At 39.8% G+C, this 72,089-nt stretch overlaps 2 pseudogenes; both read right to left on the bottom strand.

The window, feature by feature from the left end:
- Window positions 1-19,375: 19,375 nt before the first annotated feature.
- LOC132597185 (centromere protein U pseudogene) lies at window positions 19,376-20,326 on the bottom strand (annotated as a pseudogene).
- A 27,864-nt stretch (window positions 20,327-48,190) lies between these two features.
- Window positions 48,191-48,976, bottom strand: LOC115863508 (E3 ubiquitin-protein ligase RNF220 pseudogene; annotated as a pseudogene).
- Window positions 48,977-72,089: the final 23,113 nt, after the last annotated feature.

The raw sequence follows: 72,089 nt of genomic DNA, 5'->3' as shown, positions 1-72,089 counted from the left end.
CCCTTCTGGCTTGTAGGGTTTCTGCTGAGAAATCAGCTGTTAACCTTATGGGAGTTCCCTTGTATGTTATTTGTCGTTTTTCCCTTGCTGCTTTCAATAATTTTTCTTTGTCTTTAATTTTTGCCAGTTTGATTACTATGTGTCTTGGTGTGTTTCTCCTTGGGTTTATCCTGTATGGGACTCTCTGCACTTCCTGGACTTGGGTGGCTATTTCATTTCCCATGTTAGGGAAGTTTACGACTATAATCTCTTCAAATATTTTCTCTGGTCTTTTCTCTCTCTCTCCTCCTTCTGGGACCCCTATAATGAAAATGTTGCTGCATTTAATGTTTTCCCAGAGGTCTCTTAGGCTGTCTTCATTTCTTTTCATTCTTTTTTCTTTATTCTGTTCCACAGCCATGAATTCCATCATTCTGTCTTACAGGTCACTTTTCCGTTCTTCTGCCTCAGTTATTCTTCCACTGATTCCTTAATACCTTTCTTCATATGCAACCACTGAACTTCAGACGTGGAGTAAGTGGAGCTCTGGATTTAGCGAGGGTAGGAATTTCTCCTGGTGAATAAGATGGTGGGGGGGGTGGATATAGGAGCTGAGTGCATGCTAGGAAACAATTCTAGTGATTACCACAGAAACTAAGATGGGTAAAGAGGAAGTTCAGAAGTGAAATGGTAGTGAAAAATGGCAGGGTCAATGGATTGGACCATTCCAGTGGGTCAAGAATTGTGGAGAAGTATCACAAAAAAGAAGCTAGAAAAATAGGAGACGGTGATCAGAGAGTGGAACGCTTGCACGTGAGATCCTGGAGATGGTAGGGTTGTTGGTAACAATGTTTGGGGTGCGACAATGGGCATAAGTGACTGAAATCGGTTGGAGAACAAGATCACTGAAAGAGAGGAGTTCAAACAATGGGAAGTCTGGTGATAAGTAGGAGACCACCTACAGGGATGTTGACGTTACCAAAAAGGGTGACAGGGAAGGTGGCAGAGAGAGAGTGACCCTGGTTACATATCCCTTTGAAATATGATGAAAGCTACACACTATCATTTCAGAAAAGTGCACATACACATATATTTTTGGTGGTGTAATATTCAAATCCCCTGCCCTCTTCATGGATGGATCTCTAGACCAGGCTGAACATTAAAGCAGCTCTGCTCCAAAATTTTAAATTTATCCTTAGGTAGAGTTATTATTTCTCTCTCCCTCCCTTCCTTCCCTCCCATTTCCCTTCCTCCCTCTTTACCTGCCTTCCATGTGACTAACCATCACTTATGTGAACTTTGGTTAAGTACTCCTTTTGGAAGAATCCTGTTCCCCGAGTGCAACAGCGAAGAACCGTGCTTCCCCATTTGCAACGGTAGGGGGCACCCTAACATTTCTAAACTTCGCGATGAGGTTCAGCCCACAGTGCAGAAGAGCAGCAGCCCGTTCAATAATACTTTCAGAAAAAAAGGAGAATATCAAGCTGGAGGGAAGAGACTGTTTACCACTGCACTTTCTGAAATCCAGGGTGATCCTAGCAGTTTCTTCTTTCATTATTTAGTGGCAGTAGTTAGACTGGAAAGGAACATTTTCAATAGTAAGCTAGAGGGAAAGTCTGTTTGGATCATGAAGTTCCATCTCTTAGTGAAACAGGTACAGCATTGTGAAATATTCATGTGAAATATAAATAAATACCCAAATATATCACCACGTTTTCACCTAAATCATGTTTCTACAGAGTTCAGGATGGTCTTGTTAATAGTAAAATATGTTCAACTCATAAAAACTTTAAAAAGCCACTGTTTCCTAGCCCAGACAAATAAACTCAATAAATCTTCCTCACAAAATAGCTAACAAATGGAGGAACTTGTTGGAAATATTATGGGGACCAATAAAGGGTAATTTTATTTTATGTAATAACCACTTATGAAAACTCACTGTGGCTTGATGTGAAGAGCTGGACTCCTTAGAGGTTAACACCCCAATCATAAACCAACAATGAGGGTAAACTTGAAGGGCATTTCTTCTATTATGAAACATTTACAATAATAACCTTGTAAAAAATAATGGGATCTTTTTAAAGCTCATTTATTTCCTGGCTCAGTGGCAATTTCCCATGACTCAAAATGCCAATACTTCCTCCTGAAACCCTAGGGATAATCCAATTCATGTATGTTCGTTAAAAAAAAATCTGGTTAAAATAAGCAGGTGATTCTGTTTTAATAACATTTGTCCTGCCAGAAATAAGACAGTCTCAGGTGCAAATAAATATATAAACAAACAGATTTTCTTTAAAGCACACGGGATCTCATATCATTTCCAAATTAGCCAATTAGCATGGTGGTATTGGAAGAGATAATTAAAAAGTACATTTAGACTCAGAAATGTTTCCTGAGAGTAATCTGGAGCGTACAGTCCTTATTCCACCTGTAAGTACTTTGGCTGATTTTCCACTCTGTAGATAGAGGTGAATACACCTTCATCTGGGCAGAGGGAAAGCCTTTTTCTTGCTCTCCTGGAGTAAGCTTACATATATCAATACTTCAAACCAATCAATAAACAATTATCTTTTAACAAAAGAACTCCCCATACCAACTCTCTAAGTTGTTTGAGGAGGGTTAACTACTACAGAATTTAAATTAAGACTAAAAGTGTTGTCTTTGTCCAAAGATCCAGCCTGTAATTTGTTCTGTTAGAAATATTTTCACAATTAGAATCCTTGGTAAGTTCATCGACTTTTGTAGTAAAGGATGTCTATCAGAAAAACTGAATTATTGAACTGTACGAGGTCACTTATATGTGGAATCTAGAAAAGACAACAAACTAGTGAATATAACAAAAAAGAAGCAGACTCACAGATATAGAGACCAAACCAGTGGTTATCGATGGGGAGAGGGAAGGGGGAGGGGCAATATCGGGGTTGAAAATTGGGGTACAAACTGTTGGGTGTAAGATAAGCTCAAGGATGTATTGTACAACACGGGGGAAATAGCCAATATTTGTACTAACTGTAAATGAGAAGTAACCTTTAAAAATCGTATAACAAATTTTAAAAGATAAAAAGAAAAACTGAATTATTGAGCTTTATAGGTGAAAGAATTTTGCTGGGGAGAGGTGGGGTTTGGGGAGGACAGAGGATGAACAGACAATCTGTATTTGATAGTCATTAAGCTGGTGCCTTTTAAATTTTAAAGTGCATATAAATCACCTATAGAGCCTGTTAAAATGCAAATTCTTATTCAGTAAGTTGGGGTAGGGCCTGAGACTCTGCATTTCTAATGTTTCCACGTGATAAAGTGTTGCTGGTTAGAGGTCACACTTGGAGTGACAAAGCGTTAAGCTTTCTGGCAATTCTGTGCCTTTGCTTTATGTGTACTAGCTGTCCACCATTCACCCTCCCTGTTGGTATAGCTCTTTTACTATTTACACGCCTGCTCTCTGCTCAGGCGTGCATGCATTCCTTCTCTTTGGGTAGCATTCACTTTATTTTTAAAAATAAAATTTTAATTTTAGAACAGTATTAGGTTTACAGAAAAATTGTGAAGATAGTTCCCCGCACTGATTCCCTTATTATTAACTTCTTAATAATTAATTAAGGTCCATTACAATGAATGAACCAATACTGATACAGTGTCATTAACTAAAATCCACACTTTATTCAGATCTCTTTGTTTTTACCTCATGTCCTTTTTCTGCCCCAGGATCCCACCCAGGACACCACATTCCACTTAGTTGTCATGTCTCCTTAGGCTCCTCTTGGCTATGATAATAGTTTCTCAGACATTACTTGTTTCTGATGACCTGGACAGTTTTGAGTAGTGCTAGTCAGGTATTTTGTAGAATATCCCTCAATTGAGAATTGTCTGATTTTTTTCCCTCATGGTTAGACTGCAGTTATGTGTTCTGGGGGGAAGACCACAGAGGTAAAGGGTTATCCTCATCACATCACATCTAAGGAACATACCCTCAACATTATTTATCACTGTTGATGTTGGCCTTGATCACTTGGCTAAGGTAGTGTTTTCAAGTTTCTCTACTGTCAAGTTACTCTTTTTTCCCCTTTTCCATACTGTTTTCTATGGCAGGCAGTCACCATGTGCAGCCCACACTTAAGTGGGAGGTTACGTTCTACCTCTCTGAGAGTGGAGTGTCTACATAAATTATTTGCGATTTTTCTGCATGGGAGATTTGTCTATCACCCCCTATTTATAGTCTATTTCATCATTTATTTATATCATAGATATTTATTCTATACTTTGGGTTATAACCCCATGCTATTTAATTTTGTTGCTCAAAACATTCCAGTGTGGTTTTTTGTTTGTTTGTTTTTAGCACTTTTGAATTTTCTGGCACTATAAGATGCTCCAGGCTCATCTTGTATATTTTCTGCCCCCGTCATAGAATTAGCCATTTCTCTAAGGAGCCCTAACCAGACCTTTTAGTAGAGAATGCTACGGGAAACCAAGTTCTGGGCACTAAGTGTGTTAGTTGCTACAGGGGTATCTTTGCTTCTGTGCCCTCTTGGCTGATAGAGCAAGCAAATATATGTGTGAATATTAATCCATGTATATACACATATCTGCAAATATTTCTATGTATAAATATTTGTATCTACATTAAGCTAAACAAGAGTTTATATTGATGTCTCTGACTCCATTTTTTTTTAACATCTTTATTGGAGTATAATTGCTTTACAATGGTGTGTTAGTTTCTGCTGTATAACAAAGTGAATCAGCTACACGTATACATATGTCCCCATATCTCCTCCCTCTTGCATCTCCCTCCCTCCCACCCTCCCTATCCGACCTCTCTACGTAGTCACAAAGCACCGAGCTGATCTCCCTGTGCTATGCAGCTGCTTCCCACTAGGTATCTATTTTACGTTTGGTAGTGTATATATGTCCATGCCACTCTCTCACTTTGTCCCAGCTTACCCTTCCCCCTCCCCGTATCCTCAAGTCCATTCTCTAGTAGGTCTGTGTCTTTATTCCCATCTTGCCCCTAGATTCTTCATGACCATTTTTAATTTTTTTTAGATTCCATATATATGTGTCAGCATACGGTATTTGTTTTTCTCTTTCTGGCTTACTTCACTCTGTATGACAGTCTCTAGGTCCATCCACCTCACTACAAATAACTCAATTTCGTTTCTTTTTATGGCTGAGTAATATTCCATTGTATATACGTGCCACATCTTCTTTATCCATTCATCTGTTGATGGACACTTAGGTTGCTTTCATGTCCTGGCTGTTGTAAATAGAGCTGCAATGAACACTGTGGCACGTGGATGTCTCCGATTCCATTACCGCATGGCTCATTCTAGACCTCGTTCCTTGCTTATCTATAACCACGCACTCCAACAATGAAAATCCAGGCTCCAACCTCCCGCCATCCACTGAGGGCCTGCTGGCGGGTGGGGCCATGTTGCTATGAGGCTGCCTGCATGCCCCAGAGCGGTGCGAGGCTAGTGCTGGTTTGCTGGTGGGCGAGTATGCCTCTGGCACTAATAGGCTAGATGGTAGATTCCAAAATGGCATGCGCCAGTGCTGGCATCATTGCGGTAGAGTGAACTCCCCGACATGGCTGCCACCAGTGTCTTCATCCCCAGGGGGAGTCCCAGTTGCCTCCTGCCCCTCTGGCAGGATCTCCAAGGTCAGCAAGTGGGTCTGACCCAGGCTTCTTTCCAATTACTGCCTCTGCATTGGGACTCAGAACATGTGAGGTTTTGCATGTGCATGTATATCTTATAGTACTCTGGCACCCAAACATAAGTGCTACTAGTTTTCAAAGCCAGACGTTTTGGCGGTTTGTCTTCCTGGTGCAGGACCCCTGGCCAGGGAGCCCAGTATGAGGCTGGGGCTGCTCACTTCTTGGGGAGAACGTCTGCAATTGTGATATTTCTCCTGTTTTGGGGTCACCCACTCAGGGGTGTGGGTCCTGACTAAACTGTGTCTCTGCCGCCACTACCCATCTCATTGTGGTTCCTTCTTTATATCTTCAGTTTTGGAAAATCTTTTCTGGTTGTTCTCATAGATAGTTGCTCTGTAAGTTGTAATTTTGGTGTGCCTGCAGAGGAGGTGAGTTCAGGGTCTTCCTACTCTGCCATCTTGGTCACACCCTCAATCGCATTTTTATTTTCAATCACATGTTTTAGTTGGATGTGGAAGTTTGCCTGACAAGTTGATAATTACTGTCACTCAGCATGTTGGCAATATTCACTGTATTTTAGTTTACATTGTTATTTTAGAAATAACTGCTTTCTGACTAATTATTGTTTATTTGTTGGCCATATGTCTTTTCTCTCTGCTTGCTTTCAAGACTTTCTGGTATTTTTTGCGTGACTCTATTTTGCTCAAAACTCATCTACTCCTTATATCTGGATTCACTTTTGACAAGAGAACGAAAAAGAAAAGCCAAGAGTTTCATATGCTTTATTCTCTCAAGTTAAAAAATAAAGAATAACCCTATTTAAATTTGGTGGAGATTTTTGCTGAATGAGACTGAAGTTTCAGAGATTAGGAACAGAGCTGAAATCTAGTTTTGGGCATGGGGACTGCAGTAACACTGTTTTCCTCCCATTACTAACACATGGACCTGATGGGTAAAATACAAGAACAACAGCAGAACTAAATCATACCTTTAAAAAAAGAGATGGAAATCTGTGGGTACTTCATTTAAAGCAAAGGTAATTTGAAGTTAGAGAAACATGTTTGCAGCACGATATCCTGATAACCTAGGCCTGTGTGGTATACACGTCAGAACTGAAGCTCTTTACACCCAGCCAGGGCTCTGTAAGGGCTGCTGTGGCAGACTGCATTCTCCAGAGATGGTCATAAGAATATTTCTCAGTCCACATGGTTTTGTAGAAATTTGCCCCTCCTTCATCAAAGGTGGAATCTAATTCCCCTTCCCTTGAATCTCTTATGTCTCACTTTTAACCAATAGAGTTGGTCAGTGGAAGTGATGTTCCATGATTTCCAGGTCTCGGTCAGAAAAGGTGGTGCATCTTCCAGTTGCTGGTTGGAACACTCTTGCTGGGGGCCTGTGCTGCCATGGAAGCTGTCCAACTGCCCCGAGGCCACCGTGCCATGAAGAAGCCCAAATTATCGCATGTGGAGAGACCACCTGGAGAAGCCCTGGAACTACTCTTAGAGCGATGCCTGGCCAGCGCCCATCTGCTCCTGCTGGCCTCCACCCCACCTCCCCACCCCACTTCCAGCTCCAGTCACCTAGCACTGCAAATGCTTCAGAGATATTGAGCCAGAACTGCCCACAGAGCCAGTGTCAAATTTCTCACCCCCATGAGATAAGAAAATGATCATTTATGTTATTTTAAGTCACTTAAAATTTAGTGATTTGTTATGCAGCGTTAATGACTTGAACAGCTGTTCTTTTAGTGAAAAAGGGACTAAAGGGATCCTTTCCACAGACCCACTGATGTGGCAAGAACTCTCCTCTCTGTCTGGGGACTCTGGGCAAATAGTCTCTTTTGGGAAATTAAAGTCATAAGAGATCTCTCACCTTCTGAGGTTGTAAGGTATGAAAACAAATTAAATACGGATCATTGGGGATTTTTTCATTATATGGTAACTGGCTTTTAGGAAATAAAGCTAACATGGAATGAAGTAGAGCCAAGAGTCAGAGGGAGAGAGAGTCCTGAATACAATATTTGAGCACCTAGTTCCAGCTATGCTTGATTACAGTTACATGAGCCAATTTATTTTGTTTTTGCTTTAGTTTGTTTGAGTTTCATTACATTTAACTAAAGCATTCTGACTATTACAACTCCACTTTTCTAGACCAGTTCATATCCAAAGAGATAGGAAGGGGCAGCAAGTTAGCCAATGAGGTAGACTCTTACACAGGGGCTTAAATGAATCACAGCTCCTGGATTCATGTTCTCTGTGACCCCTCCCACAGTGAGTCTGGGTGTGACCATATGACTATTGGTAAGTGTTTGCATTTGGGGGCTGGTCCTCTTGGAATTCTCTCTCGTAGAACCCAGCTGCCATGCTGAATGGATGTCCAGGATATTCTGCTGCACATGCAAGGCCATTTGGAGAATGCCTAGAGGATGAGATACATCACTGAGAGATAAACCACGGGGAGGAACACCAAGGCAGCTCAGCCCAGCTCCTAGCTGAATGCAGCCACAAGAGTGATCCAGCCAACAACACGTGGAACAGAAAAACCACCCAGCTGAGCTTAGTTAACGCACAGAATCATGAGAAATAATAAATTGTTAATTTTTTAACCAAGTTTTGGAGTAGCTTATTAGGCACCAAAAGAGAACTGAAAGAGCCAAGGATCAAAACACCCAGTCAGAGTAGATCTTACCCAGGTGCCCAAGAAAGAGTCCATGATATCCATCCACCCATATATCCATTCGTCATCTATCCATCCATCTATTCATCCAGATATCCATCCATCCATCAATGCATCCATCTACCCATTCATCCATCCATCATCTATCCATCCATCCATCCATCCATCCATCCATCCATCTATCCATCCATCCATTCATCCATCATCCAATCAATGCAGCATTTAATAAATGTCTACTATATACTGGCCAAAAAAAAAGAGTCATAAATGGCAAGTAAATATGCATAATCACTATGTAAATAAGGGACTTTAGAATTCAATGTTTATTTCTTTCAGAAGATTTAGGGCTTCCCTGGTGGCTCAGTGGTTGAGAGTCCGCCTGCCGATGCAGGGGACACGAGTTCGTGCCCCTGTCCGGGAAGATCCCACATGCCGTGGAGCAGCTGGGCCTGTGGGCCATGGCCGCTGGGCCTGCGCGTCCAAAGCCTGTGCTCCACAACGGGAGAGCCCACAACAGTGAGAGGCCTGCGTACCGCAAAAAAAAAAAAAAAAAAAGAAGATTTAAAATGGTCTTGACTGTGAAGGAAATGGCTTCTGACTAATCAATACTTAAAACTAAATTTTCCAGCATATATATGGAGGTAGAAGCTGTGTTTTAAGGCCACATCCTCCCAAAGTGTATCACAATTACCTACATTTATGAACAAACAAGTTATTTTAAGGTTTAAAGGGAATACGTTTTCATTGCAATGAGAAACCAGCCATCATTTTCTGCTTTGAAATTCATTTCTTCACTAAGAGGCATTTGACTACCAGAGTTCAAATCTTATGTCCATCACTTTGTAGATTTATGACCTTGTGGGCAAGTATTAACCATTCCTAGCTATGAGTTCCCCATTGGTTAAAAGACACAATAGTAGCATCTGCCGTTTGTGGTAAGCCCCAAGCAAATAACTATTATTATTATTATTTTTTTTTGTGTGTGTGTGTGTTATGCGGGCCTCTCACTGTTGTGGCCTCTCCCGTTGTGGAGCACAGGCTCCGGATGCTCAGGCTCAGTGGCCATGGCTCACGGGCTTAGCCGCTCCGCGGTATGTGGGATCTTCCCGGACTGGGGCACGAACCCGTGACCCCTGCATCGGCAGGGAGACTCTCAACCACTGCGCCACCAGGGAAGCCCAATAACTATTATTATTATGCAAGATGATTCCTGGATCATCAACTCTGTCCTAGGAAACCCCTTTGCTTTTCTTTATTTGAAAGGAAATGGTAGTCATCTTTACTTCCTAACAGGAAAAACTAGTAAATAAATCCTTATTAGTATTAACTGACTCCATCCTTCCTTTTCACTCCATGCTTTGGGTAATAAAGATTTTAGTAAATAATGTTAAACTTGAAAAAATGCATTAATGTATTAAATGATTTTTATACCCATAAGCATTACCTTATTATATGATGTCTGAAGGAGGAGCTGGTGCAATTATCTGAATATGATTAGTTTTATAATGGAATGGGGAAGCAAGGAGGGAGAACTGGGCTCATTTTTTCCTTTTTGGAAGAATGCATAAAGCTGTGTTAACTGACAAAGGAGAGAACTTAGCTTTCAGGGGATTCGGGTTTGAGGAGTGAACAGTAAGTTCTAGCCAAGCTGGGAAACTTTGGGAGGTTCTAATCTGCAGAAAGTAGAAAGCCTCCATGTACCAAGAACATGGAAATCATGGCCCCAGTTTGGGCTTTGAATCTGCCACAGTTCTGTTCCCAGAACTGCATGAAGTAGCTCAAAGGGTGTATGAGCTGGAAAAATATTTAGAAGACTCTAGAATTGCCACGATGAAAAAAATATAGTCTCATGTCTCAGTCCTCACAGAGCTTACAGTTTAGAAAGGGAGGTAGATTTAACCACACATAGAAACAAAGCTGAAGTTACGCTGTGACGGGTGGGAAGACTGGAGCCATACAGAATACCAGGAAAGCCTCTAACTGGGGAATTTGAACCTCTGTATTTCATCGAAACTTAAGAGGCAGTTTTTATATGATGCATGGTTATTCTATGTACCACTGAGAAAAAACTCATCCACAAGGGAATTCCTAAAAGGGAACCTCCACATGAAGCTGGGATGCCCCCCGCAATAAAAGGGCAAGTGAGAAATAAATGATCTCACGGAAAGGGACAGCAAGGAAATTTACTTGTCTCAATGTCGGCACTGAGCTGATGGAGGAAAAGAAAACTCTCTCGAGAATTTCAACGTCAAGTCAGTGCTTAAGTGTTCTCCATCTGAATTCACATCAGTAATATGTCCCAAAACTCAAGGAGAGAATTTAAAGTGACTTCAGACTGGTAATTCCCTGAGATGACTGGCAGAGGCAAACTGTTGGAAGAATTGACTGGCATCCGGGCCAACAGTACTCACAAGACTCCACTCACTTGTAGGACACACTCTAATCTCAGAGAGGCTAAAGTATGAAGAAACTGGGATGGAGGTTGGGTCTCAAAGATTCACAGGCTCTACCTTGGTGAGGAGGTGGGAGGACATTCCAGTCACAGGCATGAGCACATGCGAAGGGCCCCAAGGAGAGGGAGGCTCAGGGAGGTCAGGGGACAGGAGGGCCGAGTGTGCAGAGCACAGATGCAGGGAACATGGTGGTGAGTCAGGCTGGAGAGGTGGGCTCAGGTGAGACCGCACAGGGCGTTGGAGCCACGTGAAGGAGTTTTGTCCAGATCCAAAGAGAAATGGGGGAGACTAAAAGGTTTTTGGAGGGAGAGTTTGAGAGAATCACATTTGTGTTTAGAAACAATGATTTTGGCTTCAGTAAGAAAAATGGATTGAGGGTAGATGGAAGCTTAGTGGATGGTGCCTACAGTATAATGGTCCAGCAGTCCCCAACCTTTTTGGCACCAGGGACCGTTTTCGTGGAAGACAATTTTTCCAAGGACTGTGGGTTGGGGATGCTTTCGGGGTGATTCAAGTGCATTACATTTATTGTGCACTTTATTTCTATTATTATTACATCAGCTCCACCTCAGATCATCAAGTATTAGATCCCAGGGGTTGGGGACCCCTGGTAACCTATGACTCTCCTCTTTGCAAGAAGGATAACCTGGAAAGACTGAGGCTCACTTTGGACTTAACTGACTGAAAGGGAATAGTCCTCAGACATGGCGAGATCAGAGAGCGTCACCCATGCCAGGAGGTCTGCGGGTGATGGGGATCCTGGGGAAGGACCCTGGTGGACTCTGAAGGTGTGGCCTGGCTTTCTCATAATATATCTTACAACACATTATTTGCCTCTTTTTTGTTGTTGTTCTCAAGTGAACTGCCAAGAAACCGTAAGTGTTTTGAAAGAGATTTTCACAGAACAGATGATAATGTTTTCTTTAAATTCTCACCTGTCTTACTTTTTAATGAAAATTTCCTGAAATTCAGTAAGTTGGGACTGGTTCTACAATCAGAGAAAGGCAGGGTGTACAGTCTCAGTGGATGAATTTGCTATGCTTGGTCTTTCTGCAGATGCCTTAACTCTGGCTTTTTATTATTTTATCTTTGAACTCTGAAGACAGTGTTAGGAAAATGACTTCCAACACTTATGAGATTTAAAATTTGTCCATTGTTTTACAATTTTGCTTTATAAATAAGCATAAAATTATATAAACAGGCATTAGTGGGATCATATCACACATATTGGGATTTTATTTAGTGAAATTATATTTTTCCTGTTTCCTTTTTCACTTGCTTTTCTCCATTCCTAGCCTTCCCAGTCCATGACTCTGTAACCCCCTCCCACCAGTAACCCATGAAATTTATTTGTTTAATTAAAACTTATGTAGTGCTAATAGGAACTGGGCATGTTTTAAGCACTTGACAAACTTTAGAGTCTGATGAACCTTGTGGGTTTCTTCTCAGAATAATGTTTTTTTTTTTTTTTTTTTTTTTTTTTTTTGCGGTATGTGGGCCTCTCACTGTTGTGGCCTCTCCCGTTGTGGAGCACAGGCTCTGGACACGCAGGCCCAGTGGCCGTGGCTCACGGGCTTAGCCGCTCCGCGGCATGTGGGATCTTCCCGGACCGGGGCACGAACCCGTGTCCCCTGCATTGGCAGGCAGACTCTCAACCACTGCGCCACCAGGGAAGCCCAGAATAATGTTTTTTAAATGCATGGGATTACAAAGAAAACCAATTATACTGAAAAAAATTATCAAATCTTTAAAATATTGTGATATTAAATATCATATTATTTAATAGCACATTAAATAAGAAGATCTAGTGTCAGGTCAAATAACTGGCATATTTCAAAGTAATGATGAGCATAAATAACATTTTGAGATACTTGGAACACCTCTGACATGATAGGAAAATATTTGTAATTGTATTTGTAACACAGTCACAGGTATAGCAAATAATACTGCAGTTTTTTGCCTATATTCAGAATTGAAGGAAGTGCTAAACTTCAGGTGGATGTTGTGGAAATCATTTTTTCTATTCAAGTTTGTGCATCAACCCCCGGTAAAGATATTAGTGCCTTTTCGGGGAGGAATGCCATTTCTACCAAATGAACAGAGTATCTTGTACTCTGTGTGTTCAGAGCTCATAAGAATGTAGTTTGGTATTCAGGGAAATAAAAGTTGATGTTTCCATGTTGGTAGAGGAACACATGGGAATTGCTTATACGTTGAAGCTAAAAAATGATAGAAATGAACTTATTTACAAAACAGAAATAAACTCACAGACACAGAAAACAAACTTATGGTTACCAAAGGGGAATGTGGGTAGGGGAGGGATAAAGGAGGAGTTTGGGATTAGCAGATACACACTAATATGTATGAAATAGATGTATAACACAGGGAACTATATTCAATATCTTATAAAAAACTATAATGGAAAATAGTCTGAAAAAGAATATATATTTATATATAAAAATATATATATACATATATATAACTGAATCACTTTGCTGTACACCTGAAACTAACATAACATCGTAAATCAACTATACTTCAATAAAAAAAAAAAGAACCCCAGGTTTGTGGACAGACACCTGCACGTGGGCATCTAAAAGGGCATCTGGATGCATGTAAAGGAGGCCTGTGGTCTTCACTCCTTGTTCTCTTCTCAGACAAATTACTTTCCCAACTCAGTAAGGGCCACACAATTATAAAATCCACTCACTCGATTATAGAAACCATTTACCCAACTATAAAAACAATTCACCTGATTGTAAAACCCAGAAGCCTGGGAATCATCTTTAACTTTCTCCTTTCCCTCACCCTCATGTACAGCCCATCACCACCAGGGGCTGTCAGTGTTCCCTCTAAAATTTTCCCCCGATCCATTCATTTCTATCTCCATTGCCATTTCCCAATCCAATCTCCATCACCTCTGACTTAGCCTCTTGGATTCCACTTTTCTTTCTTTGAAACTTGTTCTCCATAATGATTTTATAACACATTCACTTATGGTCAATTAATCTATGACAAAGGAGGCAAGAATGTACAATGAGAAAAGACAGTCTCCTCAACAAATGGTGCTGGGAAAACTGGACAGCTACATGTAAAAGAATGAATTTAGAACATTCTCTAATAGTATAAACAAAAATAAACTCAAAATGGATTAAAGACCTAAATGTAAGACCTGAAACCATACAACTTCTAGAAGAAACAAAGGAGAACACTCTTTGACTTATACTGTAGCAATATTTTTTTTGTTTTCAAAGGCAAAAGAAACAAAAACAAGAATAAACAAATGGGACCTAATTAAACTTAAAAGCTTTTTCACAGCAAAGGAAAACATCAACAATATGAAAAGACAACCTACTGAATGGGAGAAAATATTTGCAAATGATATGACTGATAAGGGGCTAATATCCAAAATCTATAAACAGCTCACATAACTCGATATCAAAAAAACAAACAACCCAATTAAAAAATGGGCAGAAGAACTGAATAGACATTTTTCCAAAGAAGACATGCAGATGGCTAACAGGCATGTGAAAAGATGCTAATCATCAGAGAAATGCAAGAGAAAGACAAATACTCTATGATATCACTTATATGTGGAATCTAAAAAAAATGAAACAAACTAGTGAATACAGCAAGAAAGAAACAGACTCACAGATATAGAGAACAAACTAGTGGTTACCAGTGGGGAGAGGGAAGGGGGAGGGGACAAGATAAGGGGAGGGAATTAACAGGTACACACTACCATGTATAAAGTAAATAAGGATATATTGTACAACACAGGGAATACAGCCAATATTTTACAATAACTTTAAATGGACTATAACCTTTAAAAATTGTGAATCACTATGTTGTACACCTGAAATGTATATAATATTGTGAATCAACTATATGTCAATAAAACAAACAAACAAACAAAACTCACTTCAGGGTCACCCCTCAAAAATTAGAATAAAATCCAAACCCTTTAACATTGTGTAAAGGCCTCACATGGTCTGACTCTTTCTTACGTTTCAGATCTAAGTGCTTCTTTCTCACTCTTGTTTGGCGCTCCAGCTATACTGGGCTCCTCTCTGGATCTCAAACACACCAATCCTTTTGCTGCCTCCAGACATTTGCATGTGCTATCTCCTCTACCTAAAATATGCTTTCCCTAGATCTTTGCATCACAGGACCCTTCTCACCCTTTGGGTCTTAGGTCAAGTAGTACCTTCTCACAATGGCCTTACCAAACTGCTCTGATGTGGTGTCCACTTTTTAATTACTCTACTATGATTACTTTTAGATTTTAACATGCACACTTAAATGTATTGTTCTTTTTTTTTGAAGTTTATTTTTTTATACAGCAGGTTCTTATTACTTATCCATTTTATACATATTAGTGTATACATGTGAATCCCAATCTCCCAATTCATCACACCACCACCCCCCCACCACTTTACCCCCTTGGTGTCCATACACTTGTTCTCTACATCCGTGTCTCAATTTCTGCCCTGCAAACCGGTTTATCTGTACCATTTTTCTAGGTTCCACATATATGTGTTAATACACAATATTTGTTTTTCTCTTTCTGACTTACTTCACTCTGTATGACAGTCTCTAGACTCATCCACATCTCTACAAATGACCCAATTTCATTCCTTTTTATGGCTGAGTAATATTCCATTGTATATATGTATCACATCTTCTTTATCCATTTGTCTGTTGATGGGCATTTAGGTTGCTTCCATGACCTGGCTATTGTAAATAGTGCTGCAATGAACATTGGGGTGCATGTGTCTTTTTCAATTATGGTTTTCTCTGGGTATATGCCCAGTAGTGGGATTGCTGGGTCATATGGTAATTCTATTTTTAGTTTTTTAAGGAACGTCCATACTGTTCTCCATAGTGGCTGTATCAATTTACATTCCCACCAATAGTGTAACAGGGTTCCCTTTCCTCCACATCCTCTCCAGCATTTGTTTGTAGATTTTCTGATGATGCCCATTCTAACTGGTGTGAGGTAATACCTCATTGTAGTTTTGATTTGCATTTCTCTAATAAGTAGTGATGTTGAGCAGCTTTTCATGTGCTTCTTGGCCATCTGTATGTCTTCTTTGGAGAAATATCTATTTAGGTCTTCTGCCCATTTTTTTGATTGGGTTTTTTGTTTTTCTAATATTGAGCTGCATGAGCTGTTTATATATTTTGCAGATTAATCCTTTGTCTGTTGATTCATTTGCAAATATTTTCTCCCATTCTGAGGGATGTTTTTTCACCTTGCTTGTAGTTTCTTTTGCTTTGCAAAAGCTTTTAAGTTTCAGTAGGTCCCATTTGTTCATTTTTAGTTTTATTTCCATTACTCTAGGAGGTGGATCAAAAAAGATCTTGCTGTGATTTATGTCAAAGAGTGTTCTTCCTATGTTTTCCTCTAACAGTTTTATAGTGTCCAGTCTTACGTTTAGGTCTCTAATCCATTTTGAGTTTATTTTTGTATATGGTGTTAGGGAGTGTTCTAATTTCATTCTTTTACATGTAGCTGTCCAGTTTTCCGAGCACCACTTATTGAAGAGACTGTCTTTTCTCCATTGTATATCCTTGCCTCCTTTGTCATAGATTAGTTGACCATAGGTGTGTGGGTTTATCTCTGGGATTTCTATCCTGTTCCCTTGATCTATATTTCTGTTTTTGTGCCAGTACCATATTGTCTTGATTACTGTAGCTTTGTAGTATAGTCTGAAGGCAGTGAGTCTGATTCCTCCAGCTCCGTTTTTTTCCCTCAAGACTGCTTTGGCTATTTGGGGTCTTTTGTGTCTCCATATTAAATGCATTGTTCTAATGTCTGCAGTTAAGTAGTATCTCTGTAGCCTTCCATTAAACAATACAAAAAATGTAGCATGCTTTTATGTCTTCTGCTTCCTCTCCTTTCTCCACCTCCCATCTTTTTTTTTTTTTTTTTTTTTTTTTCCCAGTACGCGGGCCTCTCACTGTTGTGGCCTCTCCCGTTGTGGAGCACAGGCTCTGGACACGCAGGCTCAGCGGCCATGGCTCACGGGCCCAGCCTCTCCGTGGCATGTGGAATCCTCCTGGACCGGGGCACGAACCTGTGTCCCCTGCATCGGCAGGCGGACTCTCAACCACTGTGCCACCAGGGAAGCCCCCCATCTTTTTTTTAAACACATTTTTATTTGCACATTTTATTTTGGTCATGCCGCATGAAATGTGGGATCTTATTTCTCCAACCAGGGATTGAACCCATGCCCCCTGCAGTGGAAGCGTGGAGTCTTAACCACTGGACCACCAGGGAAGTCCCTCTCCATCTCCCATCTTGATTTCAACTGGAATTCTAGTTTCAGATTATTTTGAATATTTTAACAAACAATTATTTAGACTTAAGAATAAATTTTTCTAATAGTTCATGCATTTATCTATTCCTTTGAGATTTATTTTCTTTTTTCTGAAGTTTGTTTTCTCATCATTCTTTCAGCATGGATCTGTGGGTAATAAATTGAGTTCTTGGATATAAAGGTGGATATATACATTTGTTAAAATTCATCAAACTCTATACTTAAAATCTGCACATTTCACTGCATGTAAGTTAGAAATATAGTATTGGAAAAAATTTAATAGATGAACCAGTGGATACCACTGAGAACCCAAGCTGAAGAAACTTCTCTTAGAAAACAACACAAAGAGATAAAAAATGGAAAGTATGAATATGATGTCAGGAGAGAGAGAGAAAGAGAGAGAGAGAAAGAGAGAGGACAGATTTAGAAGGTGTAACATTCAATTAATGGGAGTTTTAGGAGAAAAGGTAGTCTCTTGGAATGAGAACTGGAATGAAGGATATACTCAGAGAAATAAAGGAAATTTCCTAGAACAGAAGACAGATGGAAAGGGCCAACTGAGCAATATAAATATGTACTTTATATCCATATTTAGGCACATAGCAGTTATTGAAGTTAAGAATAGCAAAGCTGACATGGAAATACTTAGGTGTCAGACGTGGTTTTACCCACTGGACAGAATGTAGTATGGGCCATGTGTTCATCACCAATTTTTGAATATTTCCTGTGCACCAGGCATTGTGTCAGATGCTTAGTGATTTAGAAGCATGTGAGAGATGACCCTTGCCTTGAAGAAACTCTTTGTCTAGAAGGAGCAATAGACAGGTCAGTGGATAAGTGCAACCAAAGGCTGATAAATGGAAAAATGGAGCACACACATACACAGATGGGGCAGCACCAGGGGTTAATCAGCCTGGTAAGGGGAGAACAATGTCCTATCTAATTGAAGTGAGACATCTAGAAAGGAAAAATAACATGTAAAAAATTTTCTTTTCAGAATACAGTTCTTTAAATTGCTTTAGTAACAAGGTGTGGGTGTGAAAGGCTGGCAGTGGGGAAAACACAGGTGTGAGGTCTGTTAGCTGTAGTCTCTAGTTACTCAGGTTAACGTGCAGTTGCTGGAGTGCTGCTCAGAGGCCCAAGTGGGTTTTGGAAAGCTTTCAATCACAAGCAACCATGAAGGTAACCGCAGACGAAGGGAAAAGATCTAAACATCTCTGGGCTTCCGCTATATCTGTGAGGGAAAAAAAGGGAAGGACCAAAGAATTTATGTACGTAGAATTTTCATGGAAGAATACATTATTTCTTTTTTTTAATTGAAATATAGTTAGTTGATTTACAATGTTGTGATAGTTTCAAGTATACAGCAAAATGATTCAGTTATACATATATATATAAATTTCAGACTCTTTTCCATTATAGGTTATTACAAGATATAGAATATAGTTCCGTGTGCCTTAAGTAGGTTCTTGTTATTTATCTATTTTTCATATAGTAGTTTGTATCTGTTAATCCCAAACTCCTACTAATTTATCCCTCTCCCTACCCTTTTCCCCTTTGGTAACCATAAGTTTGTTTTCTATGTCTGTGAGTCTATTTCTCTTTAGAATACATTATTTCTTCATAGAGTACTTGGATTTTACCTTTTATGGGTTCTATCTACAAAAGGGATAGAGAACAGGTGGGTACGGTTGGTACTAAATGTGGAAAACCCTTTTCTGGCTGAAATCTGTAAGTAAGATGAGGTTTAGCTAAAATTTTCTTTGTTATTTGGCAGTTGATTTCTCAAAGAAAGATAACACTAATACTGAAGGTAATTTCAAGTTTCATAAAATAATTTAACTGGAGACAAATATCCCCAGATCTATTTATGCAAGGAGCCACAGGCAATAACTGAGTAAACTGCAGAATTTGGATGAAACAGAAACGAGACTATTCTATTGGCTGCAGCTCATTACATAGATCCTAGAAATGTTGGTCGTATCACTACTCATGCTTGTGAGAAAATGCTAAAGGGAACTGGATGTCTTAAATTCTACCTTTTAAAAATGGGTTCCCAGGCTTCCCTGGTGGTGCAGTGGTTAAGAATCTGCCTGCCAGTGTAGGTGACATGGGTTCGAGCCCTGGTCTGGGAAGATCCCACATGCTGTAGAGCAACTAAGCCTGTGCACCACAACTACTGATCCTGCGCTCTAGAGCCCACAAGCCACAACTACTGAAGCCTGTGCATAGCAACGAAAACCCAATGCAGCCAAATAGAAAGAAAGAAAGAAAAATAAAAGGCAAGTTAGAAATTAGAAAAAAACAAACACAAAAAGACAAAACAAAAGTTGCCTTTTCTTTTCGATATCTGAGATCATCTTAGCGTTCTTCCTTTTCAGAGTTTTCAACATCTGGATTTCTTTAAGCAGTTCGATGAGTTCTTCTTTCAAATTAGAATGAAATTTGTTGATGGCTTCCTTACAAATTCTGAGTCTATTTTTTGTTTATACTCTAAGGGGATGCTCTCAAATGCAGACAAAACAACATCTAACTCCATGATGTCACTGCTTTTCTTTTAAACACCAAATAGGTACACAGTCGGAAGTATCCAAATCTGTGACTTCACTTCTTGGTTTCTTCCTTTTGCCACAAAACATCTTTTTCTGAGTTTTCAGTTGACTTTCTGTTGCCAGGGTCTCTTTTTCAACAGAGAGCTCAGCACTAAGGGGTCCTATCTTTTTAGGCGTGACTGATTCAGCTGGTTTCTCTGAAAGTTCTGAAGATGCTGTAGCTGAAACAGCTTCATGTTGTCGTGTATTATCTTGTCTGCTGGTTTAACTTTTCTTCTTATATCACTTTCTTCAGTGCTTTCAGATTCATCACTAATGGGCTTGAGTTTTCTTCCTGGCTTTTTTGCACTAATTTTTACAGACTCGTTTTCACTTGCTTCAATTTCAGAAGCGTCCAAACTTCTTTGTGCTTCTTTTCCTTGAGGAGTTGAGGGGATAGATGATCCGCAGTGTTTGGAGAATTCTTCCTCATCAGCATATATAGAGTGCTGTGTAGAGGAGGGTATCTTTCGTGGAGTGTGTTCTTCCTACAGTGTTCTTTGAACATCTCGTACCAGAGCACCGCACTCACCCCGGCGGGGCCATCCCTGCCCACCACTCTCTCCAGTCCCCTTTTTAAGCTAAAGTATTTTGAAGCAAATACCAGAGAGTATGTTATTTTACCTGTAAATACTTCAGTAAAATCATGGCCATCTTATACAGAATGAACTGGTGGCTATCAGTGGGGAGAAGGAGGAGGGAAGGGGCAAGATAAGGGTAGTGGAAATAAAAAGGGTTATTATGGGATTATATTAAATTATGTGTGTGAAACTTTTGAAAATTGTAAAGCATCATAGAATTTAAAGAATTTTTCACTCAGTAAAAACTTCCATTTAGACTAGTAAAATAAGAAATCATCTTTCTTTCATATCATACTTGTTGCAGATACTCAAATTATCATTAATACTCATCATTACTTTAAAATCATAGTCGTTATTGGAGCCAACACTAGATCTTGTTATTTAATTCATTAGTAATAAAGCACATATTTCACCATATCATATTATTAAAATGATTTGACAATTGTGTTTATAACTGATTTTCTTTTTTTAAACAAAAACATTTTTTACTTATAAAATGTAAAGGGTTACACAAATTTAGAAGAATAACACATGTATACATATATATTTATCTTTTTCAAAGGAGAATTTGCATTATGACCTATTACTAAATGTTGTCTGAATAATGAGCTTTCGTTGGCAAGGTTTAATCACTATTGTCGGTTTGGTTTAACATCAATATTACACCTTCTACTTTGAGTGATCATTTAGAGTAATATATAACTGATTTTCTTTGTAAATTTTTTTAAGTCTTGTATTTTAAAATATTAATATTTAATTAATATTTTTCTTAATAGTGTTGACCTTTTTTTTTTTTTTTTGCAGTACGTGGGCCTCTCACTGCTGTGGCCTCTCCCGTTGTGGAGCACAGGCTCCGGACGCGCAGGCTCAGTGGCCATGGTTCACGGGCCCAGCCGCTCCGTGGCATGTGGGATCTTCCCGGACTGGGGCATGAACCTGTGTCCCCTGCATCAGCAGGCGGACTCTCAACCACTGCGCCACCAGGTAAGTCCAATAGTGTTGACCTTTGTTCCAAGCTAGAAAAAGGGTAGGGAGAAAAAGAAGATTTGTGGTTCCCTGGGGTTGGTGGTGGGAATGGAGATGAACACAAATGGCATGAGATTTCTTTTTGGAATGGTGGAAATGTTTCATATTAGATTGTGGTGATGGCTGTATAATTCTGTAATTTAATAAAAAGTATTGAGTTGTAGGTATAAAATGAGGGAATTTTGTGGTATGTAAATTACCCCTCAATAAAGCTGCTTTAACAAAAGAAAAAAATCATTAAAATTATTAAAAATCATTTTAATAATCATCTATATAGGAATGAGAATAAAATAGATTATTATAGTTTACATGTATTAAGTTCTGTGTTCAGAGCTCTTTATTAAGCATTCTGTATTGTGTTGTGTCATCCTTTCAACATCCAATCAACTAGGCATAACTGTTCTCACTTTTCTGATGGGGAAAGTGAAGGTCCAAGAGGTGCAGTAATTTGCCAAAGATCACACAGCTAGGAAGTGATGCAACTAAGATTCAAAAATTTTTTTTTTTGCCTATTCTGGATCTTGTGCCCTTAACCACTGTGTACAAATGCCTCACCACTACAACATACTTGACTTCTGAAAATAGACCCACCCTTGCATGCATGAATTAACTGCTTTGCATAAGACTATTTATTCTATTGTTTAGTGCCCTTAAATAAATTCCCTGTTGACTGAGAATTTGGGGGCAGAAGGAGAATTGGCTTTGGAGTCATACAGCTTTAGGTTAGTTAGGCATAATATTCCATCACTTTCTGGTTGTGAGACTTTGGGTGAGACTCCAGCTCTGAGTCTCAATGTTCTCACCAAATCCCATGAAGATTATATGAGACACGTGAAAGCTCTAGAGCAGCTCACTATATGGAGACTGGAACCCAGTATATGTCAGCACTCTGCTTCCACTATCGCTTCCACTATCTCTTCTTCCAACTCCTTCATCCCACTCTGAGTGTGCTTTTTCCTTCCCCTCCCACCATCTCTCTTCCATGCTATATTGTCAAGGCTACATTTATATCCACATATCCTAGGTTTCTTCATTTAGCATTTTTGGGGATTTAATTTCTACTTCTTTACCTTCTCCTATATACATTTAAAAACGCCCAAGCCTGGCTATTACCTTGTGTTAATTCTCATTGCATTTTTTTAATGTAGGCTATGTAACACACTTTCAGAAAGTCGGCAGGGTGTAAACAACCTATCTCATCATTTCGTATCACATTCCCTATGAGATTATGAAGTAGTATGTGCTGTATAAACCATGGCACATTTTGGTCATCACTGTGTTGTCAATTTCAATTAAGGCTGAGAACGTCTGGCGAATAGATGGGGGTGGCCAGGGGAGGGGAGGGGAGGGTCAGACAGGCTGGTGGTCACATGGGCAGCCTGGCAGATTCTTAAAACTGATTTACAAGGCTGTTTTAATTACCTTGGCAACTCTCCGTGGGACACTCTCCAAGTTCCTCACATTAAAGTCTTCTCATCAGCAACCACCCAAATTATCGATGATTAAAATGCATAAACCACCCAGTTCTCTGCTGGGCTCATCATATGGATGAACTCTAAGGTTTTCATAGTCTGAAATGTCAAGCTGATTCTCTGGTTGCTATTGGAAACAGTTTAGATCTCTTAAAAACACTGAATAATCTCTCCAGGTCAATTCATATTCATATTGTGACTACTGAATAAATCAAATTGGGTTAAAAAATCTTTTATAGAGAATTAAAAGGGGCTTTTTGTCAGAAATTGGTACATTATTATTTGGCACTGGGAGACATATAAAGAGGTAGACATCTAGGTTGTATTATTCAAATATATATAGAATTAAATGTAATTTTGACTTGGTTGAGACCTAGGGCATACAAATAAAAATAAGTAAGTGCATACAGATATACATATGCACATTTCCAGATACTTCTCATGCTCAAAAATAACCATATGCAAATTGTGATTTTAGGGTCTCTGAGGGAAGATCCAAGCTGAATATGGTAGTGGCCTTGCTATTATGAGACAGAGGTGTTGCAGAATAAATCAGAAATGGGGAAAGTTCCTAAAAGTTTATCTGAGGCAAAGCAAAGTGGAAATGGGACAAGACTGGCTTGGGAAATGTGGGCAGGAAGCAAGCCTGCTGGCCCATTTTGGCTCCAGGGAGGATTTTCTACCTGGGCATCGTTTCCTGGCTTCCTAAAAACACCCAGACAGATGAGATCTGGAATGCAGTTGAGTAATAGAGATGAGGAGGTAGGGGAAAGAGATGGCTTATTAGATGGCTGCATCACAAGCCGCCCCAAAACCTAGTGCCTTAAAACAACACCATTTATTGTGTAAAATTCTGTGGGTCAAGAAATCCTGGCAGGACTCAGCAGAGACAGCTTATCTCTACTCTGCACACTGCTGGCTGAGCTCACTCATGCAGCTGTGCTCGATCGGGGCTGGGAAGGCTCTAATGTCCAAGGTGGCTTCACTCATAACACTGGGAGCCTTGGTGCTGCCTGTCAGCTGGGTTGCTGCGGTTCACCTCCACTTTACCTTTCTCTCTCTCTTTTTAATTTTTATTTATTTATTTTAATATCTTTATTGGATTATAATTGCTTTACATTGTTGTGTTAGTTTCTGCTGTACAACAAAGTGAATCAGCTATATATATACCTATATCCTCTCCCTCATAAGCCTCCCTCCCTCCCTCCCCATCCCACCCCTCTAGGTCATCACAAAGCACTGAGCTGATCTCCCTGCGCTATACAGCAGCTTCCCACTAGCTATCTATTTTACACATGGTAGTGTATATATGTCAATGTTACTCTCTCAATTCATCCCACCCTCCCTTTCCCCCTCTGTGTCCACAAGTCTGTTCTCTACATCTGTGTTTCTATTCCTGTCCTTCCAATACCTCCCTGAATGCACTGCTCTCTTTTCTCTCTTTTTATAAATTGAAATATAGTTGATTTATAATATTATATTAGTTTAAAGTATATAGTGCTCCAGTACTTTTATAGATTATACTCTATTCCGATTATTATAAAATATGGCTATATTTCCTGTGCTGTACAATATATCCTTATAGCTTATGTATTTTATACATAGTATTTTGTACCTCTTAATCACCTACTCCTTTCGTGCCCCTGCCCCATCACTCTCCTTACTGGTAACCACTAGCTTGTTCTCTATATCTGTGAGTCTGCTTCTCTTCTGTATATTGATTTGCTTGTTTCATTTTTTAGATTCCACATATAAGTGATATCATACAGTATTTGTCTTTCTTTGACTTATTTCACTAAGCCTAATACCCTTTGGTCCATCTATGTTGCTGCAAATGGCAAAATTTTGCTCTTTTTTTGTGGCTGAGTAGTATTACATAGTATATATATACCACATCATCTTTATCCTTTCATCTGTTGATGGACACTTAGGTTGCTTCCATATCTTGGCAATTGTAAATAATGATGCTAGGAACATTGAGGTGCATGTATCTTTTCAAATTAGTGTTTTCATTTTCTTCAGATATATACCCAGGAGTGGAATTGCTGGATCACATGGTAGTTCTATTTTTAGTTTTTTGAGGAACTTCCATATTATTTCCCACAGTGGCTGCACCAGTTTCCACCAACAGTGTATGAGGATTCCTTTTTGCCACATCCTCACCAATATTTATTTGTGGTCTTTTTATTGATAGCTATTCTGACAGGTGTGAGATGATATCTCACTGTGGACTTGATTTGCAGTTCCCTGATGATTAGCAATGTTGAGCATCTTTTCATGTCTCTGCTGGCCAGCTGCATTTCCTCTATGGAAAAAAGTCTATGCAGGTCTTCTGCCCATTTATTAGTCAGGTTTTTTTCTTTTTTTTTTGATATTGAATTGTATGAGCTGTTTATAGATTTGGATATAGCACCTTATCAGTCACATCATTTGCAAATATGTTCTTCCATTCAGTAGGTTGTCTTTTTGTACTGTCAGTGGTTTCCTTTGCTGTGCAAAAGCTTTTAAGTTTAATTAGGTCTCATTTGTTTATTTTTGCTTTTGTTTCCTTTGCCTTGGGAGACAGATAAAAAAAAAAAACTTGCTAGATTTATGTTAACGTGTTCTGCCTATGTTTTCCTCTAGGTGTTTTATGGTTTCCAGTCTTACATTAGGTTCTTTAATCCATTTTGAGTTTATTTTTGTATATGGTCTAAGAAAATATTCCATGTTCATTCTTTTACATGTAGCTGTCCAGTTTTCCCAGCACCAATTATTGAAGAGACTGTCTTTTCTCCATTATATATTCTCATCTCTTTTGTTGTAGGTTAATTGGTCATAAATGTGTAGGTATATTTCTGGGCTCTCCATCCTGTTACATTGATTTATGTGTCTGTTTTTGTGCCAGTATCATACTGTTTTGATTACTGTAGCTTTGTATTATAGTCTGAAGTCAGGGAGTGTTATTCCTCCAGCTCTGCTGTTCTTTCTCAAGATTGTTTTTGCTATTTGGGTTTTTTGCGTTTCCATACAAATTTAAAATTTTTTGGTTCTAGTTTTGTGAAAAATGTCATTAGTATTTTGATAAGGATTGCACTGAATCTGTAGATTGTCTTGGGCAGTATGGTCATTTTAACATTAATTTTTCCAGTCCAAGAACACAGTGTATCTTTCCATCTGTATTGTCTTCAGTTTCTTTCATCCATGTCTTTTTTAAAAAATTTAAGTACAGCTGGTTTGCAATGTTGAGTTAGTTTCTGATGTACAGCAAAGTGATTCAGTTCATATATATATATATATAAAATATTATTTTCCACTATGGTTACCTGTGCTATACAGTAGGACCTTGTTGTTTATTTTATATATAGTAGTGTGTATCTGTTAGTCTCAAGCTCCTAATTTATCCCTCTCCCCACTTTCCCCTTTGGTAACCATAGTCTGTTCTCTATGTCTGTGAGTCTATTTCTGTTTTGTAAATAAGTTCATTTGTATCATTTTTTTAGATTCCACATATAAGTGATATCGTATGATATTTGGTTTATCCCTGTCCCTGGCATGTAGCCATTTTGAAGTCCCAGCTGAAATATTTACTAGAGCCTTATACTTTCTGGTCTTGAATTCCTATTTTTGCCTCCTTGGCACTTGAGAGTGTTCAAAATTCTTCCTTCCTTTCAGCATCTTTTTGTTTAACCTCTTAGATTTTTGCTCCATTCAGTGTATGCATCCAACACAAGCCTTGGGTGGGATGTGTCACACTTCTCTCCATTTCTTTTCTCTTTATGAACCTGAGCACTCAATTATTAGCTGCCTTAGGAGGCGGCCCAAGTTCTAATCTTTCTAACTTTGTCAGGAGCTCCACGTTTGTAGTCCTCTTCCCAGATTTTTACACGACGCCAAGAATTTGCAAATGCTTTGAAGATAAAAATGGCTTTACTTGGCTTAACCTTTCTTGGCTTCTTCTGTCCTAATTGCCTTGCAGCTCTCTGAGCCTTCAAATAGATATTTTTTGGTACTGTATGCAATTTTTTCTAGTTGTTTTTGGAGGAAGAATTGCTCTTCCACAATCTACTCCTTCCTATCAAGAAGGTGAAGTCTCTCATGTACTTTTTGGTACATGAATTTTATCATTACATGAATATCTTCTGTGTTTTATCATTTCTACGAGTTTTTCTTTAAAGGCAGTTATCTTCTATGTATGTATATATGTGGTTTTGTGTGTGTGGGGGGGCTTGCATATGTTTTTAGTAGTGGAGGCTTTTCCATAGGGAAGTTTCATTTTCCTTTTTGCCAGAACTCCATTTTTGTATCAGTTTTCACCTTGGTTTCTGTGACTGGATTTTCTGTATGTGTAGTGGTGCATATTGGATCTTCACCCATGGATAGAATAAGAGCTAATTTCTCTCAGGCTCTGTTTCCAACATGGCTGGAGGTGGGTGACTGATTTATGCTACAATTATGGACTGGTGGGTTGAGATTTTCTGATCTTCTTTTACTGAAGATAGACTGTTTTTCTTGTGTCTGGACTCAGTTGAGGAAATTACAGTTTGGCTCATGTGAACAAAATTGTGCAACAAATCATCATGTGTTAAAAAACAGAGTAACTCCATTGACAATTGATGAAGCAAATTTACAGCCATTATATGGAAATAGTGTTCCTTATAGAAAGTAATAAACTATCAGAACATTCTATCCACAAGAGACCTACAGGCTGAAAACAGAAATACATGACAGAATATTTAGTACAGAAATTAGTGAGGGGAATCGGGAAGATGGTGGAAGAGTAAGATGCGGAGATCACCTTCCTCCCCACAGATGCACCAGAAATACATCTACACGTGGAACAACTCCTACAGAACACCTACTAAACGCTGGCAGAAGACCTCAGACCTCCCAAAGGCAAGAAACTCCCAACGTACCTGGGTAGGGCAAAAGAAAAAAGAATAAACAGAGACAAAAGAATAGGGACGGGACCTGCACCAGTGGGAGGGAGCTGTGAAGGAGGAAAAGTTTCCACACACTAGGAAGCCCCTTCGCGGGCGGAGACTGCGGGTGGCAGAGGGAGAAGCTTCGGAGCCGCGGAGGAGAGAACAGCAGCAGGGGTGCGGAGGGCAAAGTGGGGAGATTCCCGCACAGAGGATCGGTGCCGATCAGTACTCACCAGCCCGAGAGGCTTGTCTGGTCACCCGCCGGGGCGGGTGGGGCTGGGAGCTGAGGCTCGGGTTTCGGTCGGAGCGCAGGGAGAGGACTGGGGTTGGCTGCGTGAACACAGCCTGCAGGGGATTAGTGCGCCACGGCCAGCCGCAAGAGAGTCCGGGAAAAAGTCTGGAGCTGCCGAAGAGGCAAGAGACCTTTTCTTCCCTCTTTGTTTCCTGGTGCGCGAGGAGGGGGGATTAAGAGCGCTGCTTAAAGGAGCTCCAGAGACAGGCGCGAGCCGCGGCTATCAGCGCGGACCCCAGAAACGGGAATGAGATGCTAAGGCCGCTGCTGCAGCCACCAAGAAGCCTGTGTGCCAGAACAGGTCACTATCCACACCACCCTTCCGGGAGTCTGTGCAGCCCGCCACTGCCAGGGTCCCGGGATCCAGGGACAACTTCCCTGGGAGAACGCACAGCGCACCTCAGGCTGGTGCAATGTCCCGCTGGCCTCTGCCGCCGCAGGCTCGCCCCGCATCCGCACCTCTCCCTCCCCCCGGCCTGAGTGAGCCAGAGTCCCCGAAGCAGCTGCTCCTTTAACCCCGTCCTGTCTGAGCGAAGAACAGACGCCCTCCCGCAACCTACACGCAGGGGCAGGGCCAAATCCAAAGCTGAGCCCCGGGAGCAGGCGAACAAAGAAGAGAAAGGGAAATCTCTCCCAGCAGTCTCAGAAGCAGCGGGTTAAAGCTCCACAATCAACTTGATGTACCTGCATCTGTGGAATACATGAATAGACAACGAATCATCCCAAAGAGAGGAGGTGGACTTTGAGAGCAAGATTTACTATTATTTCCCCTTTTCCTCTTTTTGTGAGTGTGCATGTGTATGCTTCTGTGTGAGATTTTGTCTGTATAGCTTTGCTGTCACCATTTGTCCTAGGGTTCTATCCATCCATTTTTTTGTTTGTTTTTTCTTAAAAAATTTTTTTTTAATAATTACTTTGTATTTTAATAACTTTATTTTATTTTATCTAACTTTATTTTATTTTATCCTCTTTCCTTTCTTTCCTTTTCTTTCTTTCTTCCTTCCATCCCTCCTTCTTTCCTTCCTTCCCTCCCTCCCTCCTTTCCTCCCTTCCTTCCTCCTTTCTTCTTCCTTTCTTTCTCCTTCCTTCCTTCCTCCCTCCCTCCCTCCCTCCCTCTCTCTCTCTCTCTCTCTCTCTCTCTTCTTTTTCTCCCTTTTATTTTCAGCTGTGTGGATGAAAGGCTCTTGGTGCTGCAGCCAGGAGTCACTGCTGTGCCTCTGAGGTGGGAGAGCCAACTTCAATACACTGGTCCACAAGAGACCTCCCAGCTCCACATAAGATCAAATGGTGAAAATCTCCCAGAGATCTCCATCTCAACACCAGCACCCAGCTTCACTCAACGACCAGCAAGCTCCAGTGCTGGACACCCTAGGCCAAACAACTAGCAAGACAGAAACACAGCCACATCCATTAGAAGAGAGTCTGCCTAAAATCATAATAAGTTCACAGACACCGCAAAACACACCACCAGACGTGCACCTGCCCACCAGAAAGACAAGATCCAGCCTCATCCACCAGAACACAGGCACTAGTCCCCTCCACCAGGAAGCCTACACAACCCACTGAACCAACTTTAGCCACAGGGGACAGACACCAAAAACAATGGGAACTACGAACCTGCAGCCTGCAAAAAGGAGACCTCAAACACAGTAAGATAAGCAAAATGAGAAGACAGAAAAACATACAGCAGATGAAGGAGCAAAATAAAAACCCACCAGGCCTAACAAATGAAGAGGAAATAGGCAGTCTACCTGAAAAAGAATTCAGAATAATGATAGTAAAGATGATCCAAAATCATGGAAATAGAATAGAGAAAATGCAAGAAACATTTAACAAGGACCTAGAAGAACTAAAGATGAAAGAAGCAACAATGAACAACACAATAAATGAAATTAAAAATACTCTAGATGGGATCAATAGCAGAATAACTGAGGCAGAAGAACGGATAAGTGACCTGGAAGATAAAATAGTGGAAATAACTACTGCAGAGCAGAATAAAGAAAAAAGAATAAAAGAACTGAGGACAGTCTCAGAGACCTCTGGGACAACATTAAACACACCAACATTCTAATTATAGGGATTCCAGAAGAAGAAGAGAAAAAGAAAGGGACTGAGAAAATATTTGAAGAGATTATAGTTGAAACCTTCCCAAATACGGGAAAGGAAATAGTTAAACAAGTCCAGGAAGCACAGAGAGTCCCATACAGTATAAATCCAAGGAGAAACATGCCAAGACACATATTAATCAAACTGTCAAAAATTAAATACAAAGAAAACATATTAAAAGCAGCAAGGGAAAAACAACAAATAACACACAAGGGAATCCCCATAAGGTTAACAGCTGATGTTTCAGCAGAAACTCTGCAAGCCAGAAGAGACTGGCAGGATATATTTAAAGTGATGAAGGAGAAAAACCTGCAACCAAGATTACTCTACCCAGCAAGGATCTCATTCAGATTTGATGGAGAAATTAAAACCTTTACAGACAAGCAAAAGCTGAGAGAGTTCAGCACCATCAACCCAGCTTTACAACAAATGCTAAAGGACCTTCTCTAGGTAAGAAACACAAGAGAAAAAAAAGACCTACAATAACAAACCCAAAACAATTTAGAAAATGGGAATAGGAACATACATATCGGTAATTACCTTAAATGTAAATGGATTAAATGCTCCCACCAAAAGACACAGACTGGCTGAATGGATACAAAAACAAGACCCATATATATGCTGTCTACAAGAGACCCACTTCAGACCTAGAGACACATACAGACCGAAAGTGAGGGGATGGAAAAAGATATTCCATGCAAATGGAAACCAAAAGAAAGCTGGAGTAGCAATTCTCATATAAGAAAAATTAGACTTTAAAGTAAATACTATTAGAAGAGACCAAGAAGGACACTACATAATGATCAAGAGATCGATCCAAGAAGAAGATATAACAATTGTAAATACTTATGCACCCAACATAGGAGCACCTCAATACATAAGGCAAATACTAACAGCCATAAAAGGGGAAATCAACAGTTAACACATTCATGGTAGGGGACTTTAACACCCCACTTTTACCAATGGACAGATCATCCAAAATGAAAATAAATAAGGAAACACAAGCTTTAAATGATACATTAAACAAGATGCACTTAACTGATATTTATAGGACAGTCCATCCAAAAACAACAGAATACACATTTTTCTCAAGTGCTCATGAAACATTCTCCAGGATAGAACATATCTTGGGTCACAAATCAAGCTTTAGTAAATTTAAGAAAATTGAAATTGTATCAAGTATCTTTTCTGACCACAACGCTATGGGACTAGATATCAATTACAGGATAAGATCTGTAAAATATACAAACACATGGTGGCTAAACAATACACTACTTAATAACCAAGTGATCACTGAAGAAATCAAAGAGGAAATCAAAAACTACCTAGAAACAAATGACAATGCAGACACGACGACGCAAAACCTATGGGATGCAGCAAACGCAGTTCTAAGAGGGAAGTTTATAGCAATACAATCCTACCTTAAGAAACAGGAAACATCTCAAATAAACAACATAACCTTGCACGTAAATCAATTAGAGAAGGAACGAAAAACCCGCAAAGTTAGCAGAAGGAAAGAAATCATAAAGATCAGATCAGAAATAAATGAAAAAGAAATGAAGGAAACGATAGCAAAGATCAATAAAACTAAAACCTGGTTCTTTGAGAAGATAAACAAAATTGATAAACCATTAGCCAGACTCATCAAGAAAAAAACGGAAAAGACTCAAATCAATAGAATTAGAAATGAAAAAGGAGAAGTAACAACTGACACTGCAGAAATACAAATGATCATGAGAGATTACTACAAGCAACTCTATGCCAATAAAATGGACAACCTGGAAGAAATGGACAAATTCTTAGAAAAGCACAACCTGCGAAGACTGAATCAGGAAGAAATAGAAAATATGAACAGACCAATCACAAGCACTGAAATTGAAACTGTGATTAAAAATCTTCCAACAGGACCAGATGGCTTCACAGGCGAATTCTATCAAACATTTAGGGAAGAGCTAACACCTATCCTCAAACTCTTCCTAAATATAGCAGAGGGAGGAACACTCCCAAACTCATTCTACGAGGCCACCATCACCCTGATACCAAAACCAGACAAGGATGTCACAAAGAAAGAAAACTACAAGCCAATATCACTGATGAATATAGATGCAAAAATCCTCAACAAAATACTAGCAAACAGAATCCAACAGCACATTAAAAGGATCACACACCATGATCAAGTGGGGTTTATTCCAGGAATGCAAGGATTCTTCAATATACGCAAACCAATCAATGTGATACACCATCTTAACAAATTGAAGCAGAAAAACCATATGATCATCTCAATAGATGCAGAGAAAGCTTTCAACAAAATTCAACACCACATTTATGATAAAAACCCTCCAGAAAGTAGGCATAGAGGGAACTTTCTTCAACATAATAAAGGCCATATATGACAAACCCACAGCCAACATCATCCTCAATTGTGAAAAACTGAAAGCATTTCCACTAAGATCAGGAACAAGACAAGGTTGCCCACTCTCACCACTATTATTCAACATAGTTTTGGAAGTTTTAGCCACAGCAATCAGAGAAGAAAAGGAAATAAAAGGAATCCAAATTGGAAAAGAAGAAGTAAAGCTGTCACTGTTTGCAGATGACATTATACTATACATAGAGAATCCTAAAGATGCTACCAGAAAACTAAGTAGAGCTAATCAATGAATTTGGTAAAGTGCAGGATACAAAATTAATGCACAGAAATCTCAGGCATTCCTATACAGTAATGATGAAAAATCTGAAAGTGAAATAAAGAAAACACTCCCATTTACTAATGCAACAAAAAGAATAAAATACCTAGGAATAAACCTACCTAAGGAGACAAAAGACCTGTATGCAGAAAATAATAAGACACTGATGAAAGAAATTAAAGATGATACAAATAGATGGAGAGATATACCATGTTCTTGGATTGGAAGAATCAACATTGTGAGAATGACTCTACTACCCAAAGCAATCTACAGACTCAATGCAATCCCTATCAAACTACCACTGGCATTTTCCACAGAACTAGATCAAAAAATTTCACAACTTGTATGGCAACAAAAAAGACCCCGAATAGCCAAAGGAATCTTGAGAACAAAAAACAGAGCTGGAGGTATCAGGCTCCCTGACTTCAGACTATACTACAAAGCTATAGTAATCAAGACAGTATGGTACTGGCACAAAAACAGAAATATCGATCAATGGAACAGGATAGAAAGCCCAGAGATAAACCTATGCACATATATGGTCACCTTATCTTTGATAAAGGAGGCAGGAATGTACAATGGAGAAAGAACAGCCTCTTCAATAACTGGTGTTGGGAAAACTGGACAGGTACATGTAAAAGTATGAGATTAGATCACTCCCTAACACCATACACAAAAATAAGCTCAAAATGGATTAAAGACCTAAATGTAAGGCCAGAAACTATCAAACTCTTAGAGGAAAACATAGGGAGAATACTCTATGACATAAATCACAGTAAGGTCCTTTTTGACCCACCTCCCAGAGAAATGGAAATAAAAACAAAAATAAACAAATGAGACTTAATGAAACTTAAAAGCTTTTGCACAGCAAAGGAAACCATAAACAAGACCAAAAGACAACACTCAGAATGGGAGAAAATATTTGCAAATGAAGCAACTCACAAAGGATTAATCTCCAATATTTACAAGCAGTTCATGCAGCTCAATAACAAAAAAACAACCCAATCCAAAAATGGGCTGAAGACATAAATAGACATTTCTCCAAAGAAGATATACAGATTGCCAACAAACACATGAAAGAATGTTCAACATCATTAATCATTAGAGAAATGCAAATCAAAACTACAATGAGATATCTCACACCAGTCAGAATGGCTATCATCAAAAAATCTAGAAACAATAAATGCTGGAGAGGGTGTGGAGGAAAGGGAACACTCTTGCACTGCTGGTGGGAATGTGAATTGGTACAGCCACTATGGAGAACAGTATGGAGGTTCCTTAAAAAACTACAAATAGGACTACCATATGACCCAGCAATCCCACTACTGGGCATATACCCTGAGAAAACCGTAATTCAAAAAGAGTCAGGTACCAAAATGTTCATTGCAGCTCTATTGACAATAGCCAGGAGATGGAAACAACCTAGATGTCTATCATCGGATGAATAGATAAAGAAGATGAGGCACATATACACAATGGAATATTACTCAGCCATAAAAAGAAACGTAATTGAGCTATTTGTAATGAGGTGGATGGACCTAGAGTCTGTCTTACAGAGTGAAGTAAGTCAGAAAGAGAAAGACAAATACCGTATGCTAACACATATATATGGAATTTAAGGGAAAAAAATGTCATGAAGAACCTAGGGGTAATACAGGAATAAAGACACAGACCTACTAGAGAATGGACTTGAGGATATGGGGAGCGGGAAGGGTAAGCTGTGACAAAGCGAGAGAGTGGCATGGACATTTATACGCTACCAAACGTAAAATAGATAGCTCGTGGGAAGCAGCTGCATAGCACAGGGAGATCAGCTCGGTGCTTTGTGACCACCTAGAGGGGTGGGATAGGGAGGGTGAGAGGGAGGGAGACGCAAGAGGGAAGAGAGATGGGAACGTGTGTATATGTATAACTGATTCACTTTGTTATAAAGCAGAAACTAGCACACCACTGTAAAGCAATTATAATCCAATAAAGATTAAAAAAATAGAAATTAGTGAAAGTGGGGAAATTGAAAATAAATGTAATACACATCAACATTTCTAGCTTCAAGTCACTGTTGGAAGGGGAAGAGAAGGAAAATGGGCTTTAATATATTAAGTCCTTACTACGTGAAGGTACTTTACACATTTTATTTCATTTATTCCTCAAAACAATCTTATGAGGCAAAGGTTAGCTTTTCCACTTACTGGTGAGGAAAATATGACTTAAAGAAGTAACTCATTTAAGGCCAAAGAGTGTGTAAATTAATTTTGATTTGATCAGTATATATTAAATGGAAACTGGGATACAAGGGTTGAAGAAGACAAAGTCCCTGACCTTCATAAATGGATGAGATACCCTTTTGGCCTCTCTTGAGGTACCTGCTCTCCTCTGCTATTTTGTGTGTAGTAATCTTTTTACTTTATTTTTTTATCTTTTTTTTTTAAAGATTCTTTTCTTGCAAGCTTACCCTCCTAGAACTTTATTTATTTGGTGGCACTGGGTCTTAGTTGCGGCAGGCAGGCTCCTTAGTTGTGGCTCGCTAGCTCCTTAGTTGTGGCATGCATGTGGAATCTAGTTCCCTGACCAGCGATCGAACCCAAGTCCCCTGCATTGGGAACATGGAGTCTTACCCACTGGACCACCAGAGAAGTCCCTGTAATAATCTTTTTAGATGTCTGTCTCCAACTCTGGGCCAAGAGTTCCTATAGGATAGTGACAGAAACACATCCATCTTTGTATCCCTAGTGCTAAATGAATTAACAGATAGCAATCGTTAAATCCAATGTTCAGATAGAGGTGGATCTTATAACAAAAGCCGTGCTGTTTCCTTAACCCATGGAGCCATGGAAAGAGGTAACATGCTGGGAAAATCTGCCTAATGAACTATGACAATGATATGTTCTTCAATGCATGAGCTGTATATCAGCAGGGATAGGATGAATCAGTGTTCACTTTGATTTTGGAAAGAGAGTTGGCTTTGATAATTTATATAAATAATTTCCCCCTTTACACCACATATCGTCAGCTTTTACTGAATAACTGGAAATAAAAGTGACTGATAGTGATACAAATTGATATCTTCTCCAAGTTGTTTTGCTTTTAAATATATTTCTCTTGTTATTTAAAGCACAATGATTTACGATAGAAAAATGGCTAAATTCTTCAATCTCCTTTAAATAGTTTTGCCCATAAATGTATCTCTTTTATTATTAAAAACACAGTAAATTCTAATGGATGGTTGGTATAGCTTCCCTAGGAAGGTGTGAAATTGCTTTATCAGATTAATTCAGTAAGACTCAGTTTTTGACAGCTTCTTCAGAAGGCTATAGCAGTAGATAACATACAGGCAAAGCTGTTATAACATAGGGAGCTAAATTATGGTGGTTTAAAATAGAATTTTGTTTATTCAAGTCTCACACAAGAATTTTGAGGTGAGTGTCCAGGTGACGGTAGCTCAGCTCCACACAGGTGTCTTTCATCTCGTGGGTTCCTCCACATCCTCGGGCTTTGTGTTCATCTGCATGGTCAAGCAGAATCTCAGGCACAGTAGACTGGGAAGGAGGGGATGTCTAGGGCAAGTTATCTTTTCTCATAAGTAACTGAAGTGTAAGTTGCACACTTTACTTCTGCTCATGTTAAATTAGTGATAGCAGTTACGTGGCTACACTTAGCTTCAAGGGCGGTCAGACAATATTGTGTTAACTGGGTAACTCTTTCCTAAACTCTATTGCTGTAGAAGAACGGGAGAATGGATTGTAAGGCAATTAGCAGTCTCCACTGCTAATTGTAATCCTGGAATTGACAGGACAGAAAATGAAGTTTTGGGATGGGTTCTGGAAAATCTTTGGTATCTGTTACCCATAAACGACAATGTGCTAAGCAACTTTCAGAATTTTCATGCATTTTAATCCTGAGAAGAGTTACTTTAGCTTGTCTTGAAAAATCCCTATTCCAATTTGGGATAGCGGACACAATATAATCTCCACCTCTTTTTTTCTGTGAATCACTCAGAGCTATATGACTTGCCCGTTGCCCAGGTGTCCAGTCAGTTGGTTGTGGATCCTAAGGCACAGATACAAGGAGTTTTGCTTTGCAAAGTATTGAAATGATGGCAGACATGAATGACTTTCTGAGACATTCAGGCTGGGGTGTGATTTTATTTAATAGAAATTTATCAAGTGTTGCTCATTGAAGATGAACCTTTTGACACTGGCTGATATCAAACATTCTTGTTCAGCCATTTTATGTTCTTCAAGTGTTGTGCTAAATCTGCTTAAATGTGAGTTGATAGAATAGAGCCCTTTTGGGGCCCCTGGTGCATCTCAAGTGGTATTTATATTTTGTCCTAAGTTGGACAAATTATCATTATTGAAAGTAACTTGTAGACAGAAAATATAAAAAGTTGTCTACTTAGCTAACCTGGCAATTCAGTGTGAATAGAAGATTTTGTTCTGTTGATCTCTCCTCATTCCCTTCCCTTTCCCCTGCTTTTCCTTCCACACCAGCTTCAGATGCAACTTTGTTTTTTAGTCAAGCCCATTCTGTGCCATGATGTGGGTTGGGGTGTCTGGAGTGCATGCTGATAATGGTGTTGATAGGAGAGACTCAACCATTTTATGGTTGGTCCTGGAACATTTTGGTATAAATAGGGGAATGAATCCTTTTTTACTTTTGTTTTTGAAAATGTTCTGGCTCTACTACAGCCTTGTTACTTAGAGTGGCCTCTGGACCAGCAGGATCAGCATCATCTGGGAACTTGTTAGAAACATGAAAGTTGAAACTCTACTTCAGACTTGCTCAGTAAGAATCTGTGTGCTAACCACATCTCCAAATGATTCTACATACATTTAAGCTTGGGAAGCACTGTACTAGAAAATCAGATGTCTGATGAAGTTATCTAGCTCTTTATAGGACTTTAATAAGACTACCAAGATCCACACCTACCCTCCAGGGAAGTCTAATATCAGAGCAAGCCCTTACTACTCTAATATTTAGCTTACTTTTCCTTTATAGCATCTGGAGGTTTCCTTTTCTTTCCTGTAAACTTAAACAAAACAAAACAAAATGAAACCCAGTTCAGAGATGGTTATATTTTATGCAGCATTTCTAGACTTCTGTTGGCTGAGAAGAATTTAGATTATTTTAGTGCACTGGTTTTTGTTTTCTAAAAAAATTTTAACTGACCATAACAGTGCAAGACTAGAAATCAATGACAAGAAGGAAAAAAAGGGCTTCCCTGGTGGCGCAGTGGTTGAGAGTCCACCTGCCGATGCAGGGGACACAGGTTCGTGCCCCGGTCCGGGAAGATCCCACATGCCGCGGAGTGGCTAGGCCCATAAGCCATGGCCGCTAAGCCAGCACGTCCGGAGCCTGTGCTCTGCAACGAGAGGGGCCACGACAGTGAGAGGCCCACATAACGCAAAAAAAAAAAAAAAAAAAAAAAAAGAAGGAAAAAAAAAACTCTGCAAAACCCACAGAAACAGAGAGGCTAAACAACATGCTACTAAACAACCAATGGAACACTGAAGAAATCAAAGGGGAAATAAAAAAATACTGGAGACAAAAGAAAACAAAAACAAAATAACGAAAAACCTATGTCATAGCAAAAGCAGTTCTGAGAGGGAAGTTTATAGCAATATCAGGAAACAAGAAAAATATCAAATAAACAACCTAACCTTACACTTGAAGGAACTAAAGAAAGAAGAACAGCAAAACCCAAAGTTAGTGGAAGGAAAGAAATCATAAAGATTGAAATGGAAATAAATGAAATATAGACTAAAAAAACTGTAGAAAAGATCAGTAAAACTAAGAGCTGATTCTTTGAGAAGATAAACAAAATAAACATTTAACCAGACTCATCAAGAAAAAGAGATGGTCAAAATCAATAAAATCGGAAATGAAAAAGGAGAAGTTACAACTGACACCACAGAAATACAAAGGATCATAAGAGATTTCTATTAATAACTATATGCTGATAAAATGGTCAACTTAGAAGAAATGGACAAATTCCTAGATAGGTATAATTTCCCGAGACTGAACCAGAAAGAAATAGAAAATATGAACCTTCAAATTACCAGTAATGAAATTGAATTGGTAATAAATAAAACTCCCCCAAAACAAAAGTCCAGGTCCAGACAGCTTCACAGGTGAATTCTACCAAACATTTAAAGATGAGTTAACACCTATTCTCAAATTATTCCAAAAAGTTGAAGAGGAAGGAGCACTTCCAAACTCACTCTTTGTGGCCAGCATCACCCTGATACCAACCCAGACAAAGAAATCACAATAAAAGAAAATTACAGGCCAATATCACTGATGAATACAGATGGAAAAACTGCAGATGGAATCCAACAATACATTAAAAGCATTATACCCCATGATCATCTGGAATTTATTCCAGGGGTGCAAGGATATTTCATATCTACAAATCAATCAGTGTGATACACCACATTAACAAACTGAAGAAATGAAATCATATGATCATCCCAACACATGTAGAAAAAACTTTTGACAAAATTCAATATCCATTTATGATAAAAACTTTTAACAAAGTGGGTATAGAGGGAACATACCTCAACACAATAAAGGTCATATATGATAAACCCACAGCTAACATCATACTCAACAGTAAAAAGCTGAAAGCATTTTCTCAAATTCAGGAACAAGGATGCCCATTCTCACCACTTTTATTCAACACAGTATTAGAAGTCCTAGCCTCAGCAATCAGACAAGAAAAAGAAATAAAAGGAATTCAAAATGGAAAGGAAGAAATAAAACCGTCATCATTTGCAGATGACATGATACTATATACAGAAAACCCTTATGCCACTAAAAATTATTAGAACTAATAAATAAATTTGGTAAAGTAGCAGGACAAAAAATTAACATATGGAATTACGTTACATCTCTATATATTAACAATGAACTAGCAGAAAGAGAAATTAAGCAAAGAATCCTATTTACAATGCCATCAGAAAGAATCAGATACCCAGGAATAAACCTACCTAAGGAGGTAAAAGACCTGTACTTGGAAAACTATAAGACAGTGATGAAACTGACTCAAACAGATGGAAAGATATACTGTGTTCATGGATTGGAAGAACTAATATTGTTAAAATGATCATAATGCCCAAGGAAATCTACAGATTCAATATGACCCCTATGATAATAACAATGGCATTTGTCACAGAAGTAGCACAAATAATTTTAAAATTTGTATGGAAACAAAAACGACCTTGAAAAGTCAAAAAAACCTTGAGAAAAAGAACAGAGCTGGAGGTTTCATGCTCCGTGACTTCAGACTACAGTACAAAGTTACAGTCATCAAAACAGTATGGTACTGGCACAACGGCAGACACACAGACCAGTGGAACAGAATCGAGAGCCCAGAAATAAACCCACACACTTATGGTCAATTAATCTAGGGCAAAGGAGGCAAGAATATACATGAGGAAAAAAAGTCTCTTCAATAAGTGGTTCTGGGAAAACTGCACAGTTACATGCAAAAGAATGAAATTAGAACATTTTGTCACACAATATACAAAAATAAAGTTGAAGTAGGTAATGACCTAAATATGAGACTGGAAACCATAAAATTCCTAGAGGAAAACATAGGCAGAACATTCTTTGACATAAGTTGTAGCCATATATATATATATATATATATATATATATATATATATATATATATATAAAATCTGTCTACTAAGACAAAGGAAACAAGAGCAAAAATAAACAAATGGAACCTAATTAAACTCAAAAGCTTTTGGACAGCAAAGCAAAACATTGAAAATACAAAAAGACAACCTGCTGAATGGGAGAAAATATTTGCAGATGATATGACAAATGAGGGGTTAATATCCAAAATGTGTAAACAGTTCATGCAGTTCAATATCAAAAACCAATCTGATTAAATATGGACTGAAAATCTGAATATTTTTCCAAAGAAGACATACATGTGTTCAACACATACATGAGAAGATTCTCAATGTTGCTATCATCAGGGAAATGCAAATCAAAACCACAATGAGATATCATCCCACATCTGTCAGAATGGCTATCAACAAAACACACACACACACACACACACACAAACAAATAACAAATGTTGGTGAGGATGTGAAGAAAAGGGAACCCTCATACACTGTTGGTGGGAATGTAAATTGGTGCTGCCACTGTGGAAAATAGTATGGCCATTTCTCAAAAAACTAAAAACAGAACTACCTTATGACCCAGCAATTCCACTCCTGGGTATATATCTAAAAATACTGAAAACACTAATATGAAAAGATACAGGCACCCTAATGTTCCTAGCAACATTATTTACAATAGCCAAGATGTGGAAGCAACCTAAGTGTCCATTAACAGATGAATGGATAAAGAAGTTGTGGTAAACATATACAATGGAATACTACTCAGCCGTTATAATGAAAAATGCCACTTGCAGCAACATGGAGAAACCTCTTCTTGATAGCTGTGAAGTTTCTTGGATTATGTATTTCTACAGGGTAGACTATATCTGTCAAGGCGAGAATTTTTAATGAAGTGTACCTTTCAAAGGAAGTCTTTAAAATATCAGAGTTCCTTATGTCTGCAGATTGAGATTTTAGTTTATCTGGAACAGACCTTGTTTAGGAATATTTTAGTATGGCCATTTAGCTTTTTTTTTTTTTCCTTTGATACCTCTCTCACTGGATTCCTTTTTTTTTTTTTAACATCTTTATTGGAGTATAATTGCTTTACAATGGTGTGTTAGTTTCTGCTTTATAACAAAATGAATCAGTTATACATATATCCTCATATCTCCTCCCTCTTGCATCCCCCTCCCACCCACTCTAGGTGGTCACAAGGCACTCAGCTGATCTCTCTGTGCTATGTGGCTGCTTGCCACTAGCTATCTATTTTACATTTGGTAGTATATGTAAGTCCATGCCACTCTCTCACTTCAACCCAGCTTAACCTTCCCCCTCCCCGTGTCCTCAAGTCCATTCTCTACATCTGTGTCTTTATTCCTGTCCCACCCCTAGGTTCTTCATAACCTTTTTTTTTTTTTTAAGATTCCATATATTTCTGTTAGCATACAGTAGTTGTTTTTCTCTTTCTGAGTTACTTCACTCTGTATGACAGACCCTAGGTCCATCCACCTCACTACAAATAACACAATTTTGTTCCCTTTTATGGCTGAGTAATATTCCTTTGTATATATGTGCCACATTTTCTTTATTCATTCACCTGTCGATGGACACCTAGGTAGCTTCCAGGTCCTGGCTATTGTAAAAAGAGCTGCAACGAACATTGTGGTACATGACTCTTTTTGAATTATGGTTTTCTCAGGGTATATGCCCAGTAGTGGGATTGCTGGGTCGTATGGTAGTTCTACTTTTAGTTATTAAGGAACCTCCATACTGTTCTCCATAGTGGCTGTACCAATTAATATTCCCACCAACAGTGCAAGAGGGTTCCCTTTTCTCCACACCCTCTCCAGCATTTATTGTTTCTAGATTTTTTGATGATGGCCATTCTGACTGGTATGAGATAATATCGCATTGTAGTTTTGATTTGCATTTCTGTAATGATTAATGATGTTGAGCATTCCTTCATGTGTTTGTTGGCAATCTGTATATCTTCTTTGGCGAAATGTCTATTTAGGTCTTCTGCCCATTTTTGGATTGGGTGGTTTGTTTTTTGGATATTGAGCTGCATGAGCTGCTTGTAAATATTGGAGATTAATCCTTTGTGAGTTGCTTCATTTGCAAATATTTTCTCCCATTCTGAGCGTTTGCTTTTCGTCTTGTTGATGGTTTCGTTTGCTGTGCAAAACCTTTGAAGTTTCATTACGTCCCATTTGTTTATTTTTGTTTTTATTTCCATTTCTCTAGGAGGTGAGTCAAAAAGGATCTTGCTGTGATTTATGTCATAGAGTGTTCTGCCTATGTTTTCCAGCCTAGTGTATGGCCTTACATTTAGGTCTTTAATCCATTATGAGTTTATTTTTGTGTATGGTGTTAGGGAGTGTTCTCATTTCATTCTTTTACATGTAGCTGTCCAGTTTTCCCAGCACCACTTATTAAACAGACTGTCTTTTCTCCATTGTATATTCTTGCCTCCTTTATCAAAGATAAGGTGACCATATGTGTGTGGGTTTATCTCTGGGATTTCTATCCTGTTCCATTGATCTATATTTGAGTTTTTGGGCCAGTACCATACTGTCTTGATTACTGTAGCTTCGTAGTATACTCTGAAGTCAGGGAGCCTGATTCCTCCAACTCCATTTTTCTTTCTCAAGATTGCGTTGGCTATTCGGGGTCTTTTATGTTTCCATACAAATTGTGAAATTTTTTGTTCTAGTTCTGTGAAAAATGCCAGTGGTAGTTTGATAGGGATTGCATTGAGTCTGTAGATTGCTTTGGGTAGTATAATCATTTTCACAATATTGATTCTTCCAAACCAAGAACATGGTTATCTCAACAACTGTTTGTATCATCTTTAATTTCTTTCATCAGTGTCTTATAATTTTCTTCATACAGGTCTTTTGTCTCCTTAGGTAGGTTTATTCCTAGGTATTTTATTCCTTTTGTTGCAGTGGTAAATGGGAGTGTTTTCTTAATTTCACTTTCAGATTTTTCATCATTAGTGTATAGGAATTCAAGAGATTTCTATGCATTAATTTTGTATCCTGCTACTTTACCAAATTCATTGATTAGCTCTAGTAGTTATCTGGTAGCATCTTTAGGATTCTCTATGTATAGTATAATGTCATCTGCAAACAGTGACAGCTTTACTTCTTCTTTTCCAATTTGGATTCCTTTTATTTCTTTTTTTTCTCTGATTTCTGTGGCTAAAACTTCCAAAACTATGTTGAATAGTAGTGGTGAGAGTGGGCAACCTTGTCTTGTTCTTGATCCTAGTGGAAATGCTTTCAGTTTTTCCCCTTTGAGGATGATGTTGGCTGTGGGTTTGTCATATATGGCCCTTATTATGGTGAGGAAAGTTCCCTCTGTGCCTACTTTCTGCAGGGTTTTTATCATAAATGGGTGTTGAATTTTGTCGATAGCTTTTTCTGCATCTATTGAGATGATCATATGGTTTTTCTCCTTCAATTTGTTAATATGGTGTATCACGTTGATTGATTTGCGTATATTGAAGAATCCTTGCATTTCTGGGATAAACCCCACTTGATCATGGTGTATGATCCTTTTAATCTGCTGTTGGAGTCTGTTTGCTAGTATTTTGTTGACGATTTTTACATCTATATTCATCAGTGATATTGGCTTGTAGTTTTCTTGCTTTGTGACATCTCTGTCTGGTTTTGGTATCAGGGTGATGGTGGCCTCGTAAAATGAGTTTGGGAGTGTTCCTCCCTCTGCTATATTTTGGAAGAGTTTGATAAGGATAGGTGTTAGCTCTTCTCTAAATGTTTGATAGAATTTGCCTGTGAAGCCATCTGGTCTTGGGCTTTTGTCTGTTCAAAGATTTTTCATCACAATTTTAATTTCAGCGCTTGTGATTGGTCTGTTCATATTTTCTATTTCTTCCTGGTCCAGTCTCCGAAGGTTGTGCCTTTCTAAGAATTTGTCCATTTTGTCCAGTTTATTGGCATATAGTTGCTTGTAGTAATCTCTCATGATTCTTTGTATTTCTGCAGTGTTAGTTGTTACATTTCCTTTTTTATTTCTAATTCTGTTGATTTGAGTCTTCTCCCTTTTTTTCTTGATGAGTCTGGCTAATGGTTTATCGATTTTGTTTATCTTCTGAAAGAAACAGATTTTAGTTTTATTGATCTTTGCTATTGTTTCCTTCATTTCTGTTTCATTTATTTCTGATCCGATCTTTATGATTTCTTTCCTTCTACTAACTTTGGGGTATTTGGTTCTTCTTTCTCTAATTGCTTTAGGTGTAAGGTTAGGTTGTTTATTCGAGATGTTTCTTGTTTCTTAAGGTAGGAATTTATTGCTGTAAACTTCCCTCTTAGAACTGCTTTTGCTGCATCCCGTAGGTTTTGGGTCGTCGTGTTTTCATTGTCATTTGCTTCTAGGTATTTTTTGATTTCCTCTCTAATTTCTTCAGTGATCTCTTGGTTGGTTATTAAGTATTGTATAGTTTAGCCTCCATGTGTTTGTATTTTTTACAGATTTTTTCCTGTAATTGATATCTAGCCTCATAACTTTGTGGTCAGAAGAGATACTTGATAGGATTTCAATTTTCTTAAATTTACCAAGGCTTGATTTGTGACTCAAGATATGATCTATCCTGGAGAATGTTTCATGAGCACTTGAGAAGAATGTGTATTCTGTTGTTTTTGGATAGAATGTCCTATAAATATCAATTAAGTCCATCTTGTTTAATGTATCATTTAAAGCTTGTGTTTCCTTATTTATTTTCATTTTGGATGATCTGTTGATGGGTGAAAGTGGGGTGTTTAATCCCCTACTATGAATGTGTCACTGTTGATTTCTCCTTTTATTGCTGTTAGTATTTGCCGTATGTATTGAGGTGCTCCCATGTTGGATGCATAAATATTTACAATTGTTATATCTTCTTCTTGGATTGATCCCTTGATCATTATGTAGTGCCCTTCTTTGTCTCTTGTAATAGTCTTTGTTTTAAGGTCTATTTTGTCTGATATGAGATTTGCTACTCCAGCTTTCTTTTGGTTTCCATTTGCATGGAATATCTTTTTCCATCCCCTCACTTTCAGTCTGTATGAGTCCCTAGGTCTGAAGTGGGTTTCTTGTAGACAGCATATATATGGGTCTCGTTTTGGTATCCATTCAGCCAGTCTATGTCTTTCGGTTTGAGCATTTAATCCATTTACATTTAAGGTAATTACTGATATGCATGTTCCTATTACCATTTTCTTAGTTGTTTTGGGTTTGTTATTGTAGGTCTTTTCCTTCTCTTGTGTTTCTTGCCTAGAGAAGTTCCTTTAGCATTTGTTTTAAAGCTGGTTTGGTGGTGCTGAATTCTCTTAGCTTTTGCTTGTCTGTAAAGGTTTTAATTTCTCCATCAAATCTGAATGAGATCCTTGCTGGGTAATCTTGGTTGTAGGTTTTTCCCTTTCATCACTTTAAATATGTCCTGTCACTCCCTTCTGGCTTGCAGAGTTTCTGCTGAAGAATCAGCTGTTAATCTTATGGGGATTCCCTTGTATGTTACTTGCTTTTTCCTTTGCTGCTTTTTTTTCTTTGTATTTAATTTTTGATAGTTTGATTAATATGTGTCTTGGTGTGTTTCTCCTTGGATTTATCCCTTATGGGACTCTCTGTGCTTCCTGGACTTGATTAACTGTTTCCTTTCCCATATTAGGGAAGTTTTCAACTATAATCTCTTCAAATATTTTCTCAGTCTCTTTTTCTATTCTTCTTCTGGGACCCCTATAATTCGAATGTTGATGCGTTGAATATTGTCCCTGACGTCTCTGAGACTGTCCTGAATTCTTTTCTTTCTTTTTTCTTTATTCTGCTATGCAATAGTTATTTACACCATTTTATCTTCCAGATCACTTATCCGTTCTTCTGCCTCAATTATTCTATTGATCCCTTCTAGAGAATTTTTAATTTCATTTACTGTGGTGTTCATCATTGTTTATTTGCTCTTCAGTTCTTCTAGGTCCTTGTTAAACGTTTCTTGTATTTTCTCCATTCTATTTCCAAGATTATGGATCATCTTTAGTATCATTATTCTGAATTCTTTTCAGGTAGACTGCCTATTTCCTCTTCATTTGTTAGGTCTGGTGGGTTTTTACCTTGCTCTTCATCTGCTGTATGTTTCTCTGTCTTCTCATTTTGCTTATCTTATTGTGTTTGGGGTCTCCTTTTCTCAGGCTGCAGGTTCATAGTTCTTGTTGTTTTTGGTGTCTGCCCTCAGTGGCTAAGGTTGGTTCAGTGGGTTGTGTAGGTTTCCTGGTGGAGGGGACTAATGCCTGGGTTCTGGTGGATGAGGCTGGATCTTGTCTTTCTGGTTTGCAGGTCCACCTCTCGTGGTGTGTTTTGGGGTGTCTGTGACCTTATTATGATTTTAGGCAGCCTCTCTGCTAATGGGTGGGGTTGTGTTCCTGTCTTGTTAGTTGTTCGGTGTAGGGTGTCCAGCACTGTATCATGCTGGTCGTTGAGTGGAGCTGGGTCTTGGTGTTGAGATGGAGATCTCTCGGAGATTTTCCCTGTTTGGTATTACGTGGAGCTGGGAGGTCTCTGATGGACCAATGTCCTGAACTTGTCTCTCCCACCTCAGAGACACAGCCCTGATGCGTTTTTCTTCTATTTATTTTGAGTGAATTATAGGCCCTCCCCGCTCTGATACTCACTAGGGTTTAAGCATGATCCTCTGCACATAATTTAAAAATCAAAACACCAACTGGCGGATTTAAGCAAACCCCCTATTTTTAGAACAGTATTAAAAATAATTGCAGATTTTATTTTCGGCCACACAGCCAAGCAGCAACAGAGGAGGCTCCTGGGCGTTCCTCCATCCCTCAGTGCAGAGCTGGGCTGACCATTTCCTTGCTCGGACAGCTGCCTCTCCTCTGCTCATCTTTCAAATTTCCCTTTCTACAGGAAGTTTAGCTAGCCAACCATAGGCAAAGTTATTTTCCTTTATCTCTGTACACTATAGCATCTTCAATAAAGCTGTCTTTATTGGTTTAATCCATGTTGAATGTAGTTTATAAAGGGAAAGGACAAGTACCTTTGTATAGCATATACAGACAAAGCATCAGTCCATGGGGTCCATAAGAAGGGCAGGGCAGACAATACTTTTCCCTGGGAACAGTAGCTCTAATTCCAGGAAAGGTTCTCAGCTGAAGTCTGTGCAGCCAGAAGCACCCTCCTCCAGCCCCAATCTCAGCCCCTGCTTCAGCTGGGTTCCCATTTCCCATGCCTCCCGACTTCCTTAACCCCTGATGAAGAGCCCCAGGAGCTAAGGCTAAGAAGATCATGTCCTTAGGGCATGCATCCCATGTTTGGGAGAAGAAATATACACCACTGAACACGGAGCACATGGGAGATGGAAGTGACACCATGGTGCAGGGAGGGGGAGAGGCAGGCACCCCAAGAGGTGGAAGGGCCTGGCCCCCAGCCAGACCTGAAGATGGCGCTGCTTCCAGGTGTTCTTAGCAAAAGAAGAAACTCCTACAACCTAAGGGGAGGAGTTGTCCCATTTATACACAACATTGTAAACATATATGGTCCTGTTGTTACATGTGATTCAGTTTGGTGTTTGCATGTCTGTCTGTCCATCTGTCAGGCTGGGGGCTGGATCTCAGGAGCCTTGCTGGGCTACCTCCCCTTCCTACTGCCCCCACCTTCCTACCCCAGGAATGGAACCTGGAACAGGTATGGTCCCCCATCTTGGTGGGATCTGGCAGGCAGGGCCTGAGCCTCTGCCTCCACTCTGGCTCCAGAGTCCTTGGTGAGTGCATGTATGTACGTGGAGAACCTGAGTGGAAGTGTGTACAAGGGGGAGGTCACGTCATGGGGGACGGGGGGGCGGAGAGGGGGGCTGTTGGAGGCAAGGCCTGCCTGGGGTGGCTGGCTCACGAGTGGATTCTCCATGGGTCTCTGGGTGGAGATTCTCAGCAACCAGGGTCTGCAGTCAGCACCCCTCACAGCACACAAGCTAACCCTGGATGGTCTTCAGGGGCATCAAGTATGAGTCCATGCCGACAAGGCACTTGTAATGGTCCCCACAGGATAGCCGCCGTCCAAGCTCCCTGACCCGGCAGGGCCTCAGACATGGTCACAGCTACATCTTCGGTTGCTATTCCTTGCCGGTCTTCTGCACGGCCTCCTGCGTGCTGCTCTCACCGCTGCTGGTAGAAGGCATCTCTTTCCTCGCCTGTTTAGAGAACTCGGGCGTGGTGCATGTGCTGGGAGGGCCGTTTAGGACTGCCCCCTGGAGGAGTGTGCCTCTCTCCTCGGCTTCACCTGGCTCCTCGCCTGTGCAGGGGATGGCATCAGCCTCCACGTACCATGGCTTCCCAAGCTCCAGAATGTCATCCACATCCAAGTCAGCATCCCTGTCCCGACTCTCTTGGCCGCGGTACATGAGGAAGCCAGAGCCTGGAAAACCACCTCCCAGGAGAGTGGTGGCCCGCCTCCACCTCCGCGGGCTCCACTCATGCCCCAGGGTGGTGCTGTTCTCATGCTCCACGTCCAGGGTATCAGTCGATCCAGGGCATCATTCACAGCCATGTAGGAGCCTCTGCCCTTTGTCTTGTTTCCTCCGTTTCATTTTCCCAATCAGAGCATTCAGTAGGGTCTGCGGGAAGGCCTACTTCCTCCTTCCTGCTGGCCCCCCGCCTGCTAAGTCATTGGTTCAGACACTCAGCAGAGCCGCCAGGGGGCTTCTCTAGCGGGACCCCGTGGCGGGGTATGCGGGCGGATTCCCCCTGGCTGCCTGGTGGCGGCGGCAGTCATGATGACTCCTCTATAGTATCTTGTATACGGTTCCATTAGGGATCTTAACCCATATTAGTAGTTTATCTAGATACCTGTTTCCTCCCTACACCATGAACACCTGGAGGACAGGAAATGCACTCTATTTCTGTTTCTCTATTGCCTATAACATCCAGAGGCACAGAGGTCGGTCTTGATAAATAAACCCATGTTACTGAATAATGAAATTCATTTCAAAACTTAGGGTGAAGCAAAGGGTTGAATCTTTCAGATAAACTGGTGTATTTCCTTCTAATAATAATGAAGGATACATACCTCATTCTCTGTCAGAAACTCAGAGCAAATTTCTGGTGAGCATTTCTATAGCTCCTCAGTATTCCCTTGTTTGCTTGTAGCTGCCCTTGGTCCTATTTTAATCATCTTTGATCTTTTTTTTTTAAATAAATTTATTTATTTATTTTTGGCTGTGTTGGGTCTTCGTTGCTGCATGCGGGCTTTCTCTAGTTGCGGTGAGAGGGGGCTACTATTTGTTGCGGTGCATGGGCTTCTCATTGCAGTGGCTTCTTCTTGTTGCGGAGCACGGGTTCTAGGTGTGCAGGCTGCAGTAGTTGTGGTGCTCATGGTCTAGAGTGAAGGCTCAGTAGTTGTGGTGCACAGGCTTAGTTGCTCCGTGGCATGTGGGATCCTCCCAGACCAGGGCTCGAACCCGTGTCCGCTGCATTGGCAGACAGATTCCCAACCACTGTGCCACCAGGGAGGTCCCATCATCTTCAGTCTTATTCTGCCTGTGTTTTATTATAAGCAATCCCAAGTGTTTTTAAAGATGTAAAGACCTAAGTAAAAACCAAAGAACACCATGAGTCTGTGTTACTGACAAGGGCCCTTGGATCCTTTAATCAGTAGAAACTGATAAGAGGCCAGATGAGAATTTCAGGTAAGGCTTTATTGAGGCTACTTCTGTAGCTCCAAGGAGCAAAAACAAGAAACAGGTGTCTTTACTGTTCCCTGAGAGAAGCTCTGTGGGTCCTTAAATGAGATAATAGAAGGGGCAGGTCCACGGGTCCACAGGAGGCCCACCTTAGGCGGTCTGCTCACCTCTGTGGTGGTGCCGTGTGCAGGAATCATGCCACAGTACCCTGTTTTTTCTCCTGGCACCTCAGAAATGGCAGTTGGTTTGTGGCCTTTTTGTATCCTATTGTGCATAATTACCCCAACTGCACATGAGTGTAGTTATTTTTAGTCATTCATAGTTTCTTTGTATTTTGTTACTGGAGGAGACCTTTGTCCTGGTGCAAGCACTCTGGTAAAGAATCCCAGGTCCCAGCCTATCTCAGCTGGATTCAAGGGGTTGCCCTTAGCAGCATCTTGGGACCAGAAGGGAAGGGAACCAATGCCCTTAATGTTTCTGAAGGAGGGGAAAACATTCACTTTTTTTTTAATCCATCAGAGTTAGAGAGGAATCTCCCTGAGCAATTTGTTAAGTCCTTACCTAGGACCAGTTTAAGGAAAGGTATTGAGATTCTCTGACCTGCTGGGTGTGTTAGTACATTATACAGTCAAATTTGGAATATGTGATCCACATATTTTCCAGAAGGCTTTGAATTCCAACAATGCCTAAAACATTTACCAGCAATTTTTAGACCATAAGGCAGTTTTTTAAAACTGTAAGGCAATTTTAAACTGGAAATACAATTGACTTTCTAAATGCCGTGGGGAAGAAAAAAATTAGTGAATTAGAAACTGAACTGAAGTCAATTCTCTAATCTTTATTTCTTCTTCTTATACCCATCTACTTATCCACATCTATTTTCTCTCCCCACATGTTCCCTTTTCTATTACTCTAAGTCTAACATGCAGCTTTCAGTTTTTTAATACTTTTTTTGGAGTGACTCAGGAACACATGAGCTTTCTCTCCCTACTCCAGAAACTTCCACACCATTGCCTGTAAGCCCCATGGAAGCTTGAATTGCTTGATTCTTCATTTACCTTCTAGTTTAGGATATGTGTGGCTCAGAGGACCTAGAGAAAGAAGGGCCTTCATCTTCAAAGTTCCAAGATAATAATGTAATTATATGATGAATTCAAGTCTTTGAAAGTCTATGCCTGGAATCTAACTGCATCCTGAGTTCCCAAAAAACAAATTTGTGTCATCTGATCACTTTCTTTCTATTCACCATGAAACTTTTCTCCTTGTCCCTCCTAGTCTGAAAAAACACTTGTTTTGCTTAAATATTACACAAACATGTTTCACTGGGCAGAAAGAGAAGTGCAGAGGTCAGGAGGGAGGGTCCTCTAAGGTAACTAAGAAGCTCCTTGGAGTTTCCCATGTCTTTATTATAGAGCTGCCGGAGCTTTGATAGAAGTTACCTGCATGGCTGCAGGTACAACCCTACCTTTATAGACTAGCATGTCTTCTACTCCCTGGGACAGCCTGAAGGTCTTCCCATGACTTAACTGCCTTCCTATACCTTATATCTCAGGCCAGGGGAGAGTAAACTATAGCTCATGGGCCAAATTTTACGTTTTTTTTTTAATGACACTCCTGTTTAATGCTTTCAATGTTTAATTCTGATTTTATATTAACATTGTAACTCTTGCTTTTTTATTTTTTAAAATAAATTTATTTATTTTTGGCTGTGTTGGGTCTTCGTTGCTGCGCGTGGGCTTTCTCTATTTGTGGTGAGCAGGGGCTACTCTTCGTTGCAGTGTGCGGGCTTCTCATTGCGGTGGATTCTCTTGTTGCAGGGCACAGACCCTAGGTGCGCAGTGTTCAGTAGTTGTGGCTCATGGGCTCAGTAGTTGTGGCTCGCAGGCTCTAGAGCACAGGCTCAGTAGTTGTGGCACACGGGCTTAGTTGCTCTGCTGCATGTGGGATCTTCCCAGACCAGGGCTCGAACCCACGTCCCCTGCATTGGCAGGTGTATTCTTAACCACTGTGTCACCAAGGAAGCCCAAATTTTATGTTTTTATATGGTTTACAAATTAAGAATGGCTTTTACATTTTTAAATGGTTGACGAGAAAACTAAAAGAAGAGTAATATTTTGTGATGCATGAAAACTTATGTGAAATTCCAATTCTGAAATATATATATTTTACATATTGTCCACAGTTGCTTTCATGCTACAAGGCAGAATTGAGCAGTTGTGACAGAGACTATGGACCTCACAAGGTCTAAGATATTTACTTGTTTGCTCTTTATAGAAAATACTTGCTGACTCTGTTTCTCTCTGCTCCTGTATTCCCTTGTCTGTGTAGGCTGTTTCTAAGTTGTTCCAGGACCCCTTGGATGTATAGGCCCATCCGTTCACTGTTTCCACTGGAAAAAAAAAACATTCCCATCAAATTTTTACATATATTTTGAGGATCTTTACTGAATTTTGGGGAAGGGACGTAGGAAGGGATCACAGGCATATTGCACATCTTGCCACTTTTCTTGCTATCGCACCTTTTTCTACTTCTTCCTTTCCCCCCTCTCCATCTGGCTTCACCGAGAATTTCCTCCAGGTCACTTCCACACACTCTGAGGTTCCCTGCAGGTCTCAGCATCTATCCCAGGCAGGCTTATTGAGGAGTGACTTCCAAACAAAGGTAGTACTGTCCCTGAAAAAGAATTCTAGTGAACATAATTTTCTCCATTTCATTACTATGGGAGAACAATAGTTCTGTAGAGATTTAGCTGAGGCTCAGAGCCTTTGCTAGGTGCTAATGACTTTGCTTTCTAAGACTCTTAAGCTGGATCTCAGTTGGATCCCAAGTCTCTTTATGGACCACTTTGTCCATGCATTCTTTCCGACCTCAGATCTCTGGATGGTCTTTCAGCTTTAATCCTCTTGCCTGTATCAGTGAAAGAAGAGTGAAAGAAGAGATCAGAGGCTGTTCTTTCAGGCACTTTCAGCTACTTAAACCCATAATTATAGAAGTCTGATTTTTATTGTACAATGCTTAGCAATTTAGTTTTTAATCAAAACATCACACTCAGAACTTTAGTTGGAATGGTGGGTCAGTGATCTATTGTTACATGGAAGGATTGCTTAGTGAGTAGCTGGGATTATTAAAATATACAGCAGTGTCAGAAATTCTGGCTGGAGTCCTGATTGAGAGTGATTAGAGGTTATTTATCAAACTCTTCTGAAAGCTATTCTTTGTTCTCCTGATCATGGTTTTAGAAGAGAGTTCTTCTTGGGAGCATAGTTACAGACAGTAAAATATGTATGTGAAATACATATTTTATTTAATAATATAACATTTTATTTCTTTCAGCATATAGATAGAGAAATATAGGAAAAATATTTGCATATCACCATACATTTCTGATCAAGATAGAGTCATAAATTCTTCTCCAAACATGTTGGAATGATATATAACATATAAAAGACCCTATGTGGGCTCGTAATCTAGAGGAACATCTCTCTGGGCAGAAAATCAAAGGTGTGATTGAGGTTCAAAGTATAGGTTTTCTGGGCTTCGGGTTACATGTATATAGGGACTGTATAGGGCTCACTGTTTAATGTCCCCTGCTCCGGAAATGAGGCATAAAGAGGCTATTGTGGGCTTATGACTAATTTGTGAGCCTGAGGGGTTGGGATTCAGCCTCACCAATATCAACCGAGCAAGTCTCCCACTGGCTCAGTGACTGAACTGGATTTGTTATATTTCCCCAAATCACTCTGGGATAAGGACTTTGAATCATCAATATAAGTCCACCTGGGATGGAGACGAGAGAGAGAGAAAGAGAGAGAAGGCAAAAGATCCCATTCAACAAATCTGAGATTCAAATTCTACAACAAATGAAGGAATTTTAAGCCAACAGCGAAGATAAAATAAATCAACAATCAGATGAAAAAATTAGTTTAGATAAAAATAATAACACAACAAATCCCAAAGCTATAAAGCGGATTGACAATTTTGACTATATAAAGATAAAAAGAAATTTGCATTGCAAAAGTCACTGCATTTACTGATGGCGACAGGATTTGACTGCTTAAGAAGACTCATAGGATCCCAAATGACAATGGCTTTCAAATCTACAGTTTATTTTAGGAAAATGATGTAATATAGCAACAACATTAAAATAAGCATATGCATCACATCCAAGGGCAGCCTGGAGAGGCTAGGTGCAAACTTCAACCATACTCTGTCTGGAGGGCTGTACCAGGATGTACTTTATCTCTCAGATCAGGAACCACTGATGTATGGTGGCTTCCTTCCTTCCACAAAATATCTCAGAACCAGGGAGCCCCCAAAGGAGCCTCAGATGGGGCTTATTCTTACCTTGCTGGTCACTTAGGCATATTCCTTCCATGTAAGAGCTTAAGTCAGAGCTCCTCTAGGAGTCTTAGTGAGGCTGGGTACAAATCATCAGTCTCACTGCTAACAATCAACAATGCTAACAAGCTGGTATAAACTACTATGCCAAAACTCACCTAAAACCCATGGTTTCAAAGCAACACTATTAATCAGTTCATTTCATTCCTTGATCAATGCTGTGCATGTGTTTCTGCCAAACAGTTCAGGCTAATTCCAGACCTGCAGGAAGTAATCCTTGCAACACAGCCACCATAAACAAAGTCAAAAGACAAGTGACAAACTAGGAAAATGAAGTGCAGTTTACATTGTAGCAAAAAGGTCAATTTCCCTAATATATAAAGAATTTCTACAAATAAATATTGAAAAGACTATCAGCCCAACTGAAAAATAGTCAAAGGATATGAAGAGACACCTTACAGAAATGAAAAAATTCTTAAACATAAGAAAATAAGAATACGAAAAAGTGTTCAGTTTTGTTCATGATAAGGAAATGCTTATTGAAACTACTGAAATGCCATTTCTCACCTATCGTTGGCAAATATCAGAAAGTTTGAGTACACATTGTGTTGGCAAGGCTATCAGCCAACCACTCTCCTCACAGCTGGTGGGTCCTTTCTTTCTTTCTTTCTTTCTCTTTCTTTCTCTCTTCCTTCCTTCCTCCCTTCCTCCCTCCCTCTCTCCCTTCTCTCTCCCTTTCTTTCCTTTTCTTTCCTTCTTTTCCTTCCTTCCTTCCTTCTTTCCTTCCTTCCTTTCGATAGTTTTGCTTGTTTGATGTGGACCATTTCCAAAGTCTTTATTGAACTTGCTAGAATATTGACTCTTTTATGTTTTGGTCTTTTGGCCGCGAGTCATGTGGGATCCTAGCTCCCCAACCAGGGATCGAACCTGCACCCCCTGAATTGGAAGGTGACGTCCCAACCACTGGACCACCAGGGAAGTCCCAAAGTGAGTCCTTTCTTGAAAGGGTATCTGAGAATCACATTTCATTGTCTACTGTGGTAAGACAACTTTGATGGAGGATTTTTATATCCACAAGCCCTTATATCAGGAATGATTTTTCTTAAGGTATAAATCAGTCAGTGTCTTCCCATTGTACCCAGCCGACATCTTAATGTCTCTACTCCTTGTTCCTTGCATTCCAGGTATCTTTCACCTGGGATGCAAGAAATAACAATGCAAATAAAAATTGATATGATAAGGTAGTCTACCTAATTAACTAATGACTAAAAAGAAAGCCTCTCAATTTTAGAAGTTTAAAAGATGAAAAAAATATATATTCTGGATAAAAGTTATAAGATTCAACTCTGCTATTGTCATGTATAACAAAAGCAGCCACAGGACAATATGTAAACAAATGGGTGTGGCTGTATGCCAATAAAAGTTTATTTATGAACAGGATTTATTTATGGATTTAACACATGGGCCATTGTTTGCTTATACCCCAAAGATATAAAGTAATAATTTCATTTGGGAAATTCTAGTCAGTGGGAGTTTAGAGGAGGGAGAACTTGCATTTAGCTAGCAAACATCTAAGAGGACTTCACGAGGATGATGATACCTAATATGGAACCTTAGCACTGGGTGAAATCTCAGCTTGGGGGTATGGTAGGGAGAAAGGTGAGGGTGAGGCAGGAGGGATGCTCTTGTTGGAGGAAAATATGTCAGCAAAAGCACAGTGGAGTTGGTTAACAAGAGGGTGTGTAGTAGCAACTCACTGGTTTAAGAATAGTATATATTAAGTGGACTAAAAGGGATATAGGTGGGAAGGCATGTTTGGGCAAGACCAAGAAAGGTTCAATCAGGCAGAGGAGAATGTGTTTATTATGTAGTCACCTTGGGTGGGTTGATGGTGAGCCACTGAGTCAGAGATTGGCATGGTCAGTCATGCCTTAGGAAGTCTGGTGCTCTGAGGGCCTGAAGCTTAAATAATTAGGGGGGTGCTCTTCAAGAATGAATTTGACATTAGGTAGGGGACCTTGGAAGGGGCTCATGTGAGTGTTGGGTTCTGAAATCTAAGTTTCACTAGCCTCCTAGAACACCCACCTGTGCAGGAGATATTAAATGGGGTGGCTACAATACTAGTCTTGGTAAGAAATAACAAGAATTAGACATGTAAATGGCAGAGGAAATTGGGAAGATGGGACAAACATCAGACTCTTTTGAGGTAAAAGTGTAGGGCTTGGCAACTGGGAAGCTAAAAATAGACAGATTTACAGCATCTGCTGGAGGCAAAGAAGAGGAGGAGACAAAGATAGAGCTGAGATTTACAGTTTATAAGGGATAAAAAAAGGTGGTGATGACATAAACAGAAAAAGATAACACAAAAGGAGGTGCAGGTTTTCCAAGGAAGAGAATGCACTCAATTTTGAACAGAGTGAGTTTAAGATTAACTAGGTGAAAATGTTCAGCTGGCCATTGAAAACGTGAAAAAAGAGTTGGGAAAGAAGTCTGAATTTAGGGGTCACCGACATCAACATGAGTGTTGTGAGAGAATGAGATTATCCAGAGAGAGGATGCAGAGAGATCAGAAGTCTTTGGATGGAGCTGCCTCCTTATTTGGCAGAGGTTGAAATGGAAAAATTCTGCTTGTAGAACTCATATGCTATCTGGATGTCCTTGTTTGCTTTCTGACTGCCATTTTTTTTTAGTAGATTATTTGGAATGAATCTACTTTTTTTAGATTCCTCATTCTATGAATTTATTTTAAATAATGGGTGATATCCAGTGGGGTAACTAATGAAGAATATAGAGGAGGGCCACACATAACAGCATTGACAGTATCAGAGTTTGGGAAAGAGTCCCTGAATCACTTTTTTTTAAGAGTTATTCTCCATTTATAGTTATTATAAAATATTGGCTATATTTCCTGTGTTTTACAATATACCCTTGTAGCTTATTTTATACATAATAGCTTGTATTTCTTACTCCCCCATCCCTATATTTCCCCTCCCCCTTCCTTCTCCCCAGTGGTAACCACTAGTTTGTTCTCTATACCTGTGAGTCTGCTTTTTTGTTTTTTTTATATTCACTAGTTTGTTGTATTTTTTAGATTCCACATATACGTGATATCATACAGTATTTGTCTTTCTCTGACTTATTTCACTTAGCATAACGCCCTCCAAGTCCGTGTTGCTGCAAATGGCAAAATTTCATTCTTTTTTATGGAATGAAACTACTTTTTATGCGTCTTTATTATCTATTAGAAGTTATAGGTATTGCCCTGAAATATAATATTTAAATAAATTATTTATATTCATTCTGACTTTAAGCACCTATTTCTTAAGACGACATTTACTGTGTTTTTTAGTCTTCTTTCATGAAGCTACGGAAGTTTGTGAAGTATATGCCCCCACCTCCTGACAGATAACCTTTAAACCTGTCTTACTTCCCTAGTATTTACAAGTACTCTACCTCAGAAGGGGTCAAACCTCTAGAACTGGAAGGAAAGAACTCTTCAGAGGCATGTAATTATAAATAACAGTTATGCTCTTTTACTGTAATTACTGTTCCATTTTAGAGCTTCCATCTGTCCCTTCATGATTCCTTCTGACACTAACAGGATCTAAGAAGTTTGCTGCAAGCTTCTGGGAAAAATACATATACTTCTTGAGAACGTTTAATTACCTGGTCTCAAATGGTTGGCACAAGAAACCAGGATATTTGTTATGTTGATATCTATCCGATTAGTCGACTTTCTTTCTTTAAGAAACATAGTTACATACACATCATATTTTATTATACACATCTATTATATTTTATTATACACATCATATTTCTCTATTGTCTTACTGATATTTTTCATGGGTTCTCCCAGTAATTACTTTTGCTGAGTATTTTGAGCAGCATATTCCCCTTCTCAGCGTTCTTGGGATTATTTGAACCATGGGAGAAGTACCTTTGCCAGAGAGTTTATTAGAAAAATACTATAAAGCTGTGGTTTCCAGCCTGGTTCATTATCAGAATCACCTGGGAGACTCAAATACACCAATTTACATTATCTGCAACCATCAATACTTTATGCTTTTTCTTGGGTTGGCATGCAATACTTTCCTTCTTCTTTCTCTCTTTATGTTTTACTGAGATATTTAATCTATTCCCATAGCTCAAAATATTACCTCTATTCTGATGATCCACAGATTTACATCTCTAGTCCAGTATGATTCACTTGTCTCAAATTTAACATGTCCTGAACTCATGATTCTCCACTCCACCCAACCTGTGTTTTCTCCATCTTTTCCTTATCAGAGGATAGCCACCATCTATGCAGATATGTAGGAAGCACCCTTGATTCTTCTCTCTTCCACACCCCACTCCAGCTCTATGCCAATCCATTACCAATTCCCGTAGATTCTTTTTTTAATATTTCATAACTGTTCATGGTAACATCTCAATTATCCAACACTATCTAGAAATGATATATTCAAGGAGCTTAAGTTTCCACATAAGCAAATACGAAACCCTTTAAACCCCAACCGTAACTATTTAACTACAGTTTGACAGAAATCATTCCAACATCCACATGTAACATCCATTCCAACATGTATGTTTTCACTCTTAAGTTAACATATTTAATGATTTACTAAAGAGCTGCAGTCATTATTATGTATAACATACTTTGATATTGCTGTAATAGATTCACACACCACTGCTACTACTAATAACAATAGTGGCGGCAACAACGTTTGTTGAATGTCATATGATATGCCAGATGCTACTCTAAGCACTTTACATTTATTAATTTATTTAGTTTTCATAGCAACCATATGTAGAGTAAGCCCCACTTTACAGATGAGGAAACTAAAACACTGAAATGTTAAGCAACATGCCCAAGATTACAATGGGAGAGCTCCTGATTTAAATATAGGTATAAGGGGCTTCCCTGGTGGTGCAGTGGTTAAGAATCCGCCTGCAAGTGCAGGGGACATGGGTTTGAGCCCTGGCCCAGGAAGATCCTACATGCCACAGAGCAACTAAGCCCGTGTGCCACAAATACTGAAGCCTGCACGCCTAGAGCCCGTGCTCCGCGACAAGAGAAGCCACCGCAATGACAAGCCTGCGCGCCGCAAGGAAGAGTAGCCCCCGCTCGCCGCAACTAGAGAAAGCCTGAGCGCAGCAACGAAGACTCAATGCAGCCAAAAATAAATACATAAATCTAAAAAATTTTTAAAAAATAGGTATAAGGGCAAATGGCAAATACATGGCCATAAAGTATAATTTCAAGACAAAGTCCGGAAACCTCTGTTTGAAAAGGATAAGGATACTGGCTATTCCCTTGTCAATCTCTCTCTCTCTCTCCCTCTCTCTCTCTCTCTCTCTCTCTCACACACAAACACACACACTCACACACACACACACACACGAGTTCACCTGTCCTGTCACTGATACGCATTTTTGTTGGCATGAGGCTGTCTTCACGAGTCAGACTCCCCACTGGCACTGAGCTACTCACTGTTGCTTCCACTCTACTGTGAGAATGTCTACTGCTCTCCTTCCACGTTTTTGCCTTTCCCCTCCGCTGTCGCCACTGGGCCCTCCAGCACCACAGTGCAGAGCTTACTGTCTACTATATTCTATTCTCCCTTTCCCCCACCCCCCATTCTCACCTGTCTACTATATTTTATTCTCCCTTTCCTCCACCCCCCCATTCTCACCTGTCTACTATATTCTATTCTCCCTTTCCCCCACCCCCCCATTCTCACCTGTCTACTATATTCTATTCTCCCTTTCCCCCACCCCCCATTCTCACCTTTTTTTTTTTTATCTCTTTTGAAGGCTGTGTTTTCCCCACATTTCTTAGGTTTTTTATCAAATATCTTTGGGTCAATATTGGTAACCAGCAGGGTCCCTACTAGGTCGATATTGCCAACCTCGGGCCACTTACTTGAGGCAAGAAAGGCACCTTGTGCACAAATTCTAAACACCTTGCTTGCCTCACGCCAGTTCTGGCCTGGCTACCCAATAAGAATGTTTCTTTTGTTGCTATTATGAAAAGGCATGGTCTCTGATTCTAATTTCTGATATTTATTTCATAATGAATCATCTCATCTCCTCTCATTCAGGTTCAAGCCCATGTAATTCTGGACCCAATCATGTTGTAGTACCCTTCAGAAGGCTATAAATCTGTAACAGCTACAAGAGGATGGTTCAAATAATTCATCTGATTGTTAGATTCTGGGAACGCTTTCATTGGCCTGCATTAAAAAAGCTGAAACTGAACAGATACTACCACTGGGTAGATAGGGTGTACAATCATACCTGGGATCACTGGGATGAGCCCTGGGTACCCCCATTGTTAATGAGCTGCCTATTCTCTTCACTCCCATGTTATATATCTAGTGCATCTCTGATGCTTCCTACTTAACCCTCCAGGTCCTCTACTGGGACTAGAATCTTGTCCAAAGAGTCAGCCCACTTGATTGATATTTGCCAAGTTCCTGCAACCCTTCCTCCTTTGTACCCCATATATCCAGCTCATGGCTCCCCGGGAGTCTATCACAAATAGATGGATCATCTAGAATTGTCACACTGATTGTAGCCTCATGTTGACTATTCCACAGAAGACCCTAGAAGGGTGCACACTGCACTTCTGGCTACTCCCTTCCTCTCTGCCCCTGCCCCGAGTTCCCTCAGTCCCAGCTTCCTATCATTCACTGAATGCCCAAGATGCCTTCTAGCTGGGCTCATCCAAGTCAAAGCTCTAAGCATCCTAGGAACACATTTGAACACAGACTGGAGCCGCATAAGGGCAATGCTATGAAAGGAGGAAGTTTTGCTCAAGCACAAAATCATTAACTGAAGAAGCAATGTAATCTATCGATAAGTACTCCAAGGTTTCTTAGACTTTTTAGAAAGTTACTACTTGTATTGGTCAGGGCCCTTCAGAGAAACAGAACTTGTATATGTTAGATAAAGAGATTTATATAGGTTATTAACTCACATGATTATGGAGGCCGAGAAGCCCCAAGAGCTGTAGTTGGCAAGCTGGGGACTTAATTCTGGAAGTTGTGGGTCTGTCTGAACTCTCATATGAGAGAACTGTAAATAGAAATAGTTCTGGAGGCTAGAAGTCCGAGGTCAAGGTGTTGGCAGGGTTGGTTCCTTCTGAGGCTGGCAGGGAAGGATTTGTTTCAGGCCTCTCTCCTTGGGGTGAAGACGGTGATCTTTCCCTGACATTTCTTCGCATTGGAGAGGAGGAAGACTTTTTCCTCTACCCTTCTGGGTTCTTTTGTCGGTCCGCTGAAAATCCCATCACACTTTTATGCTTCTGAGATGGGTGATAGGAAGGTCTTATCTAAAGGGCTTCAGAACACGAATCCAAACAAATGGCAGATCTGGTATCCATCTGTTCGCTCTGCTTCTCTCAGTTCGAATGAAAGTTCCAGGCAGGCAGATCGAGAAAGCCCTGGTTGAGAAAGCCCTTTCCAGCCATCCGGGTGGCTATGTGGGCTGGGCAGCTTGGGGAGAAGACATTGGGGAAAAATTGTTTGTGGAACTGTTGACTTGCTGGGGACAGCAGTTGCAGGACCACCGGATCCCGGAGGGCTCGGAGAGCTCGGAGGACTCGGCTTCCGGGATACAGGCCGAGCCCAGCAGCCGGGCGGCGTTTGCCTCAGGCGCTTCCCAGAAACCCCCGCGGTTCCGGCTGCCCCGCCCCCGCCCCGCCCGAGGCCAAAAGGCGCCGGCGCGCCTGTCTGACCTCTGACCTCTAAACCCGCAACGCAGTGACAGAAGACCTCAGAGACGGGCAGAGGGAAGCGCGAGGTCAGCTTCCTAATTTTTTCTTCCAGGTGACCGGCGGTGGGCTCAGAGCTCCCGGAGAACTCGGTCACAGGAAGCAGGGACTCTGCAGGGCCGCTTAGGACAGGAGAGAGGAGGCTAGAGGGTTAACAGAAAGGCTATTTCCTAGAGTCAGTGTATCCTTAGCGGAGTAGCGCTGTTACCGACCAGGGTTCTTGGCCTCTTTAACCAACAGAAATTGATTAGAGGCCAGACAAGAAATTCAGGAGCTTCAGCAGAGGGGAGCGAGAACAAGTAAGTTTCCGTTGCTTGCTCCCTCCCTGGGCGGGGGAGGGCAAGCTTGTTCCTTATATGGGGGTGAGGGTAAGGGTGTGTCCATGGGGGGGGTCAGGCTGGAGGTGTGGCTTAGGTGGTCTGCCCATCCCTTTGTGGTGGTGTGCGCAGGGGGCATGCGCAGTACCCTGCCTTTGCTCCCGACCCTCTGCTTTTGTTCCAGGCTCTTGAAAAGTGGCAGTTGGGTTTTTTGGTTTCTCTGTATCTTTTGTCCATAATTTGCCCCAACTGAACATGCAGGCAGTTACTTTTAGTCCCATACAGTTTGTTTGTATTTTGTTGCTGGAGGAGAGGTGTATCCAGGTGCAAGCACTGCAGCAAAGGGTCCCAGGTCCCAGCGTGTCTCATGACTACAAAAGGAAGCATTGTAAAATTTGAACCTTAGAGAAAGAAGGGAAATCATAACGCCTATACTGTAAAACCACCTTCAACAGTTTTGAAGTGAGAGATTTGAGGAAGCAGCCTCCTGAAGATGCTTTTTAAAGATACCTGGAAGCTCTTTGTTTCCACTGCCAGTAGCATCATCCAAGCTTCGATGGTCTCTCATGTGGACTAATACAACAGTCTTCTAGTGGACTCACTTCCTTATTCTTGTCTCCCCATCCAGTGGTAAGTGGGTCTTAAATTGATTGTATATTGGATTCACCGGGAAACACACAAACTACTGGTAGTTGGGTCTCACCTGCAGAATTCTGATTTAATTGGTCTGGGGTGTGGCCTAGGTATGAGTTAAATAATTTCCCCAGGTGATTATAATGAGTAATCAGAGTTGAGACTCCATTCCACGTGCAGCGTGCAGAGCTAAATCCTTAATACCTTAGTCTGCTTAAAACCTCTCAGTGTCCTTCAGTGGACCCCAGGCACTCACATTACTATCTCCACCCTATGCTGATCATGCTGCAGGCACCCCTGCATCTGCTGATTCTTCTGATGCATCCCCATCCCTTCATCTGCCTTACTCTGCCTTGCTTCTGGTTTCAGCTTCCTCCCTTTCCAAGTATACCATTCCATGCAATGGACATTGGAAGTGGCTAGGTACACGTTACTTGTTGGTTATTCCTCTGCAAAGCAATCCCATCCCATCTTTCAATCATAATTTGAATTGAGAGGACCCCATTCTTCTTCCCCTATCCCAGCTTTCACATTGTGGTTGGGAATGTGACCTGGGTTTCTCAGAATGCTCCATCAGGACTAACAAGCACCCTTTCTGATAGTTTTTGGCTGGAGGCATCAGGAGTTGTGAATTGCTGGAGTTGTAAATCTGCTGTCATCTCCCTTGGCTGAGGGCGGAGAGTCATCTCCAGTAGGAGAGTAGGACCAGTGTGTCAAGAGAAGCACTGAGATGCAGAGTGCTCCATTTGTGTGATCCCATTTAATCCTCACAATATTCCATTAGAGTATCCATTGCTATCCCCATTTTGCTGATGAGAAAAGTAAACTCCAGAGAAATTAAGTAATATGCTTACATATTACTGTTCAGGTTAGAATTCCACTTTAGGTGCAAGAAATATTAGCTTATAAAAACCAATTTCTGAAGTATATTTACAATATTCTCTCAACCCAAGAATAAGTTTGTTGTGAACATTCCACATCAGTTTGAAAAGCCAGGTTTTAAGAATGTGCATTTATACTAGTTACACTGGTGAAGAAACAGGACACATGTTTTGTATAAATGGTTAGTGGTGGTGGTTGTTGGCAGATTCATTAAATGGTTCTGAATGCTGTTGGCACCGGTGGATTATGTCAGTTAAAACAATGCTTTTCAAAATATAATGTGAATAGGCGTCACCTGGAATCTTGCTTAAATGCAGCTGATGATTCGCTAGAACTGAGATTTGGTCTGAAATTGTGCATTTGTAACAAGCGCTCGAGGGATGCTTATGCTGTTGGGTCCTGCACCACTCTTTGAGGAGCAAGGGGTTAGGATATCAGAGATGTAAGTTATATTTATTGCACCAATATCCCTGTAGCCTTCTGAAAGATTATAGCCTAAATTGTAGTCATAACCAATTGAATGCTTCACAAAATTCATTGACAATTAGAAGGAAAAAATATTCATCAGAGTTGATGTGCATGTGATTACTTTAAGCACTAAATACTCACTGTTCTGTTAATCTGGGGACAGGTTAGGGAAAACTTGTATAACTCTTCCGGAATCCTGGGTGAGGAATAAATTCTTACAGAATAGTGAATTGAAGCTCTGGTGATGGGGAAGCTCCAGGAAGAACACAAATGATGGCAGTGAGGAATCCATAGAAAGAAGATATTGCTACTTAAGGTGTAAGTTCTTTCCAGAAGTCAAACACAATACACAGGCTTCAGTAATAAATGACTTGCTATTCAAGTGTAGAACCATCCTTGGTAAATAGAAGCCTTAATACATTTTTAAATAGTGGGTTCTTTTTTTTAAGAGAAAAATAGGGTTTTATTTTTCTCCCTATATTTCAAGCTGGCTTCTTAGGAGAAACAATTCATTTTATCAGTCTGTGAATAAACTAACTTCAGGGCTGTTCAGAAGAATTGAGACTTCTGAAAAGTTGAATACCCTGGAGTCCTTCTGCCAACTATGAGAAGAAAAATTCAGTGCCAGTAGGTACATAACAAAATTAATGAAGTTTAATGCTTCATGAGAATTTACAAAATCAAAGTTTTGAAATAGTTTTAACATTGGGAAAGGCCATAACTCCTGAAATCAGTCATTTTCTCCTTGTAACTGGGCCCGTGGGACAGTGGTATTTCTTTTGCCTTTTTGGCAGCATTATCAGTATGAAGCCTTGGAGAGGAGGAAGAGTAATCAGTAAAGAATAATTATTTCATTGTGTTTTGTGAAATATGAAGATAAATATTTTTGCATGAATGGGATAGAGGGCAGTTTTGGAGGCTGTAGCAGATGTAAGCAAAAGGTTGAGCAGAAAGAAGGAACTTGCTGGGCAGTCTTGAAATATTTTCAGTATTTAAAAACAGCCTAAAGGAAATTCTTTGGTGATTAGACAACAGAGGCTTGTTATAACATCATGGCTTCCTTTTTTTGTTTTTTAACATTTTTATTGGAGTATAATTGCTTTACAATGGTGTGTTAGTTTCTGCTTTATAACAAAGTGAATCAGCTATACATATACATATATCCCCATATCCCCTCCCTCTTGTGTCTCCCTCCCTCCCACCCTCCCTATCCCACCCCTCTAGGTGGTCACAAAGCACCGAGCTGATCTCCCTATGCTATGTGGCTTCTTCCCACTAGCTATCTATTTTACATTTGGTAGTATATATAACATCATGGCTTCTTAATGTTGGCTGGTATTATAGAATTTAAGGAGATAACACTGGTTATCTGACCAATTGGAAGTACTGATTGAGATTTATATGCCTTTGTTTAAAAATGAGATAAATTATTATAATATACAGTAAGTCTCTCAAAATATTGGATTGTTGTGGACTTGGAATAATGAAAAGACTGTTTTGAAAGTTGGAAAGTTTGGAGGCTTTTTTTTGCAGTACTAGGGCTTCTCACTGTTGTGGCCTCTCCCGTTGCGGGGCATAGGCTCCTGACGCGCAGGCCCAGCGGCCATGGCTCACGGGCCCAGCCACTCAGCGGCACGTGGGATCCTCCTGGACCGGGGCACGAACCCACGTCCCTTGCATCGGCAGGCAGACTCTCAACCACTGCGCCACCAGGGAAGCTCCTGGAGGCTATTATTAAAAATCAAGTGTATTACCTCTTGGAGGATAGACCTTGAACCAATGAACTTATTTGTAGTCAGTCAGCAGATATTTAATGAAGATCTTCATGTGCTGGATACTGGGCTGGACATTTTGTGGATACAGTAATAAGAAAAGTCATGGTCATTGCCCTTATGAAACTTATGGAAGAAAAGGGAAACATTGAAGAAATAACTAGCTGCACACTAGTGTTAACATAAGTTATTCTAAGGTCTCTTAATACTAAATAAAATGTTAATGCATTTTATTTCCTTATTTATATGTTTAATTTAAGATAAAATTCTGAAGCAGAACCAACAAGTAGTTATTCGTGACTAATACAGGCAGTGAATGACCCTTGGTGCCCATCTGGTGGACATCCTCTGTCTTGGTTGTTATCCTACACACATGCCCCTTGTAGTTTTTTTCTTCAGGTGTATTCCTTGTAAGAAACTCATTAAAATGTTAATGTCCCAGAAAATTGGTGAGATGAATCACTTTCACCAAAACAACATTTGTTATGTTTAAGTTTTGAATTCTTGACCCAGATATTTTCCATCTTAGGGCTCAGAGTTCAAGCTCTTGCTCTTCCACAATGAACAGTGTTGACTATTTGCATTTGGTACTTTGTTTTATGAATCCTGTTTTGATTTACTCTTTCATCATTTGTTCATCTTGGTTGTCATAGAGGGCTGTTAAGTGATCTCTGTTTACTCTGTATACGCTTTCTTCATTTTTCAGCTCACTCATTTGTACATTTCTTTAAGTGTTGAATATTGATTACATAATTTAACTTCCAGAAACAACACAAGTTATTTGGTTAAGTAAACTAATGCTCAGAAAAAGTCACATCTGCTCATGTCTTCCTTTTTTTCTTGTTTTTTTTATAATAGCCAATTTTTTTTAAGTTAATTTATTTTTGGCTGCGTTGGGTCTTTGTTGTTGCATGCCGGCTTTCTTTAGTTGTGACGAGTGGGGGCTAGTCTTTGTTGCGGTGCGTGGGCTTCTCATTGTGGTGGCTTCACTTGTTGCAGAGCACAGGCTGTAGGCATGCAGGCTTCAGTAGTTGTGGCACACGGGCTCAATAGTTGTGGCTCACGGGCTCTAGAGCGCAGGCTCAGTAGTTGTGGCACATAGGCTTTGTTGCTTCGTGGCATGTGGGATCTTCCTGGACCAGGGCTTGAACCCGTGTCCCCTGCATTGGCAGGTGGATTCTTAACCACTGCGCCACCAGGGAAGTCCCTACTCATGTCTTTCATATGTAGTATTTTCTTTAAAGAAGTATAGTTGATTTACCTTGTGATAGTTTAAGGTGTACAGCAAAGTGATTCAGTTATACATACACATATATATATCTATTCTTTTTCAGATTTTTTCCATTATAGGTTATTACAAGATATTAAATATGGTTACCTGTGGTACAAAGTAGGTTCTTATTGTTTATTTTATATATAGTAGTGTGTATCTGTTAATCCCAAAATCCTAATTTATCCTTCCCCCCTTTCCCTTTTGGTAACCATAAGTTTGTTTTCTATGTCTGTGAATCTGTTTCTGCTTTTTAAATAAGTTCATTTGTATCTTTTTTTTTTAGATTCCACATATAAGTGCTATCATATGATATTTGTCTTTCTCTGTCTGACTTATTTCACTTAGTATGATAATCTCTAGGTCCATCCATTTTGCTGCAAGTGGCATTATTTCGTCCTTTTTTATGGCTGACTAATGTTCCAGTGTATAAATATACCACATCTTCTTTATCCATTCATCTGTTGATGGACATTTAGGTTGCTTCCATCTTGGCTGTTGTGAATAGTGCTGCTGTGAACATTGGGGTGCATGTATCTTTTAAAATAGAGTTTTCTCTGGATCCCAGGAGTCAAATTGCTTCATCATATGGTAACTCTATTTTTAGTTTTTAAAGGAACCTCCATACTGTCTCCATAGTGACTGCACCAATTTTATATGTAGTATTTTAATGGCAGAATTGGTGACATGTTTGGAGGTTAATCAGCAGTGTTCTGTTTCTTAAGCTGAAGCATGAGTTTATGGGTACATGTGGGTTCCTCTATTGTTATTCTTTATGCCTTATACATTTTATAATTATTCCTTTATATCTGTTCAATATTTAATAATAATAAAAAATTGAAATTTAGAGATTATTATCTTCAATAATAGAAACCTGGAGAGAACTATGGACCCTAGAGCTTTTGAGAACTTAAAGGCCACAATTAAGCATTATACTTTGTTTCCACTGACCACACACAAAAGTGAATATTTGCATAGTATTTACCATGATACTAAAGTTATATCAAATTTATTTTGTTGAATTTGTGTCTGTTTCCTAAAATCTTTTTATTTATTCAATTTATTTATTTTTGGCTGCATTGGGTCTTCGTTGCTGCGTGTGGGCTTTCTCTAGTTGCAGCGAGCGGGGGCTACTCTTCATTGTGGTGCATGGGCTTCTTATTGCGGTGTGTTCTCTTGTTGTGGAGCATGGGCTCTAGGTGTGCAGGCTCAGTAGTTGTGGCGCATGGGCTTAGTTGCTCCACGGCATGAGGGATCTTCCTGGACCAGGGCTCGAACCTGTGTCCCCTGCATTAGCAGGCGGATTCTTAACCACTGCGCCACCAGGGAAGCCCTGTGAGGTTTCCTATGAAGTTGACAATATTGTTGTAATAATTCAAGGGCTGACTTGTAGGCCGAAGTCAAATGTTGTGGGAAAATTCGTTTGTTAAGATTGTGGCCAGAAAATTGTGTTTGTTCATTTTAATTTGTAAGTTATGTTTGTCAGAGCAGGTGATTTTATGCACCAGCTTTATGATAATCAACTCTTTGAGCTTATTTAATAAATTTGAAGGAGTTCAACAATTTAAAAAGGCTGTGAGGATTTTTCTCTACAACAACAACAAAAATATCAAAAACCCCCCTACATTTAAAACATTTCACAAGTAAATAAATAACAATGTAACTTAAAAACATATGTATAACCTTGATTTTCTGAGAAACTATCAATATATATAAATTAAGGTAAGGTTTTCCTGTGATCATTGAATATTTGGGTATTCTTTCACTGACCGTAAATATTACCCTCAGGTGGACTTTTGAAATATTGCTTAGAATTTATTTTTTACATGTAAGTTTATACACGCACATACACACAGGTGATATAGACAAAAATTAAAACATGCAGAAAAAGTGTATCACATGGGACTTACCTCTAGTCAGAGTACATCAAAATGAATTGCTTTGTTAGGGAGCGGGGTGCTTAGGCACTGAAACAGAAGTTAAAATTTAATCGGGAAACAGGTTGTGAAAAGTAGGCTGAGGCAGAAAGCCAGGATGGGAGCACCTGGGCTGTGAAAATGAAAAAGGATAGTGGGGGACACTCTGAGGTTAAATTGGCTTCTTCACAGCCAAGCACATGCTGTGGTCTTTACTTGGAACATTTTTCTTCCTCCTGCTACTCCCCTCCCTTCCCTCTTTCTTTGTATGGATGACTTAATTTTATCCTTAAGGTCTCAGGTCTAACTTCCCAGAACTGCTTTTACCGTCTCCACCAAATAACTCTCAGAACCTTGTTTGTTTCTGTGGTAGCACTTCCCACTACTTTCAATCATTTATTTGTTTGCTTACATTGTGGTTGTCTGTCGTCCTTCTCCATTGCCCACTTCCATTTCATTTCCAGTCTCTCAACTCCATGAAGAACTATTGTCTGTCCTACTAGAGTGTCTGGTACACAATAGCTACTCCATGGAGGTCTGGTGCCTTTTGTTCCTTTCAGGTAGCAATACAGGTACGTCATCTCTGACACAGGAGACTATCAGACTTTAGAACATTTTTATACAGGAAGGTATGTAGATCCTTTGATCTCTACTCTCACCACTCCCTCTCCCATTCAGGCTTTTCTACGAATTTAACATAGAACTTTTTTGCAGGGAGTGTACATATTTACTATTCAAGAGCTTTCATGTCACTGGAATTGTGCTTCATAGTTAGAAACAGAATTCTCTCTTTCCCTAGTGATGACATAATGACTAGAAGGCAAGAAGCTTTCTATCTCTGTAGAGTTTTATCAAAGCGTGGAGTGCTCCCATTCTACCATTGTAAAGAGCCTTGTTTAGCCTGGGGCAGTCTGCTGGCTGCTTTCAATGTTAGTTCAGTGCCCCCTGGGGACTTAATCCATTCATTCTATAATTAATTTCTAATTTATTATTGGGGGGGTGTTTACTATTCAGAAAGCATTCACTGAGTGCACATGCATAGAGAACTTTGTATAGGGGGGTTATTCTCGGGACATAAAAATTGAAGATGACATTATTCTTGTATTTGAGTTGATCAAAAACTGTCTGGAAGACCACATATTCATATATGGAATGATGAAAAACAATTACAAATTATTTAAAACAGTGAAAAGTTAGAAACAATGTAAATGTTTAATAATGGGTGAATAGTTGAGTAAATTGTGATATATCTACATGTTAAGATTTGACTTTAAATTATATTGATAGTATAGATATGATTATATTATAAAGTTAAATATGGAAAAAAGTCAGGATTCAAAACATGAAAAATGTAAACTGCACGCTTCTTTTTCCTGTTTTATTTTCCTTGTAGCAATGAATACCATCTAACATGCTATATGATTTGCTTACTGATTAACTGATTGAAGTATAGTTGATGTACAATGTTGTTAGTTTCAGGTGTACAACATAGTGATTTGATGATCAAATACATTACAAAATGATCATGAGTCTAGTAATCATCTGTCACTATGCAAAATTATTACAGTATAATTGACTGTATTCCTTATGCTGTACATTACATCCCCATGACTTATTTTATAACTGGAAGTTTGTATTGCTTAATCCCCTTCACCTGTTTTGCCAAACCCCCTACCCATCTCCTCTCTGGCAACCACCAATCTGTTCTCTGTATCTGTAAGTCGGTTTCCATTTTGCTTTGTGTTGGGCTGCACCCCACAGGCTTACAAGGCCTGTGCTTGCCCAGCTTCAAGCCCAGAGTCAGCAACAGAGACATCAATGATTTAATGGATGGGGGAGCTTACATGTCTGAAACAAGATCCCGGAGCAACACCCCACCATGTGCAGTGGATGGCGGAGCAGTACATGGTGGCAGTCCTCGCTCTTGGGGACAGAGGGAGGTTGCCAGTTATAGGGGGAGTTGACATCAGGTTGGCTTATTGGGTTACCAGGGAAGCCAGCAGAGGGGCATGCCCCTCACGACCCCTTTGATAAGCATAGTGGAGATGTTCTGACCTAAAGCTAGAACAATCATTGGCTGGGGCCTGGGACAAGTATGTAGGAAGGTCAGTCATGTGAGTAGTGTGTAGGCGAAGCAGGCACTGATCAAGTAGGGGATGTACAGAGAGCAAGAGAACAGCCATTTTGAGTGGTCTGACCATACGTTTTGTTTGTTTTTGTTTTTAAGATTCCACATATAAATGAGATCATAAGGCATTTATCTTTCTCTGTCCAACATTTTCCTTAGCATACTACTCTCTAGGTCAATCCATGTTGTCACAGATGGTGAGATTTCATTCTTCTTTATGGCTGGGTAGTATTCCATTGTGTGTGTGTACGTGTGTATGTGTATAAATATATAAATATTTATACACACATTTTCTTTATCCATTCTTCTATTGATTGATATGTAGGTTGCATATCTTTGCTATTATAAACAATTCTGCAATGACCATAGGGGTGAATATATCTTTTCCAGTTAATGTTTTTGGTTTTTCTTAAAGGTAAATCCTGAAAGTTGAATTGGTGAATCGTATGGTAGTACTATTTTTAATTTTTTGAGAAATCTCCATACTGTTTTCCATAATGGCTGCCATAGTTTACATTCCCACCAACAATGCATGGGAGTTCCTTTC

This window comes from Globicephala melas, chromosome 4 (genome assembly GCF_963455315.2).
Source record: "Globicephala melas chromosome 4, mGloMel1.2, whole genome shotgun sequence".
NCBI lineage: Eukaryota > Metazoa > Chordata > Mammalia > Artiodactyla > Delphinidae > Globicephala > Globicephala melas.
This window is presented reverse-complemented; position numbering and strand designations above follow the sequence as displayed.